The 72,089-nt window shown below is 42.2% G+C and overlaps 4 protein-coding genes across 5 annotated transcripts in view; 1 reads left to right on the top strand and 3 right to left on the bottom strand.

The window, feature by feature from the left end:
• stxbp6l (syntaxin binding protein 6 (amisyn), like) overlaps positions 1 to 5,645 on the bottom strand; it is a 10,485-nt gene extending 4,840 nt beyond the window's left edge. Inside the window, exons 1-5 of one of the 2 annotated variants that reach the window (XM_034075407.2) lie at positions 5,477 to 5,645; positions 4,048 to 4,215; positions 1,996 to 2,126; positions 1,596 to 1,899; positions 320 to 421 (exon numbers count right to left, since the gene is read on the bottom strand). In XM_034075407.2, coding sequence (XP_033931298.1) covers positions 320 to 421; positions 1,596 to 1,899; positions 1,996 to 2,126; positions 4,048 to 4,201 — 691 coding nt within the window. In that variant the 5' untranslated portion in view covers positions 4,202 to 4,215; positions 5,477 to 5,645. The remainder of the gene's footprint in view (positions 1 to 319; positions 422 to 1,595; positions 1,900 to 1,995; positions 2,127 to 4,047; positions 4,216 to 5,476) is intronic. The other variant, XM_034075408.2, reaches the window with a different exon arrangement.
• A 13,647-nt stretch (positions 5,646 to 19,292) lies between these two features.
• ddhd1b (DDHD domain containing 1b) lies at positions 19,293 to 41,192 on the bottom strand. The gene is made up of 14 exons (XM_034076339.1): positions 40,203 to 41,192; positions 36,043 to 36,219; positions 35,151 to 35,279; positions 34,477 to 34,624; positions 34,282 to 34,391; positions 33,326 to 33,432; positions 31,739 to 31,995; positions 31,071 to 31,143; positions 29,141 to 29,290; positions 28,853 to 28,917; positions 28,537 to 28,715; positions 26,748 to 27,005; positions 23,607 to 23,821; positions 19,293 to 22,536 (listed from the first exon to the last, which is right to left on the bottom strand). The coding sequence occupies exons 1-13, from the start codon at positions 40,933 to 40,935 to the stop codon at positions 23,637 to 23,639; spliced, it is 2,571 nt and encodes an 856-aa protein (XP_033932230.1). The 5' UTR covers positions 40,936 to 41,192; the 3' UTR covers positions 19,293 to 22,536; positions 23,607 to 23,636.
• A 476-nt stretch (positions 41,193 to 41,668) lies between these two features.
• cgrrf1 (cell growth regulator with ring finger domain 1) lies at positions 41,669 to 48,226 on the top strand. The gene is made up of 6 exons (XM_034075961.2): positions 41,669 to 41,839; positions 43,341 to 43,477; positions 45,371 to 45,548; positions 46,228 to 46,375; positions 47,372 to 47,479; positions 47,798 to 48,226. The coding sequence occupies exons 1-6, from the start codon at positions 41,736 to 41,738 to the stop codon at positions 48,116 to 48,118; spliced, it is 996 nt and encodes a 331-aa protein (XP_033931852.1). The 5' UTR covers positions 41,669 to 41,735; the 3' UTR covers positions 48,119 to 48,226.
• A 643-nt stretch (positions 48,227 to 48,869) lies between these two features.
• On the bottom strand, positions 48,870 to 57,423 carry psmc6 (proteasome 26S subunit, ATPase 6). The gene is made up of 14 exons (XM_034075960.2): positions 57,309 to 57,423; positions 56,709 to 56,788; positions 56,028 to 56,067; positions 55,730 to 55,782; positions 54,586 to 54,653; positions 53,539 to 53,653; positions 53,135 to 53,222; positions 52,974 to 53,035; positions 52,774 to 52,897; positions 50,739 to 50,800; positions 50,503 to 50,623; positions 50,340 to 50,420; positions 49,376 to 49,447; positions 48,870 to 49,289 (listed from the first exon to the last, which is right to left on the bottom strand). The coding sequence occupies exons 1-14, from the start codon at positions 57,391 to 57,393 to the stop codon at positions 49,171 to 49,173; spliced, it is 1,170 nt and encodes a 389-aa protein (XP_033931851.1). The 5' UTR covers positions 57,394 to 57,423; the 3' UTR covers positions 48,870 to 49,170.
• Between the last annotated feature and the right edge of the window lie 14,666 nt (positions 57,424 to 72,089).

The following is a 72,089-nucleotide window of genomic DNA, read 5'->3' as shown; positions in this document are numbered from 1 at the left end:
TCGCTTTTTAAAGCAATATTGACATGCAAATACAGCCATTACTTGAGGGTAAATAAAAAAAGAAAGGGATCACTTGATTTATCTTAGATTGAGTTAAATTGCGTATGTCGCACAAATAATACAAGACAGCGCGATCTGATTGGTTGCGTACAACCACTACATCTGGCTAAGCTGACACAGGGAACATATTACAATCTCCAACCCCCAGTTTATAACACAGGTTTTCTGATATATATAAACAACTATGAGATAAACATTTAACTTCTGCTGTATAATCAGTTCATGCGTGAATTAAGTGCTCATTTAATTACATCCTTACCCCGAGCAGGTGATCGGCTTTTGTTGGCAACCATCCTGTTCTTCAGTCGATTCATGAAGACTTTGCAGCGGAAGATCACCAGATTCATGGTGCAAGCTTCTGCTAGATCAAGGTGAACATATTACAACTGGTCACATATGAACTTCATCGTAAGTATCGCAAACCTTTACACTGACAAACTCAAATGTCCTTTTTGTATTGATTAGTTGGGTAAATAACCAACAGATACATTAAAAACAACTGTTAGTTTAGAACTTGTTTTGTATTTGTCCATTTATACACTGAGAAAACTGAAATGTTGACTTTAATTTAATGTTGTATGTCAACACATTTCACATGACTGTATTAGGTTAGTTGAAAGCAACAATATCAAGTTGAACCAACCTAATACAGTTATGTGAAACTGTTGACATAATACATTTAATTAAAATTAACGTTTCAGTTTGTTCAGTGCATAAACTACATGTAATGCAAACCTCTACACTGAAAGAAAATGAACCGTTGACTTTAATTGAATGTATTATGTCACCAGATTTCACACATCTATATTAGGTTGGTTCAACTTGATATTATTGCTTTCAATGAACCTAACAGTACGTCCACACAGCAGCTTTGAAAAAATCTTGGAGCTGGGCGTGTCTGACAGCTTGGGGATTTTTTGGGAGCAACGCGACCAACAACCAATCACATGAATCTCCTGCCCCCGACATACAAAGCAAAAAACCTGGGGATTTTATGCGAGCAATATATATATATATATATATATATATATATAAACTCCCCAAACAGGCGAAACCCTACCAGTTCCACCCACTGTCTCTGCCACCTCCCTCCATGCCTGGTTCCTCCAGTTTGTATCCCGTTAATAGTTCTGGTCGTAAAGAACCGGGTGATTTGCTACCGTAATTTCTCGTTTGGAATTTGAGGAAATGATCTGCGGTCTGGTTCTCCCAGAATACACGTGGTTTGATTGGCTAGCGCTTGTACTGTCATATTTGCATAAACAGGATTTGATTGGCTGACGCTTCTAGCTCAGCTTCAAAAGTTGAACATTGCTCAACTTTTGAATCCTGAAAATCCTGGAAATCTTCGCTTCGCTCCCCCACAATGCAGTTCGGTGAAAAGCGAGGCAAAGTGACGTCATCCCCATTCAAAGTCAATGGGCAGAGAAGCGTTGGAAGCATTGGAAGATTTGTTTAAAGCTGCTGTGTGGACGTACCGTGATACAGGTTTTCAGAGGTTTTATCAGTGTACATTTATATATGTTTCAGTCTACCTGCTGTGAGTTTGGGTTGGCAGTTGATGAACTCTGTCTGTCTGGGAGGAGCGTAGCTCTTCCTCCTGGACTGCAGGGTTCTGGGTGCAGAGACCGGTGAGGGGACGCTGGGCCCGGCTCCCACCTCGAGGGGGGCGCTCTGACTCCTCTGGCGGACCACTTTTCCCAGACTTCCTACTTTTCCTTCCCAGTAGGTCTTGCAGGCATGGTACAGGATCTGGACGAAGAGACACTTCTCTGCCGAGGAGCTAGCCACCCATTGGTCCACAGCCCCGTCAAACACCAGGTCAAACTCCGGGCAGTCCTAGGGGAGCAGGAGACAGGCCGGAGAACGCATTTAGGAGACATTAACCATATATATCCTACTGCTGTTAATAGCAGAATGTTGGATAGGGCTGACCTTGTTGGGGTTGATGCCGTTGACCTGGCGGAGCTTCTCCACCGTCCACTGGGTCCTCTTTGTGAAGGTGGAGGAGCCACCAAACTGCTTCACCTTTGTAATGAGGAGCTGCTGTGGCCTTGTGTTGGTCACTAGGTAAACAGATCATATGCAAAATATGCTTTAATATCACTATTAAAATAGTTCAATAATGGTTTTAAATACACAACCAGTTTGAATTATAGCTGCACAGAAGACACTGAAAATATCCTTACATAACGTCTTAACCTTGACTCATTTATAATTCTTGGGTTGGGAATACATGCTGAATCCAAGCAGCAGAACATACACGAACATAAGAAATGCAGCAACCCTAGAATACTGAAAGCCTCACATAAACCTGCAGAAATGCAAAATGTCAACACATTGGAATCTTTTAGGACCTTCAACTCGTTCAGGGTTCTTACCACTGATATACAAATCACAAAATGCAGGCAGTAGTTGGTGCTGGCAGGGAACTACGGAACAATCGTATTATTACAAAATATTCAGTAATTTCTCTACTTCTCCTAAAGGTTTAGATTTCTACCGTTTGATAATCGTTCTTGAGATCAATTACTCAACTAACTCTTGTTTGACCTATTCCCATCGTTGATATTGTTACTTACATTTGTCGTGTTATTTGTATTATAATTATTACCCTTGTGTGCACTCTTATCTGTCCTATCCTGTGTGTTACTCTTGTTGCTTAAAACCTCTTCATCTTCCACTTCCACTGACAGCTGGACCCCTGCTCTCTTCCAGCTCCTTACCGTCCTAACCAATGGCTCTGCTGTGACCTGCGACGCACCGCTCAACAATTAATAATAATAATAATAATAATAACTGGGATTTCTATAGCGCCTTTCAAGGGACCCAAGGTCGCTTTACAGGAATAGGGCAAGCACACACAAAACAAAGGTCAGACAGACAAAACAACAGATAGATTTAAGGGCCGAAAGCCTTGATGAACAGATGGGACTTGAGGGCCCTTTGAAGGCGTCCAGTGTGGGGATGTTGCGAATCTCCGCAGGGAGAGCGTTCCAGAGGGTGGGGGCTGCCACACTGAAGGCTCTGTCCCCGAAGGTTCTCAGTTTGGTGCGGGGGGTGGTAAGCAGACCAGAGTCTGAAGACCGCAGGTTCCGGGGTGGGGCATGTGGGTGAAGGATGTCCGATAGGTACTGGGGGGCAAGGGCATGGAGGGACTTGTAGGTCAGGAGGAGGACTTTGTAAGTTATGCGGGACTTGACCGGCAACCAGTGGAGGTGGATGAGGGTGGGAGTGATGTGCTGCCAGGGCTTTGTGTGTGTGAGGACCCGAGCTGCACAATTTTGGACATACTGGAGCCTGTCCAGGACAATTCATCTGCTCGGAGCCAAAAGCAACAGTGTTTAACTTTCACAAAAACAGGCTAAGTTTGCAAAAGTAAGGCTATAAGAAACAACTGCAGTGTACATGTGGATGCAGGTTGAATCCACACACGTGCTAAAGTTGCTAAGGTGGTAACACGAATGAAGGATGCTTTGTGGTCTGTTTTTATCACCTACTGCTCACAAATATCCGTGAGCTTTGAACATGAGAGCGGCTCAAAGGGGTCAACAGTGGGGTCCCTTGGTGGCATGTTGTATGACTTCCTGTCCCTTGATCCTTTGTCTTTATCCAAAAGTAGTCGTATACAAGTTATCAATATGAGTTTTGTTGTGATCTAGAAGGCCTTGGGCAGCAATAGGACCTCCAAAACAACAACAGACTGGTGATAGTATTAAGTATTGCAAAAAAAGAAGCAGGTAGTATTACAAATATGAAATTGTAAAATAGTATGAAATGTAGCCTCTTGGATGACTCCGTAATGTCCAATAATGTGCACTGTCCCTAACAAATAAGCACACACAAATATAAGTAGATAAATAAATAAGAATTGTTATTGCACCTCAGTGTTACAGTCTTGGTGACTGTAAAGTGATCAATAATGCATAGACTGTGAATGTTAAGATCATTTCCATGAAATGAAGAATGTCTTGAGTCAGATTGAACCTGAAACACAGATGAACGTGTTGTAGTCTCCTCCGGCTCCAGTGGGCAGGAAGGACATCCTCTTCCTCTTCCTCCTCGACACCTCCACCGCAACCAACATCCGCTCATCCCGAGGGGTGAAGAGCTCTTTGTTGATGGCAGACTGAATGCTCATTGTAGTCCTGAGACCTGCACAGGGATGGGTGTGACTGTGCTCAATACAGTACGGAGTGTGTACGAGCAAAACACAGAAGAAGGTAATGAATCGTTCTTTAAGGACAGGACATTATGTCAAGCTAATATTGACTATAATACAACAGCATATAGCGCAACAAATGTGTGTGGATTATTTTTACAAAGGTTTACTTTGATTCTTCAAAAGCTATTTTTCTATTAGTATCTTTACGTGGCCCAACACAACATGAAATGGAAGACAATACGTTTTAACAAGGAGTGAGATTATATGAATAATATATTTGTCAATAAATATGTAATGGGTGTGTTTTTGGTTCTTCAATGTATTATCTGAAATGTTGAAGGGATACTAATGACACTGTTTGTGTCTTTGTTCTATTATGATTATTATTAATATTGTGATTTTTTTGGGTGAAATGGTTCTGTCATCTAATCAACCAAAACTCATGTCTCTTGCATGTGCGTACAAATAAGAATAATAAAATAGTGAAAAAAAGTATGTTTCAGTGTGTTAGACAACATACAATAGATTCAATAAATGTATTTCGTCCAGTGCTGAAATGATTTTTTTATTGTTTTTTTTGTAAAGGGACGGAAAAATAACGAGTTTATTCTCAACAATTATTTCGCTACAGCCTGACTCTGTTTCTGCAACAGTAAGCTGAGTGACTTTGTGATTTTGATCAGAGAAAACAGGAAAATAAATCAACAAATCAAATCATCTGGGGCAGTGTGCAGTGACCTCCAACTGAGGAGAGATAAAGATCCAAATAGTGGATTTTAAAGTTTAAAATAAGTCTAACAAATAATGAGTTGAGTGTTGATGTCATTGTATTCCTGTTTAAGTAGTTTGCTGCATCCGTCCACACATGATGGATCCTCAGAGCCAGAGGAGCTCTCTGTATAAATGGTTACTCATATCACAAAAACATCTGTGGCAATCTACTCACTGAAACAACTGAAACATTGACTTGAATTAAATGTATTATGTCAACATATTTCACATAACTGTATAAGGTTAGTTGAAAGCAATAATATTAACTTGAACCTAATATGTTTTATTTAAATGTAATATTATTGCTTTTAAGTTAACTAACCTAATACAGTTATGTAAAATTCAAGTCAACATTTCAGGGTATTGTATTGATTAGTTGGGTAAATAACCAACCGATAAATCCAAAACAATTCTTAGTTTACCACTTCTACTGTATACTATGTATTCTTGGTTCTACAGGTGGAGAGAGGTTTGTCCTACCTGTTGCTGTCCGGTTCTTCTGACTCCTGTAGGATCTCTGGAACAGACTGTCCTGAGATAAGAGTTAGTAGCCTGTTCAATGAGTGAAATATTTCCCAGGATTCTGTCACGAACGTATCACGGCACACCAAGCGACGTGCCTTGCTGTAAAGGCGCAAATCATCCTCAGTCCATCTTATTTCAAGAGGTTGACGTGCACGTGGTTAAAGGCTGGAAGACAGAGAACAAAAGGCGGCTGTCTCTAAAACTGAGGGGGGGGGGGGGGGGGAGTCCAATTCGTGATCCAAATTGTTCATTGTTTCAGACTTTATCTTTAAATGATCACATAAATAAATCACAATTGCCCCTGCTCGAGATATGACCTGCAATAACCTCTTTCCTCTCAGAAAGACAGAGGGAGAAGTCACATGTCAGTATCAGGCTCAGCTATGACATTTAATTAAATAAGGTCAATTGCGTATTATTATTAATTATTTGTTTTATTAATTGCATTTTATTATTTAATGTCTGATTAAAGGTGGGTTACCTAATCTATTTCAGAAATACTTTTTGTTATATTCCATGGAATGCTCTTAACATCCCGATAGCAATGAATATATTAAATGCTTTGACAATAAATACGTAAAAAAGATTCATCTGTGGAAGCTGTGGTACTGTAAAAAGCACGACCAATCATCTGAGCCGGCCCGGCTAAAGTAACTGGATGGCCTACCTGCCTGTCAGCCTTCCATCTGTGCACTAATTTATCTCGTGCCCTCATTGGTCATGTGCGCGTTTGTGTGTGTTGGAGGAGGGGCTCTGTGAGGAAGTCTGAAGGAAGAGGCAGATTTTTTCCGGTTGTGTACTTTCAAATTCTAGCGCACTCGAGCTGGTTTTTCCAAAATGTCATACTCCACCTTTAAGTTAATAATTACCACTTGGTTTCAGTCCTTCAAAAACTTGCTTAATTAATGTTCACACTAACCCCCTAATCCCACCAGGAGCGTCTGCGCTGTGTTGCGGCTGCGGCGTTTTTAGCGATCGCGGCCACTCTAGTCAATGGGTGCTATTCCACCAGACCCGCTGCGCCGTGCTGCGCCGCGGCTCGAAGCGTCCCAGAAGCTCCTCGCCGCAAGGAATTTCTAAAATATAGGATGAATCCTATTTTTTTTGACGCGCAGCGCAGGCAGGAAGTGGAACGTTCATTCAACAACTGCGAGGCTGCACACACGACGCTCCGCTTCCGCAACGTTTTGAATCGCGCCTGGTGGGTTATGAAGCAGGAGTGTTACGGTGTGTGAAGCAGGTAGGACCCAAATGCAGATTAAAGTAAAAATAATTCCTTTATTCCAAGGCTATATATACACAGACAGAACAGAACACTCACCGAGGACAAGCCAAATCACAAGACGAACCGACACTGAACACTGGGAGACAGGAGAAAAACTAGGGCCACCAGGGTGGGTGGAGGGGGTCCGGAGGACGGGTCTTGGGCTGACAGCCCAGGGGCACGGCAGAGGACCAGGAAGGGGTCTCGGGCGGACGGCCCGGGGCAAGGCAGAAGCCGAGAAGGGGGACTCGGGCGGACGGCCCGGGGGCAAGGCAGAAGCCGAGAAAGGGGACTCGGGCGGACGGCCCGGGGGCAAGGCATAGTCCAAGGTGGGGGACTCGGGCGGACGGCCCGGGGGCAAGGCAGAGTCCAAGGTGGGGCGAAGGCCAATCAGCTCCGGAGGACGAACAGGAACCGGAGCCGGTGGGACAGGCTTTGGCAGGATCCCCCACGGAAGAGGACCAGGAGTTGGCAGGACCTCCGACGAGACCGGTGCTGGCGGGACCTCCAACTGAACAGGACATAGGGTTGGCAGGACCCCCGGCAGGAGAGTAGTCGGCGGGAGCTCCAACGGCACAGGACCTAGGGCTGGCAGGACCCCGGCAGAAGAGTCGTCGGCGAGACCCCCAACGGGACAGGACACAGGGTAGGCAGGACCCCCGGCAGAAGACTTGACAGTGGGACTGGACATAGGGTTGGCAGGACCCCCGGCAGGAGAGTAGTCGGCGGGACCTCCAACGGCACAGGACCTAGGGCTGGCAGGACCCCTGGCAGAAGAGTCGTCGGCGAGAACCCCAACGGGACAGGACACAGGGTTGGCAGGACCCCCGGCAGGAGAGTAGTCGACAGGACCCCCAACGGGACAGGACATGGAGCTGGCAGGAACCCCAGCGGAACCTCCAACAGCACAGGACATAGGGTTGGCCGGACCCCCGGCAGGAGAGTAGACAGCGGGACCTCCAACGAGACAGGACAAAGGGTTGGCAGGACCCCCGACAGGAGAGCAGTCGGCGGGGCCTCCAACGGCACAGGACAAAGGATTGGCAGGACCCCCGGCAGGAGAGTAGTCGGCGGGACCTCCAACGGGACAGGACAAAGGCCCGGCAGGACCCCCAGCAGGAGAGTAGTCGGCGGGGCCTCCAACGGCACAGGACTGGCAGGACCCCCGGCAGGAGAGCAGACGGCGGGGCCTCCAACGGCATAGGACATAGGATTGGCCGGAACCCCGGCAGGAGAGTAGTCGGCGGGACCTCCAACGGGACAGGACAAAGGGCCGGCAGGACCCCCAGCAGGAGAGTAGTCGGCGGGGCCTCCAACGGCACAGGACACAGGATTGGCAGGACCCCCGGCAGGAGAGCAGACGGCGGGGCCTCCAACGGCATAGGACATAGGATTGGCAGGACCCCCGGCAGGAGAGTTGACGGCGGGACCTCCAACGAGACAGGACAAAGGGTTGGTAGGACCCCCGGCAGGAGAGTAGTCGGCGGGGCCTCCAACGAGACAGGACACAGGATTGGCAGGACCCCCGGCAGGAGAGTAGACGGCGGGACCTCCAACGAGACAGGACAAAGGGTTGGCAGGACCCCCGGCAGGAGAGTAGTTGGCGGGACCCCCAACGGGACAGGACAAGGAGCTGGCAGGGTCCCCAGCGGAACCTCCAACGGGACAGGAGTAGGGACTTGAGTGGGAACTCGAGAGGAAACTCGAGAGGTGATTTGAGAGGGGACTCGAGAGAGAGAGAACTCGAGAGGTGATTTGAGAGGGGACTCGAGAGAGAACTCGAGAGGTGACTGGAGAGGAGACTCGAGAGGGAACTTGAGAGGGGACTCGAGAGGAGACTCGAGAAGGAACTTGAGAAGAGACTCGAGAGGGAACTCGAGAGGGGACTTGAGAAGTGTCTTGAACAGGGACTCGAGAGGGGACTCGAGAGGTAACTCGAGAGGAGATTTGAGAGATGAATTGAAAGGGAACTCGAGAGGGGATTTGAGAGGGAACTTGAGAGAAGACTTGAGAGTGGACTCAAGAGGGAACTCGAGAGGGAACTGGAGGGGTGACTCGAGAGGAGACTCGAGAGGAGACTCGAGAGGAAACTTGAGAGATGACTCGGGAGGGGACTTGAGAGGTGACTCGAGAGGTAGCTCGAGAGGGAACTCGAGAGGGAACTCGAGAGGAGACTTGAGAGATGACTCGGGAGGGCACTCGAGAGGAGACTCGAGAGGGAACTTGAGAGGGAACTGGAGAGAAGACTTGAGAGTGGACTCGAGAGGGAACTTGAGAGGGAACTGGAGGGGTGACTTGAAAGGAGACTCGAGAGGGGACTCGAGAGGATACTCGAGAGGGAACTGGAGAGGAAACTTGAGAGATGACTCGAGAGGGGACTTGAGAGGTGACTCGAGAGGTAGCTCGAGAGGGAACTCGAGAGGAGACTTGAGAGGGAACTCGAGAGGAGACTCGAGAGGGAACTGGAGGGATGACTTGAGAGAGTTGGTTCGCCAACAGAACACGGGGGGCTGGAGTCGGCCGGTATGCTGACTGGACTCGGGGAGCTGGCGTCGGCTGGAGAGCCAGCAGGAGACGAGGTGCTGGAGTCGGCCGGTATGCTGACAGGACTCGGGGAGCTGGCGTTGGCTGGAGAGCCAGCAGGAGACGAGGTGCTGGAGTCGGCCGGTATGCTGACAGGACTCGGGGAGCTGGCGTCGGCTGGAGAGCCAGCAGGAGACGAGGTGCTGGAGTCGGCCGGTACGCCGACAGGACACGGGGAGCTGGCGTCGGCCGGAGACGAGGGGCTGGAGTCGAAACCATGGCTGTTGGGGCCAGGACTGAGGCTGGAACCATGGCTGCAGGGGCCAGAACTTGGGCTGGAACCATGGCTGCTGGGGCCAGAACTGGGGCTGGAACCATGGCTGCTGGGGCCTGTACTGGAGCCGGAACCATGGCTGCTGGGGCCGGCACTGGAGCCGGAACCATGGCTGTTGGGGCTCTGGCTGCTAGCCTGGCCTTGCGACGACTCCTCTTAGCAGCCGCCTGAATACTCCGTGGACCTCCATAAGCCAGACGAGTTCCGGAATACGACTCCTGGACAGGAGCAGGAACTGGGGCAGAAGCACGGGTTGACTTCAGGCGGAACCCACCAAGGCGTATGGTGCCAGATTGGGAATTGGGAGACATGGAGCTAGCATGCCTAGGGCTAGCAGGCCGGGAATCACATGCTTGAAGGAAGTCCAAAATCCAGTCAGGTAAGAACTCAACAAAACATGGTTTCTCTGCTGCCAACCGGAGCGCCTCTACCAGAGCGGCCCTCTTCTGCCGAACACTGGACGCTCCCTTCCACCAATCGAAGCAGCAAGCCAGATAGAAGGTTAAATGCTGCAATTCAACCTCCCATGGATCATCTGCTGGGTCCATTTGTGGTCGGTTCGTAATGTTACGGTGTGTGAAGCAGGTAGGACCCAAATGCAGATTAAAGTAAAAATAATTCCTTTATTCCAAGGCTATATATACACAGACAGAACAGAACACTCACCGAGGACAAGCAAAATCACAAGACGAACCGACACTGAACACTGGGAGACAGGAGAATTTAAACACAGGGTAACTAGACACAGGTGGGAACAATCAGGGGCGGGGCTGACACGGATGAGCACAGGAGACACACAAGGAGTGACAGGTGAAAACAATCAGGAAATTAGACACACCAGGGAAACTAACGAGAGACATGAAAACACAGGGAAAAGAGACCAGACAATATACCAGGAGGAAAATACCCATAACCAGACATACAAAACTACAAACGTGACAAAACATGAGAATCCTGACAAGGTGGAGGTCGCAGCGCGGCACAGCCGCATCCGCAGCGCAGACGCTTCCGGTGGGATCAGGGGGTAAGAGCAAGGCAAAAATAAGACATCAGGAAGATTGAAGGTGTTTCATATACCTCATTCACACCAACGCAACTCCGGTTCAAGCTCCGTGCTAGAGCTTTTTAGGTTCAGAACCGGTTCATCGGTTTGGCTCTGACTCTTTTCACACCGCCCAGAGTCCGACTGGTGCTGCGTCATTGCGTCATCGTTTGCGTCATGACGTAACCGTTTGCGTGCCTGCTTCATAAAGCCAAACCGTGCGGATGAAATCAGTTGCTTTCATTTCTTATGGCTCTATCTGCAGCTTTTCCGGAGTCATTTCTGTGGTTTAGACTATATTCTTATAAAAAAAGTGTATAAAAAAATAGTGTGTAAATAAAAAATAAAACTTTCCTTTAATGTGATATGTTTTGCCTCCAACATTCTAGGGATGTGTTTTGGACGTTGTTGGGTAACACATTAAAGATGTTCTTTATAAAACGTTCCCTCAATGTTACATGATAACAAATGAAGAACATTCTCCAAGAAACATTCTGAAAATGTTTTCAGGATGTTATTCTTTTTTTGTAAAATGTTCCTGTGATGGCAAATATTAAGACGGTCATGGTCAACGTCAGATTTATTTCTAGAGCGCTTTAAAAAACAAACTTGTTGCATTTGTTTGAAAAGGATGTTTTAAAAAAAATTAGGGCTGTCAAGTTAACGCGTTAATAACGCGTTAACGCACAAAAAAATTAACGCCACTAATTATTTTAACGCGATTAACGCATGTGTATTTTTTTTCCTCGGCCGCCCCGTAGTTTCAGAGCGCATCGAGTTTAAAATACCATCTACAAGCTGATGCTGACAGCCCGCTGATGCTGACAGCCCGCTGATGCTGACAGCCCGCTCCTGCCGCCCGCTTGTGGCAGGCCACACTTCCACGCTCACCGGCAGGCACCGACTGGCTATTGGGAGGACCGGGAGGGTGTGTGTATGTGTGGCCCGAGCGAGCGAGAGAGAGACCTTACGTGCATTGTTGTTGTTAGCATCTGGTGTTAGCTAGCTGCGCTAACGGATATAAGGAGCTGTTTAAATGAAAACAGAGGAGCGACATTTCACCACAACTGCGCCGAGCACTTGACTTTATGAAGGAAGCCAGACAGCGGGACATTGTATGAAAAGTCAGCACACTCAGCACGGATAGTGCGCGTAACATGATTGCAGCGTCCAGGCAGCTCCCGTTCGAGCATATGCCTTGAGTTGCACATAGCTCCAACGCACGCACGCACGCACGCACACACACACACACACACACACACACACACACACACACACACACACACACTTTGTATTGTATTATTGTATGAGAGAGGTTCCAGGTTGAATTGAGGCAAATATTTGTAATGTTCAGAGGTTGTTGCGTTTAATATTCATGAGAATAGTTGTCATTGTTCAAATGATAATAAACATTTGCATAAAGCATATTTGTCCACTCATATGTTGATAAGAGTATTAAAAACTTGAAAAATATTCCTCTAAGGTACATTTAGAACAGATAAAAAATGTGCGATTAATTTGCGATTAATTTGCGATTAATCGCGATAAATATTTTTTAATCGACTGACAGCCCTAAAAAAATCTGATGTCACAATATTTTCCTTTAGAAAAAAAAAAACAAGCACGTAATTCATAATAAGCTGTAAGCAGATATTGCATGTTTGCGGCAACACACTCTCACTCCCTAAGCGTCCAATAGCGACGTTTGGTCAGTGGCCGTGGCGTCCAATTGTGACGCTCCTAGGCTCCTTCAGCGTCATAAAGGGACGCAAATAGCTTTCAACTGATTGCAATGTATTCCCATCTGCGTCGGGATTTGACGCTCATGGAAGCACGGCATTCGTCTATGTTGGCTGCCCTTAAAGGCAATGTGAGCGTCCATTCCCATTGGATAACGGAGAATTGTACACCCGGAAGTAAGTATTCCTCTTACAGTCGATTGATTTCACAGTGATATCTGCACTACTTATCGACTAAAAAAACCAGATTATCCTTGTTAATTACACAACATTGATTGGTTTAAATTGTGTGCAATGCTTTTGTATTTTTCCCCTTCGATTCGGAGAAACAAATATATGTTCTGAGTAAAGGATGGCAGAAGACACTACACTACCCAGAATCCCCAGCTATCGTTTGGACTACACCATGTGCTCTGTTTGACAAACCCCGTTTTTTTCACCATTCATTCCGATGGCTGGCGTCTATGTCACATGATCTTCACATTTCTCCCTGCAGAAAAAGAAAACATGGCCGAACTTCATTTTATTCTCGGTGGAAAATGCCTATTTTAAAGTTAGTTTGGCCATTAAAATGCGTTTTGATGTCATTGATGCGAGAAATATGAGTTGTTATTTCAGATTATGTGTGCAGTGGATTACATGATCTTTAGTTTGCTAGTTATTACGAAGATTACAGGAAATCGCGACGTTTTCATTGTTTACCAAGGTGTTTGCTAGGGACGCTGCTATCGATATTATTTCTGTTATGTTGTGTACTGTTTAATGGTGTTATCTTTATGCTACCCCTTCCCCGTCAATGTATAGTGTTGGTCCACAGCCTAAACATATTAGTTTAACAAAATCCGCATCTAAGATAGCCTACGTTATTTTCCCCTGTGCAATTCCAGTCTCACATCTCACAGCACATCGTCATTAACAAATACCGGAAACAGACCGAAAACATTTAAAAAAAAAAATAATATAAATACTTTATTCCGAGTGTGCTTGCTTTCTCTTGAAAGCAGGGCCGGACTGGGACAATAAGTCAGGCCGGGAATTATACACCCAGCCAGGCCACTACCAGTTTTTTGTGCCATTTTGCTGGATCTATTTGTCAATTATTACAGCGTTGCTGCCCATAGTGATAGCCCTCTAAATCTACCCAAAAATAAACATATGGAAATGGGTTACTATTTTTAAAAATGTGCAAATCTATTTAGGAACCTATGTGACCATATTTTAAGTGGGGGTGTACCTCAAATCCTATAGGGGGGTCCGGGGGCATGCTCACCCGGTAAGATTTGTTTTTAAATGTTGGACTTAAATGCATCAATCTGGTGCATTTTGAGGGGGAAATAAAGAGACTACACCCATATGAAACATAACTGTATACATTTAAATAATCATAAAATCATAAAAACATGGCCATAACCAATAACATACCATATCCAATATGAAAAAACATTGAAACTTGTTTATTTATTTATTTTGGTTCATTTATAGTTGTGTGTGTTTGTGCTCCTGAACCAGCCTCACCTGTCTCCCTCCTCTCCCTCTGCTCCTCTTTGAGGCAGCAGCAAAGACTGGTTTTAGCTCTCAACAAGTTTTAATAGTTTATCTTACCGTTTTTCAATTTTTTAAATTATTATTCATGCATATTTTATTAATCACTCCCCCCTCAAATGGAAATATGTGTTTACATAAATGGTGACCAAACCGTTTGAGACCCACTGAGATAACTTAGACTAAGTTAACTATCTAAGCACTCAGAGAGTAATTTACCTCACCTGAGCTGTAGTTATCAGTCTCTCAGTCTGACAGGAGAGGACTCTCCTCCACCTTGTTGTTGAAAAAGCTCCTTATATCCGTTAGCGCAGCTAGCTAGCACCAGATGCTAACAACAACAATACACGTAACCGGCGTGCGCGCTTTATCTCACTGGCTCGCGCCACACATACACACACCCTCCCAAGCTTGAATGACACACAGAGACCAATCGAGGGCATTAGTATGATCTGTATGAAAGTGGCCATGTCGGCAGGCCACATCATGTAGACAGCCAGTCACCCTCTGTGAGGCAGAGTCAGACCCACATTTGCGCAGCGTTGCGTTCACAATAAATACATAAAAAAAAAATCCTTAGGCCAGCAGGCCACTTAGCAGGCCAGGCCATCGGGAAACCTCCCGGTCCTCCCGATGGCCAGTCCGGGCCTGTTTGAAAGTCATCACATAACGGCATTGTAATACACGGTTCGGCTGCATTACATATTACATATCTGCCGTAGTTCTGTATTTATAAAGCCCTGATGAGAAGACTTCTAGACAAACATGAGGAACTGAAAACGTGATGTGGATCATAAATATATCAGCCATTAAACAACATCTTACATTTCTTTTCACACAATACGTCTCCTTGCAGTATCAACACTAATTCGGCTCACTTTTATATTTGATCCAATTGGTAGATAGGCTGTATTTACACCATAAAGGTGCACAGCTGATATAAAGGGACACCTGGTGGTTAAAGCATGTTATGAATTTAATTATTTTTATTATTAGATATTAATACGATCCCTATAAAGTATATTCATTACTCGTTATTCTCTACTAATAGTTAATTAAAGACTGTATATAATGACTATTTTGCACATCCCTTTCAAGATTTCAAGATTTTCTAAGGTTTATTGACATATAGGCCTACACAACTGTGGTGTAGTTCTGCACTGAATGAAAAACTTGGGTCGCAGGTTCCTCAACAGTGCATTACAAGACATCTATCAATATTTGTGCATACCTCCAGCAATGTTAACTATGTTGAAGCGCTTATTTTAACTGATATTATACATAATGTATTATACTCTTATAAGATGTATGTAGATATTCATCTCCGGCCTTGTCAGGTATTGAACAATCAATAAATAAGAACACAGAATTGTTGAATATAAAACACAGAATTTGTGTGATTATACTAAATGATTTTCAAATAAACACAACTGCATATTTAACTGTTACACATGCTGATGTAACGCAAATGTTCCAACTTGGGATCAATAAAGTATATCTTATCTTAAGCTGATCGATGGCTACTGCCATATTTGCAAAATGTGCCTCTGAACCTTGACAAGTACATGTTTCAGGCTTATCAATTAATGTAATGTAATGTAATCACAGGGGTCACAAACATAAGACCAGCTGTTAAATAAAGCTCTTCTGACCTTAGCTGGCATGTGGGTATATATATTAATACTGCCCATAATGGGTACAAGCAATTTTCACCCATTTATTAATTATATGTCTTAAATGTGAGTGTTTCCTGTCCCCTAAACCTCCAGGGATGTACACAGTTTAATACTGGCAACTTCTTATTATGGGAAATACGAAAACGAATTTTAAAACTACAACTCCCAGTAGAGACGTGCCATAGGAAACATGTTGCGAAACAGAATAGCCAGCATGTGTAGTTCTGGGGACGCGGTGGACCCGTTCAAATCCAGTTTTGGACAGTCTGCCGTGGTTCCATCCCATTTCAAGTGCTGTTCGAGAATCGGCTTATCCCTCGGAGCACACTCTCCAATCACAGAGCTTGAGGACTATCACGGGGTTTGTCAAACAGAGCACATGGTGTAGTCCAAACGATAGCTGGGGATTCTGGGTAGTGTAGTGTCTTTCTGCCATCCTTTACTCCTGGGAATGGACGCTCACATTACCTTTAAGGGCAGCCGACATAAACGAATGCCGTGCTTCCATGAGCGTCAAATCCCGATGCAGATGGGAATACATTGCAATCAGTTGAAAGCTATTTGCGTCCCTTTATGACGCTGAAGGAGCCTAGGAGCGTCGCAATTGGACGCCACGGACACTGACCAAACGTCGCTATTGGACGCTTAGGGAGTGAGAGTGTGTTGTATAAACAGTGTCCGCTGTTTATGCATATTGGATACAAATCGTTATTGCACCCTTTAGATTTGAGACCGACAGACATATAGAGGAACTGACCGACTGTCACTGCCCGTCCCTGAAACCCCTGTTAGTGTTTGTTTCTACTGTGTGTCTCTCTCTCTACCTGCTGGTCTGCTCGACACGGCTGGGAGCAATCTCCAATCAACCACACCTGTAACCTGCTCATCAGCCACACTCTGAAAGCCTGCAGCCTGCACTCATTCCCTGCCGGATTGTTGTCTTGAACGGTTTGTTGCGTGCCGCTCTAGCTTTTTACCAGCATATTCTTTGACAGCTTTGCCTGCTGTTGCCTCACACTCATGTCTCTCCCAGGAGGAATCCAAGGCCTTCCACACTCCCAAGACCAGCCAGGCCTCTCCACCCTGGTACAACTGTTTCCCACTGCTGCCATAACCAACATCTACATAATTGTTACCACAGAACATTTGCATAATGTTTTAAACATAAAGCATGTTACCCTTATCTAAAATAATAACATTCTGACAACATAAACAAATCTAACTTGCAGCTGAAAACATTTTAAGAACAGTAAGGCATAATGTTCTAACAATGTTATCACCAAACATTTTAAGAATGTTTTTAGAGAACGTCATCCTACCTTTCAGAAGAACGTTCTGGGAACCAACAGAAAACTTCCCACTGAAAACATTCCTAGAACAATGAATGTAACATTCTCCGAATGTTTTTAGAACCAAACATTTATAGCTGGGTAGTTGAAAGCAATACTATTACGTTTAAATAAGGAATATTAGTTCCAACCAATTATTGTTGCTTTCAACTGACCTAATTGGCTACAGCGAGGACTACAAAAGGACAATGATGTTCAAAACATTGCATGCTTGAATAAATCATTTAAACCAGTTATTTTTGCCAGACTTATTACTGAATATCGTTCTCAATGTGATGCCAAGTCCATCTGAGACCTGTGTACACCTTCAGACAGCCCCCAAGTGAAGCACACGTAGTTTACTCACAGTTTGAAAGCAGCGTGGAGAAGTCTTCAGCTGTGGTAAACTGTGTTCCGCCCAGGTTAAATTGTGATACGACTTCTGTTCTATGGCTACCTACCAGCGATCATGTTTAATATGAAAGACTACACGCATGTATCCCTTATCAAAACGGTATTCTGCACTTTACAGCACTTATCCAGATAAGATGTGACTGTTTACTTGGTTAACTTTCGTTATGCATCGATACAGCGACACAAACCGAATGACGAGGAAACTCACATACGTTGACAACTACAAACACATATTCATAACTTTTACTCTGCTGTGAACATGTTTTCGTTTCTTTCTTAACGTTTATGCTTTTATCTTTGTGGTCTTTTTTCTTATATTTTGGTATCTATTTCTGTGTAACTTGGTAATATTAATATTAATTCCTTGTTATTGTTGTCTTTCCATCTGTCGGTGATGATCATACTACATAACGAAACACATGGCCTGATTTGCATATTTTATATTTATATTATCATTAAATATATATCTACATGTGTGTAGTCTTTAATATTAAACATGATCGCTGGTAGATAGCCACAGACAGGGCCGGCCCTAGACTTTCGGGGGCCCTAAGCGAGCTTTGGCTTGGGGGCCCCCTTACTCTAGCGCGTTCTCACTACACACAACACGGAACTTTTTTCAGAAATACTGTCACATAACATCCATATATTTCAGTGCTAGGTTGATGCTTAGCTAAGCTAACTATGAAACACTTTAACTGACAGGACTCAGGATTAACTGTGTAGCCTACTTTAAGGTAGCTTCTAGCTTCATGTCGAACAGTAAGTCAACATTTCCCAGAGAGCTTTCTTTGAAATCACCAGGTAACGCTAAAAAAAATAACATTTAGATTGTATGACATTAATATATCTGGCTAGCTATAGCTACTTGCTAACGGTTTAGCTTACCCCCGCGATTCAAAGTAACGTCAACGTAGCTGTAATTTATGCTTTGCTTACATGTTCGCATAACTTGGAAGTTTACTGAAATGTACATACCTTGTTTACCTGGCTCAGGTGGTGGCTCTGGGGTTGTTGTTGAAAATTGTCGAATTTTTTAAGAAAAAAAGTTCTTGCTTTTTTGCAAGTCAAAGTACATTTTCTAGATGTCAGCTATATCGGCTGTATCCTGTATCCTGGTTTAAACACATATATTGTATATGTTGATGTGATGGCAGCGTATTAAACCATGTGAATCATTAAGCTAAATATGACTCTGAATTGTAATGCTAGGCTATTTATTCTAAAATGGTGGCTATGGGGTAAAGTGAACCATGGGCCTTGGGGTAAGTTGAGCCAGTGTGGTTCAATGGAGAAATTAATGAAAGTAGGCCAAGTTGATAATAAGAGCTCATTGTAGGCTACATTTAAAGTTGAATTTACCCTGTGTTTGATTGGTAAGTTGTATGAAATTGTATCACCATTTGTATGATTACTTTTCCTTTTAACATGTTAAAAAAAAATCAATCAATTCAATCGAAATTTATATAAAAAATATTTGAAAAACTAAACTTGTATTTGGTTTGTTATTTATTGTTTAAAGTTACCTTTAAGATTTGTCGTAGGTATGCCCAGGTTTGAACAGGTATGCCCAGGTTTGAACAGTGGTTCAATTTACCCCCTGACCTGGATCAACTTAAGTTGAGCCACAAGACCAGTTTTTTTTTTTAAAGTAATATTTTCACTGCCCTTGATCAAATATTAATTATTATCATTGCCATTGATAGGAGACATCCTTAATTTTAGGTGTGTGCTTTCATTTTACTATGTGTCATTTCTCCTTGCTTAGAGGACAGCATAACAAAAAAATGGCTCAACTTACCCCACTCTCCCCTACAGCTATGTAGATTATGTATACTACATTTAATTAAGTAAATGTATTCGTTTTTTCAGTGTACTGATAATAACTGAATGAACAGAGAGCACGGGGGAGGTGTACTTCTCCTTTATTTAAAGAAAAATCAAAGGTCTATCAAGGTAAGCACCATATCATCTGAGAAGGAACAGTACAGCGAGGGGAGACGCAGTGACCATGGCAACAGAATGACAGTAACCCTAAATGCAAAGTAGGACATCTCATTACCTTTCAGTCAATAAAGGGATTTGACCTTCCTCTGAAGATGTTCCAATACTTCCCTGATTGCACGGTTCAGCTGTTACAATTGGATACTGGAAAATGGCACTCCAAAAATTGTTTAACATGAAATGTGAACAGTCCATTGTCCAATCAGTCACTGATTGGTGAATAAACTTGACCGTGAGATGATATGTTCTACATCACTGAATGTGATTTCACAAAAAATGTCTGCCCAACCATTTATCTAGAGAATGTTTATTTATTTTCAACTTGGTGAAGTGGAATTACCTCCAGCCATACGCTTGAACGCATCGCAACACCACATCGGTGCTCAGGAGGACACACTCCTGTCACTTCAAAACAAGGAATCTCTAGCATGTGCTCGGGTTGCTTACATATGGCACAGGTGATGGTGGATTGAGTTGCTCCACCTGGATACCCACTAAATCCTATGACATTTACAATAGACATTGAAACAAGGAGAAATAAAGTCCTGTGTAGCATTTGGGTGACATTGGAGCAGATGGAAAAAAACACCATTAGCCACCAACCAAACTCCAGCAGAGACTCAACATCCAGACTGTTAGATAATAACTCATAGTCATAATTCAACCTAATCCCAATCCTTTAAGCAACATGCATTTATTTGGATTCAGGGAGAATCTTTATGCTTGCTCACTGGTGCAATTTTTTTAACCAGTTTTGACAATAATGCGTTGAGTTTTACAAAGTTTTACTTGATGCACATCGGTACATAAGTTAAATCTGCGTTTTTGACGAAGGAGACTAGGTGATGCTGATGTGAATGTAGTACACAGAGATGTTAAAGGGATCAATAGCTCTGTAGTCTGTAGTAGACTGGTTGAGATGCATTTGGATGGACATAACCTGCTGTAACGCTTTAATATAAGTTCAATAAACCTTTGTTCAAGTGTTACCTGCCTCTCACGAGTGGGTGCCAACTACCCAGTAGGCAATACATTCCCCACGACTGAAGTGCTAATGCGACTTGTTGCATGTGATCATAGTTCAAAGGAAAGATAGTTGAGTTAAATAACAAATCAAGCTTTTGAGATGCAGTTCTGTTTGTGTCGGTGACCATTAGAACAGACTTTGGATGAGTTGACTGTGGGTGCCGTTGGAGGCCAGAGGGCATTGTTGGGAATGTAAACAATACACATACAAACATAACATAATGAACATCCAAAAGAAAAACAGCACTGTAAACATGAAATAATAACAAAGCAATACACAAAAGGGTACAAATATACAATTGTCGGCTTCATTCATGGCAGGTGTGAGTGTTCCATTTGTAGCATTTCATAAATCAGCAGGACCTTAATGTCGGTTGGCATGCTGGTCATGACTAAGAGAGAGAATCTATGTACATGGCACATATCCAAACCATGCTTCGTTTGTAAGTGTGTATTAACTTCCTTAAAAAACATTCAAATGCTTAAAGATAAATACATAAACGAGAAGAAATCCATCCTGGGTCACACAGTATTCATATTAACAAGCAATATTTGACTATTTATTTGAACTGTTTGACAAATGAGTGATCCTTTGGTACGATACCTCTTAACAAAATACAGGAAATCAGTGTTTTAGTCTCTGGTATGTGTTTATGGCATAATCTGGTAAAGAAGTATTCTGCTGGCAACTCAAGAATATTAGGCTTTTTTTATCAGTTAATCTTCAGTGTGTGTCCTTAATTCCTGACAAGCAACAGTTCTGTGTAAACATGATGATACGAGAGTGGAGTAAAGTTGATAAGGATAGGTTTTGATATGTTCGCTGTGCATACATGCCGTGAAGGGATCCTTCCTGAAGCAGCAATGCTACACTTATCGTATAACCATCATGTACATTTACATTTCTTCCATGTAGTGTTGCTCTGCTCATAGAACCACCACCTAGTGTCATGTAGTATGTTTAGATGCACTCAAGAAACTGGCGTACACAAAGAAACTATTTGGGGAACATCCCTATTGAAACTGATACTCACATACAGTCGTGACTGATGCGAGGTGTGACACTCTGTTTGGGCTGATTGTGCAGTGTTGGCTATCTAGTTATGCCAACACTGAAATGTTGACTTTAATTTAATGTGTCATGTCGACAGATTTCACTAACTGTATTGCGTTCGTTGAAACCTAATGAAAATATTAGGTTCAACTTAATATTATTGATTTCAACTAACCTAATATAGTTATATGAAAATTGTTGACATAACCATTTTGAATTAAAGACAACGCTTCAGTAAGTCATTTGAACGACACTCAATAACAAAAAATAGAACCCTTGGTGTTCATTTCCATTACCATCAGACTTTAGATTGAATACAAGGATTCATTGTAACTACTAATGTTTTCTCCTTTCACATTGACACCTTTTTGTCTGGAATCGAGCATGTAAGAAATCTAAATTGTAAAAAAAACAAATACAACCTGGTTACATGAGTGCATATAAATGGAACCATCCTGAAGGTAGCAACTGGTTAGCTTAGCATTGCACGTTGAAAAACAGAGCCTATGTGTTTTCTATGTAATGTGTGTAGCGACAGTGATTGTGTGTTGAGCACTGCCCAAATGCAAAGGAACTACAATCAACACTGTGCCTGAATGCATCCTGCTTAGACACAGAGAAGCTCTGAAGCTATGCTAACGTGCAGCTCTCACACTGGCTCTGCGAAGGAGTCTGTTTTGAAGTCTCTGCCCTCTAGTGGTCAAAATCATTAAATGCTGACCTTTTTTGATTGTCTGCAAAGTATTCAGGTTTTAGAAAGCCTTGTCCATGTAGTGCATTGTGTGTGTTTTGTTCTCATCTGAAGCATGAGATTATAAAAACACTTTTCACAGGAGCACAGGGCTGACCTGGATCAAGCACTGGGGCTGCTATGGCTCCAGGTTCAGCATCACATTCACAGTGAAGGAGCGACAGAGCTTTGTGATTGGACGAGTACATATGATTGGTCACTGGCACTGCAGGGTGCTCTGCCCAGGAAACAGCTGTTGTGGAGCAGGAAACAGGAGAGTAGCTCAGTCCGTAGCGAAGGTCACATTGAGGTTCTGTCAGTTTCGATGGCATTGCTAGCCTATATGGAAGTCAAGTAATGCCACAAAAAAAAGTGAATTAAATTGCTGTCGGATGACGTATGGCACATTTAAATAAAAATAAAATGTTATAAAGTTTTCATCTTACTACAGCCAATATTAAATTAAATCTAGAGCTGTAAAATAAAAAGTGGCAAAGCTGTAGTGTTGAACCGCAAGCAGGGCTTTAGACTAATACCTCATTCACACCAACGCAACTCCGGTTCAAGATCCGTGCTAGAGCTTTTCAGGTTCAGAACCGGTTCTTCGATTTAGCTCCGGCTCTTTTCACACCGCCCAGAGTCCGACTGGTGCTGCGTAATTGCGTCATGACGTAACCGTTTGCTTCATAAAGCCAAACCGCGCGGAAACCCCTCACAGCTGACACAGACAACAACAACAACAATGGCCGATTGTGCTCCAGCTTCCTCTGTACCTCTTCGGAAGACCAGATTCCCAGTAGGTAGCTGGTCTCTTCAGTGGACCACTGCTGCTTGTTAAGTTTCTCCATCGTTGTGTACAAACTGGATAAAACGCGGGCTTTTTGTTGTTGTTCAGAAGTTGATCCCGCCCCCGCCCCTGCCCCTGCCCCTGCCCCCGCCTCGACGTGAGTGTGACGTATGCGGTGCTTTTGCTCTAGCCGGACAATTTTTTGGTGCTTGAAATGAACCGGATTCCGGAGCTAAGAGGCTGCTCCGCTGCGGTGTGAACAGGAAAACCCGGTGCTTTTCAAGCTCCAGCTCCGAACCGGCCCTGAGACACCGTTGGTGTGAATGAGGTATAAGTCTTGTTTTACAAACCCCTTTCCAGTCAAATCAACTACTTGATAATTGATTATTGTTCGATGACATTACATGTAAACATAATAAGTCCTCCAAATTCTCACATTTCCAAATCCTAGAATAAATTAAATAATTTGTTATTTATACGGTAATATTTCACAAAAATCAAGCTGAGAAATCTGAATTTTGAAAACGTAAGATGTAGAGACGTAATTTTTTTGTTTAATGTTCCATAAACTGGGCTTTCAGTCTATATTCAAAAGGGGCGAATAGAAAGGGAGGGACCCCACCCATTATGGCTCCATGTGTCAGTTTGCATGCTACGAGGTCTCTGGGCTGTCCTCTGCAGGCTCCATAGGCTCCTGTGGTCTGTACATGAAGGTGAGGAGGAACAGTGCCACGTCATAAGAGCACCAATAGGCTGTGTGTGAGGTCACTGCCGACCAATAGCGGCTCTCCACCAAGCCCTCCCTCAGCTCGAAGTCGATGCGTCTCTCCAGTTCCACTAAAACAGAGGAGAAGACAGATTAGTATCCAGCTGCTCAAAGAAATGTTCCTTAGTGGTTATCTGGAACCTGGGGGACTTCAGCAGTATTGGCTCATTGTCTCATTGTCTCCATAGTAAGTCTGTATTTTTCTCAACTCTTAATAATACTGACATTTATAATTTACAGTATGACGGATATGTTCAGGGTTAGACAAATAACAGATGATATTCAGTAAAGTTGCCTCTACAGGAGCATAAACTTTGATAATATTGACACTTAATTTGAATAGTGAATATTGATTGTGTTGCTGTGAAGAGAGTCAGTTATATGGAGTTCCTGGCAGCACACCATACTGATAACTTGAACTCTACCACCAACTGGTCAGCCATTGATAAAAAGGCCCAACAACTCCTCAGGAGACTTTGAAGGGCAAGTCTCCCCACGCCAGTCCTCGCCAACTCCCACAGGGGCACCATTGAAGGAATGCTGACCTATAGCTACGCTACATGGGTTGGTTACTGAAAGCACCAGCTAAGCAGGAGAGTAAAGACACCTCACAAGTAGGGTTGGGTACCGAGAACCGGTTCCAACATTTCGATTCCAAAGGCATCATTTAGAAATGTGAATTTCGGTTCCGCTTTTCGATGCCTGAGGAAATGTTTCTCGATGCTCTCCGTAGCCTACTGCATGACTGCGGCGGGGCGGGAAATGTAGCGTTGTACCCATAGATATATATGATATAATAAACCATGATATAAACACGTGTTTATATCATAGGTTTATATATATCTATGGTTGTACTACACTTCTTACTTCCTACACATCCATGTTCCTACAGTGTAACCTGAGACCAGGGCCGGCCCGTCGCACTGGCGTTATAGATGTTCGCCTAGGGCGCCAGATCTGTGGAGGCGCTGCGCTGACAGCTCTGGGAGAAAAAATAAATGTTTTGACCGTTGGTGCTCATCCTAATTTTCGGCCTTGATGTAACAACATTCATAATTAAGTAAATGTAACACCCTTTTCATCCCGGTTACACTTTTCATTTCCCCTGTACGATGGGCGCTGCAAGTGATGAAAATGGGGGATGTTGGCTTATCTGGCAACCGCAGCTCACAGCCAAAGTGCGAGGGAGCGAGGGAGGGTGCACCGGTATGCGCTGTTGTTATTAGCATCTGGTGCTAGCTGCGCTAACGGAAGAAGAAGATGTTTCTACAATGATGTGGAGGAGAGTCCTCTCCAGTCAGACTGAGAGGCTGATAACTACAGCTCAGTGAGGTAAAGGACTGTGAGTGTTTAGATGGTTCACTTTAGTCTAAGTTATCTCAGTGGGTCTCAAACGTTTTGATCACAATTTACGTAAACACATATTTCCAAGGCTCTCCTTTATAATTATTGGGATAAAACAGGTTTGAAATCATTCCAATGTATACTATAGGACAGTAAACCAGACATATCGTTTTAAACTGGAGAGATACAAAAATATGCATAAATAAAACAGTAAAATAAGATATGAATGAACAACACAAATAAAATACGTTACATGTATTTGTTATTGGCTATGGTAGGTTACTGGTTATGCTCACATACTTATTTAATTATTCAAATGTAAACCGATCTTTTTCATATGGGTGTTTGGAGTTGTACCCCCTAGATCTAGTCTCTAGTAATTCTGCTTAAAGAGCACCAGATTGAAGCATTTTACTTTAAAATGTTCAAACATTTCTTCCCGGTATGCCTGAGGAGGCAGATGCTTGTTTTTCTCAACAAGAACTTAATAATTGTTTTACCCTGCCCCTCAAAGAATGGGAATTGAGAACCGTTAAGAACCGGAATCGAAAAGTAGAATCGGAATCGTGGAAATTCAAACGATACCCAACTCTACTCACAAGATCAATGGTGCCCCCCTCTTGTTCCTGCTGGAGCACGATGTTCACAGAGCCTCCATCATCATCACGGACCCCCACCACCGTTACCACAGTCTGCTCCCTCCTGCAGTCTTGGCAGCAGATGTGGCAAACCCATCAGAGCGCTAATTAGCTCTCAACCACAGGCAGTCAGGGTCACCAACACACTGTGCACCCCCACTGACATCCGACCCCCTACTGAACCCCTCATTAGTGCTATGTTCCCCTTTGACATACACCACTTGTCAACATGTACTGAAAGATGCACTGCAGTGTTCTGGTCACTGTGTGTGGTGTGTATATGGGTTCAGTTGTAGCGATTGAAGCTTCTGATAAAAACTTGTTTTGTTTTTTATGCTGCTGCAACGCAAAACATTCCCAATTTAGGATCAATAAAGTACATCTTATCTTATCACTTATCTTAATCTTCTTTTTGCACTTTTGTCAGCAAGGAGGATATCGTTTTATTTCTTATGTATGCAAATACAAAACAATGAATGGCAACGAGCTTGAGAAATGACTACAGGAAACAGAATACATTGTATGGTTCATTTACTTGGACGGTCATACACAGCTGCAGGCAACAGCTGGAAGAAGTACTGCATTATTTACTTACGAAAAGTCAACTTCCTGTATTCAAAATCATACTTAAGTAAAAGTACAAAAGTATTAAGTAAGTAAGTACCAAAAGTCAAAGTACTTGTTATGCAAAATTGATCTTTTGAGCACCAAATATTTTAACTAATTGTAGTAAATGTGTTCATCACGGCGATGTTGCACTCGGTAAACATGGAGTATTTTAATAACTTTATCTATAACTATGTAGCTAAAAGTATAATAACTTATTATAATGTATTGATTTAAATGTTATATCAAGAACCTACATCTTTAAAGTAACAAGTATCTAAAGATGTACAACATTTTGTGGAGTGCAACATTTGCCTACAAAATGTAGTGGAGTAAAAGTACAAGTACCTCAATGTTTTGCTTTAGTACTTGAGTAAATGTACTTCGTTGCAGGTAGGTTTGTACTCACACGAGGTGCTGTCCATGACCGCTGAGATGGACTGGGACATGACGGGCTCCACCTCTGTCCTCTCCTCCTCGATTTCTTTGTCCTTCTCCTCGGTTTCTGCTACACTTACTCCTTCCTCTCCTGATGCCACTGTTTCAACCTCAGAGGCTCCGCCCTCAGGATCTAATGGCTCCTCCTCCACTCCGCCCACCTGGCCACTGGAACGGGAAAAGCGGGAAAACAGGATTCCTCCGATTCCCTTTCCAATACTGGCAGCACCTGAGGGGCATATAATTCACTAATTGAGTTATAAATAAAGTGGTGCAGTGAAGACATATTTCTGTAGTTTGATCCGGGAACGTATTATTGTGGTCAAAATAAATCTGTGGTAAAAAAACGTTTTTGATACTTACACGTTTTGTTCAGCACTTTATGTTTTTTTAACAAAATATGCATCCACTAGTAGTAACATGCTATTGTTAGGCTATAAAGGAGCTAAATCATTGTCACATGGCTACTCATCACCACAGCTAAGCTAACAGTGGCTAATGCTTGATGACCTTGAGTAGTCTCATTTAGCCATTTGTAAGCAACTGCCATTTTCATAACACAAAAAAGCTTTGGAAGTGACTTATTGGTGGGGGGATTATTCCTATAGAAACCCAGTCAGTATTTGACCTAATACTCCGGTGGGTATCAGACTGTCAAAAAATAGCAGATTTGTAAGGCTTGTACTGGACTTACATATGGAAGCAAACAAGAGACAGAAGTATTTGAATTTTATTAGACACCAAACGTATAGCATTGAAAATAATTACTTTGAAAATCATGTATCTGAATTTTTTTTATGTGAAATAAAAATGTAAAACTTCACGTTAAAAAAATTCTAATGTTCAAATTCAGATCCCAAAAATTCAAGTGAAAAGAATTTGAATGCACAATTTTGGTGTATAAAATTCGAAGTCAAACATTTTGGTGTTTAAAATTGCCATGCAGCATCATCCGGGCTACTCAGACAGGATAAGCAACCGAGCCCGAATGCAATCAAACCGACTTCTGGCCTATCAGAGCACGGCTCTGTCAGTCATGTGATCACAACAACCCGGGAGAAAAATGACGGAGAACAGTGGGGCTTGGGTAAGTAGTCAGTTTGTGCTATTTATTTGCCTTCAGTCCCGTTTCCTCTGATGCATAAAGGAAATTAACAGAGACCAGTTAATTGCTTCTATTGATCTGTTGAGCCCCTGCCTACTGTCAGCTGCTTGCCTTGCTACAATATCAGCAGTGCAAGCAGCTCCTGTTCCTCTCAGCACAGATCAGGCAGACAGTGAGTGCTTCCCAGGCATCCAGGGCCTTCCACAAGGATATAGAATTGCAAAGGGAATCAGAGAAAAGCTTGAGAAAGACATTTTCAGTAAAAGCCCAAATTTGGTGGACTTTCGGCACGATGTAATGTGGCTTTTTCATCATTTACATTGATCTTAATTAGTGCTTATTTCATATTATTTGTTGGCTAGTTTCCACCGTGGAGACGGGCTACAACAACGCTGCAACAAACCTGTTTATCTCTGCTTGAGACTCTGATATGTTTGCGAGTGTAGCGCAAGAGAAAAGGGACGTTTGATTTATTTTATCCCGTTATGCAGATAGTTTAAGACCTTAAAGTAACGCAAGTAATTCCATAGTTTTGTGCTTAATAACTGTCATGTAGTTACTGCTGTTATCAACAGTAACACATGTAATCTGATTACTGTAACGTGGTATCAGTAATCAGTTCCTGTAGCGCCTTACCCCCAACGCTGGTGCTTACCCATGATGCTGGCCTTGCCGAGGCTGGTGATGGACTCTCCGTAGTGCCGTCGGACCTGCGGGGGGGAGGTGCAGGGGCTGGGGATGCTCTCTGAGTCGGACACTGAGGCCGTCTCCTTGGGGGGGTTCAGCAGCGTGGGCCGGACCTGATCGTACCGGGTCGGGCTGGTGGTGTTGTACCTGTGTTGTGACCACATCAAGAGAAGGAGACGAGCACTGAAGACAGTAGGCTACATTTTAGTAGATTTTTTTTTTTTTTAAAGTACAGGGGGATTAATTAATAACCAGCATCTGTTATAAATAACAACTTGTCTTACCAGTGGATTTGAACAGGTGCAATGTTACTGTAGTGCTTTAAGATGAGAGGCTCCAATCTATATGCCTGAAACAAACAAACAAACAAACAAACAAACAAACAAACAAACACATACAAATGTTAGAGCAGGGTTTCCACATTGTATCTGAATATAACTGCCTGTTTGTTATTTAGTTTACATGGATTACATGGTAATCTTATAGCAACACCAGCCATTGTTGGCCAGTACTCATCAATACATGTCTGCTGCTGATCATAAAAGTCAGAATAGCGACACAATTGTGCTCACCACAGGGTCTGTGGGATGGAATATGTTGAAGAGGCGTTTGCAGATGGATGTGGGGAGAATGTGGTCCTGCACACAGCTGTTTCCAGGCCGGATCCCCCGCAGAGCCAAGAAGACCGCCAGAGGAGAGCCCATGCAGAAGAAGTTTTCTACCTGCAACACAGAGAACACAGAACAGCAGCATTCAACAAGAGATCAAGAGACTCCTGTAATGGCGCATTTCCACTGCAGCGGGGTAGCCCCGTTTAAGCGTCCCTAAGCGTCCTCGCTCAGGCCTCGGGCTGCCTCGCTGGCCGTCCGAAGCCATGGCGCATTTCCATTACAGTTTAGGACCTGGGGTAGCAACGCAGTGTAGGCGGGGCTGTCACTACCCGATCCGTCCCCCTGCCCGATCGGTACTGCGCATGTGCGAGATGGTCCGGAAGTCCGGACGGCAACACAAGATGGACACTTTGACACAGTGGCTTTTAGCAAAGCTCAAAAAGAAAAACCGAGAGAGATGAGTTATTGTTATTACAACGTGACTTCACTATTATTTAACAACTCTTTTTATTGGGTTCTTTTATTTGGGGTCAAGTACATTGTCAGAATAAGTGAGAAATGGATTTAACTTCTGTTAGACAGCTATCATACTGAATACATATTTACTGTGAATGTGTGCAAACATGTATGGCATATGGCTGTCTAACAGAAGTTACATTCATTTCTCACTCTTCTTGACAAACACAACTCACAAAACACACACAACAATGGAGGATGTGGAAGCGATCGTTTACTTGTTTCTGGTGAAAGGCTCTCAGCTCATTGACCAGTTACATAGCACTGTGGCTGTACTGGGCCACTACGCTCACTTACAAACCGTATTTTAATAACTAGTACGTCATTAGTTTGAATTTGAGGGGTTGCACGCTAAAACACTTCAATTAAATGTATTATGTCAACACATTAGATGAGTTGAAAGCAATAATATGAAATTGAACTTCATATTTTTTTATTTAAATTGTATTATTGCTTTCAACTAACCTAATACAATTAAAGGTGGGTATGTTATTTATTTCAGAAACACTTTTTGTTATATTCCATGGAATGCTTAACATCCCGATAGCAATGAATATATTAAATGCTTTGACATTTGTGGAAGCGGTAGTACTGTAAAAAACCAATCATCTGAGCCGGCCCGGCTAAAGTAACTGGATGGCCTGCCTGCCTGTCAGCCTTCCATCTGTGCACAAACTTATCTCGTGCCCTCATTGGTCATGTGCGCGTTCGTGTGTGTTGGAGGAGGGGCTCTGTAACGGCCCGTCCACACAGCGGCGTGCGCTGACGCTTGCCGGCGGGCGTGTCTGAAACTCGACCAACAACCAATCACATGAATCTCCCGCCCCTGACACACAAGCAGCGGTTTGATTGGCTAGAGCTTGTACTGGCATATGATTCGATTGGCTGACGCCTCACCGAGGCGTCAAAAGTTGAACATTGCTCAACTTTTGCAGCGAGCCACGCCAGCTACGCTCCACGTCGCTTCCCACGATGCATTTCGGCTAAAAGGGACGTCACCCCATTCAAAGTGAATGGTGAAGCGTCAACGCACGCCGCAAAATTACATACCCCACCTTTAAGTCAAATATGTTAACTTAATACATTTAATTATAGTCAACATTTCAGTGTTTTCAGTGCAGAATGAATCAGAGGGTGTATGGAGTCAGATAAGCGCCAATAATGCATATAGAAGGATTCAAAACATTTATTTTGTTATCCCTCCATAAAACTGTTTTTCATTTCACACAAAGCAGTTGAATAATAGCAGCAATTGTTTATAGTGGAAATAAAAATGCATAACAAAGTAAGATACCTGAATGTGTTTTTGATGCACGCAGAAATCCATACGAAAATTTAACGGGAGTCCACGAATCAATGTACTTAAAGTATTTACCTTGAATTTCAACTCTGGCACAGCAGAAGAGGAAGTCCGCAGACCCTGGAACTGATCCTCCAAGTCTCTCAACCTGGGATAATAGACGCAGAGATTAGTGTGCAGGGATGGATGAATGTGAAGAGGCTAATCTTCCTAAATCGTTATGCTCGGGCATCTTCTTTGCCGTGTCTTTATTGATCCACATAATGTCTCAAAGCTAATGAACACACTGAAGTAGGAAAATCAACTTCCCAACACTAGAGATGGGATTATCAAAGGATTGATCTACATGTTTACCTATTATATATATAAATATATGGAATACACATTCTAAAGTTTGCTGTACCTTCTTACTGAAGTAAACATTTATCATTCAGTGTCTTCCTATTTAGGGTGTGGCAGTGATGATGTATTTTTGTACACTGAAGAAACTGAAATGTTGACTTTAATTAAGTGTATTATGTCAAGAGATTTCCCATAACTGTATTAGTTTAGTTTAAGGCAATAATATTAAGTTGAACATAATATTTGTATTTAAACTTAATATTATTGCTTAGAACTAACCTTATACACTTATGTGAAATCTGTTGACATGATACATTTAATTCAAGTCAACGATTGAGCTTTGTCGGTGTACATGTGGAATCAACTTCCTGGTTGTTGGAGATGACTGAGCGGTGCAGTACCTGAGGCGTGTGAGTCTCAACTGCTCCTGAAGGTGGCGCTCCTCACCATTAGGCCAGCGGGCCTTGGCCTCCTCCGGGTCTGGCACTTCTTGATGATGAAAGCGCACGGGGTCCCAGCCTGTCATGATGTCGAAGGTGATGACGCAGCCCAGCGAGTGAGACACGATCGACACCTTCCCGTTTTTCTCAAAGTCCGGATTTCGCGAGCAGAAGAGCGAGTACAGACGATTCAGCTCCAGAGTCAAACCTCTGGTGATCTACACACACACACAGACACACAACAACACACAACAACACACACGTTTGAGAGGCATTCAAAGACATAGAGCGGTGCAGTGAGGACATATTGTTGCAGGCTTCCCAAAGTTAAGGCTCAAGGCTGACACAAATCTATGGGATTTTCTATTGGATTTTTGAAAACTGCAGAATCTAAGACCTTTAGAAAACACATGTTTAATCTCCACATATTAACACCCCTTTATCCTGTTTGGAGAGAAAATGCAGTTGCCTGAAGTACAAAGCTAACGTATTGCTTCACTACCACTAAGCTAAAGGCGGCTAATGTTCGGCGTGATGACGTTTATTATTCCATTTGGTCACTTGTTGGCAACCTCCATTTTTATGACACAAAGAAGCTTGACATCCATGAGTTGGGTAATTATTAGGGATGCACGATATTGGTTTTTTGAAACCGATACCGATAACTTCCTGCTTCTCAAGACCGATACCAATCCACCCACACCGCAGTATTTTTCTTTTACCCAAAAAATATATTGTATATTATCGGGGCTATTAATACTGTTATCGGGTTTATCGGGATGACGTCATAATTCCTAATATCGGACCGATAATTATCGTGCACCACTAGTAATTATTGATGTATTTTATGTCGTAGAATAAAACGGGAAAATCTCACGGGGGGCCTATTCTGCTTTTGGGGGGTTTCCCTCTCCCGTAGTGTGTTATATATTTTGTTCTGCATGTAAATGGTCTGTAAAGGCTCAAATCCCTTTGTTGGTTTCAAGGGGGTCCAAGCCCCCCCTGAAACCCCTCCATTGGACTCCTTTGTTTTCTGCTTGACCACATTGTAAGATAGGCTAAGGGGCGGGACATCTCTTAGCTGTTGACCAATACCAACAGAGCTAGCCAGCTAACCAATCGGAGCAGACTGGGCTCTGGTTTCAGACAGAGGGTGAAAAGAGGTGCTGCAGCACAGGCAGAATGAGAGCATGGAGACACGGATGCACAAAATACTAATATGAACCTGAACATGAGAATAATGGAGCCCCTTGAAGCTTGTTTCAACAACAGGTTTCGGACTCATTGCTGCATTCCTTGCGATGTGTCAACAACATATGAATATCTCTGATTGAGGCCTAAGGGTCTTGGCGATTCATGTATGCTTTCACAGTCAGGAAGTAGACCACCACTTAGAGCTGGATTAAATCAGTTTAACCAGGATGTAGTTAATGCGGGCTCAGTGGACTTAGTAACAAAGTGCAGCACCACAGCTGAGGGGGACAGCATGAGGCTACACTTCAGTCAGTGTTCACTACAGGGACAGGAGAGCTGTCGTGTCCGTCTCACCTCGTCTCTGTACAGCGGGCTGGTGTAGTACATGATGTCCATGGCGCTGCTGTTCAGCATGTCTCTGAGGCCCCGCACTTTGTCTGGGGTGATGGAGTCCACCCTGTCTGCAGGGAGGACACAAGTACATCAAACCCAACTGGAGGACAATCACAAAGACCATATGTGTAACATTGTTTCATATTCTATTGAAAACAATGTGATTCTTAGTGTTTAAAAACATACATTTGAATGTTTTAACAATTCAGAAATATATGTTTTTCTGTCCAACCTTTTAGTCTAAATCATGAAAACGACTGACTATGACATCTGGAATTGACATTTTGAACAGTCAGAATGTTGGCTTTTTCAACATTTTTATTTTAGAAAAGATATAATTGGATATTTATGATCCCTAGAGGATACATACTTGTATGCTTTTTGGGGATGTTCTAACCCAGTTAGGGATATCCAAAGGCAACAAAACAACCTAAATATATAATGATCCAACCATGTGTTTGATCATGCCCCTAACAGGATAAACCCCTTTGATATTTAATAATCCAAATGACCTGTTTCAAGTTCCAATTAGGTCAATACGACTTTGTATCCCACTGTTGGGGGGATTTCTCGTGCGTTCCCTTTCACACTGCTTCATTAAATATTTATAAATTCCCTTGAGTTCACTTTAGTCCGATTGTTTCCTCTCAGCCTTCATGGCTTCTCTCTGTTTATGCCCAGCCGTCAGCAATAACCATTCTTTGTGTGTTTCCTGAACATTTTTATTTGATATGCCATATTGACATTTGTACTACGCCATGTCTATTGGCATTGTAATAATTGAATAGTGAATAAGTCTCAGTTCTGAATTCAATAGTGAAACTAGGCTTGTTCCTGTCCATTTAAACATGTCAGGCAGAAGAACCTCTGAACCAGACTGCTTTGTGTTGGACGTGGTGAGTCGAGGTGCAGGGTACCTCCATCCAGAGCCAGCTTTGACCTCCACTCCACAGGAAGGAACTCCACATGCTCTGTGGTGCGATCTGAGAAGTGCTTCTCCTCCATCTTCCTGGCAGCGTCTCGCATCCTGCCCGCCAACACAAAAAGTCACTTCAATGCATTCTGAATCCCTTTCCAATGATCTGTGCTTCCAATGGGAATGTGTCTCTCACATGCTGGTGTTCCTGATGATGCGACCCTGGTCCATTTTCTGGCCAATGCCATGCACCACAAAGACGATGTGGGTGGTTTCGGGTGGGGTGTCCTCAGGTGCCGCCTCTTCCACGTATCCCCGATGGAGACGTGTCCCGCTGCTGGAGGCTGAAGACATAAGAGGGCACATTATTAACTGAAGTGATGTTTCTCCACAGCAATGATGTCTAGCACCTCTTTAGGGACCATAACCCAGTCCGCAGCCCATACTCGGCCCCTGCAGGGGTCCGAAGCCAGGTCCCCAGGGTCTGAGCTACGGCCTATATCTAAATCAGTTCTGTCACCTACAAATTGTAGTCACGCTTTAATTAATGTGTTCATTGGTTTTTAAGGATCAGTTCTCCTAAGTTACGAACATTGTCTCTCTTGATGATGTTAATGTGCGATAAAATAATTGTTGCCGTTAATTCATGCTAATGCTAATGCTAATGCGTAAACTTGCCTAATTTTTTGTGTATGGATTTTGAATTACATTTATATAAAACGAAACAGTATTTGTGTGTGGATTGAAAATTACTTTTGTAGATAGACATTTATTTATAAATCCAGAATTGCATTTGTAAATCCTTCTGTGTGCAATTATTTATGTTGACACTAATCTGACCCCATACAGACACACCGCTCACACACTTACCTTTGGAGAAGCCCAGTTTCTGTGTGACACTGCGAGCGATCTTGGAGGTGGTGGCGTCGCTGTACAGATACACCTCCTCCACGCTGTGCCAGTCCACGTGACTCCGGCTCAGTTTCCGGCTGTGGATGGCTGGGTGACAGTCGCAGTAATTAACAGCAGGTGACACACTTTATCCAGCATAATTAATGTACCGTTCCCCATGTGGGTGTGTCGAGTGTGTCGAGTGTGTGTGGGGTGTGTGTGACAATCAGGCTGGAGGGATAACGGATTACATGTAACGAGGATTCATCATCAGGATACAACAATAAGTATTCCATGACATTAACATAACAAAAGTAATCAGATTACTATTATATATATATTTTTTAAATAGAGATTAGTAGCAGGAAACTAGTACTCCAACATTTTTCAAATCAAATATCTTTCTTTTCTATATAAAATACTCAGATTACTGATTACATTTATGGACAAGTAACTAGTTATTGTAACGGATTACATTTTGAAAGTAACCCTCCCAACCCACCAATTTACAAACAGACCTCACACACCCTCGTCTTCTCTTCTCTTATTGGTAGAGCTGGAATAACATCACCTGACTTATTTTGTGTCCTAGTTCTGAATCCGACCATGTTCCCAACACCTGCAGCTTCTGTGCACATGTATCTCCACACACACACACACACACACACACACACACACACACACACACACACACACACACACACACACACACACACACACACACACACACACACACACACACACACACACACACACACACACACACACACACACACACACACACACACACACACACACACACACACACACACACACACACACACACACACACACACACACACACACACATATATTTCTACGTCTTCCTCACCATCCTTGCTGTCCACTGTGGTGTCCACCACCTCCATCTCGTAGGTGTCCCTCATCTGTTGCCCTCGGAAACGGGCCAGGTACTCGATCTCGATGGGGTCACTCTCGTCCTCCTCCAGGGGAAGCCACGTCCCGTCGATGAACCACTGCCCCCTCATCACAGGGATACGGTCTTGCTCTGAGGGACACCACATCACGTTGACTTCACTGGTTGTTTTAGCCTATAGGCTTGCTCTAATTCCACATCTTTATCAAAGTACAGAAAACAGATACTTTATGGGATTAAAGAGATGTTAAATGAATGAGACACAGATACGACACGGGGTATAGTTAGTTAGTGAAAGGGAAAATCAGTGAATTATTATCTTTGGCAATGAAAACATTTAAAAGACAAGAAATCAAGGAGAACGGTATGGAAAAACTGAAACGTTGACTTTAATTAAATGTCCTATGTCAACAGATTTCACATAACTGTATTAGGTTAGTTGAAACAATAATATTAGGTAGTTAAGTTATTAAATACAATATTTGGTTCAACTTAATATTATTGCTTTCAACTTACCTAATACAGTTATGTGAAATCTGTGGACCTAATACATTTAATTAAACTCAACGGTTCAGTTTTTTAAGTGCCCTGGGAGGATGTAATATGTTTAGACTGTTCCAGGGCGGCGCCAGGGATGTTGGGCCCCATGAAAATATATCACATTGGGCCCCACCACCAGGCACAGGCCACTTTGTTTATAAATTACCTCGAGGGCCGTACCAAATGGTCTAGCGGTCCGTATACGGCCTGGGGGCCAGAGGTTCCCCACCCCAGCTTTAATATAATAACATTAGTATTAATATCATAACCAAAATGTCGGTGATTAACATTTTTGTTTACCTAATACAGACTGATCACTCAAGGCTTCAAACTGTCCATCATCCTAAATAGACTAAAAGCAGTATTTTGTTTTATGTAGATCATTGGCTATGTGGGAAAATACTGTGTTTGAAATGTATAATTAAAATTAGATGTTAGCCTTTTGTTTTGATATATATATTTTTTTTGTATTCCAGTCTCCCTTCAAATATGTTAAGCGGCATGTCAATCAACACAATGCTGCTCACCACACCTTTTCTTGTGAAAAACTGGGTGACATATCGCCCTTTAGTCCCTCTCTCTTGTCTTTCTCTCCTTTCTCTTCTTTTCTTAGAGCCTGAAACATGGTCGTTGAAACATGGTACAACACACGTATGTAGGCTAAGTACTAGCATCCCTCCTCACATGCTTTCACTCTCTGCAAGTGCCGGTGCCGCACCGCGTTTGGAGGCAGGACCAAACCATTACATGTAAATAGAAGGGGGTGTACATAGGCTTTGGGTAATTTACTTTTGGAAGAAAATAAGTTAAATGAATCATAAGTTTAGTGAGTACTTTATCAATATAACGTTCTATTAATGTTAATTATTGAGGATTGATGAAAGGTTACTTACATTTTTTTTGGGGCCCCCGTCAGTCACGGGCCCTTCGAATCGTCCTAACTTACGGCGCCCCTGGTCATGACCACTGTTCAATGGTATCAGCAGTTTGACTGTTTAAATCAGGGGTGGGGAACCTTTTTCCTCCATTTCAATTTTTACAACATCCTTCGAGGGCCGTACAAATTATTGAACTCAACGTCTGCTTAAAAAACTAAAATCACAGCCCATTCATTTCGCCTTTCTTTCATGCTGTGCAAAGAACAAGCAACCTCTTAATCCAGATATTTGACCATGCATGCACCGTGGCATGACCACCAAAACAGAAATATATGGACACAAGATGTGTGCAAATGTATTTAGTTTCATATCCATGCGGACATGATTTAAGTGGGGGGGGGGGGAGGGGGGTCTAACCTCACCTAGTTTGGGGGCATGCACCACCAGGAAGATTTGTTTTGAATGTTGAAGTTAAAAGCATCAATCTGGTGCACTTTGAGAGTACAATTAATAGATCTATGGATACATCTCTCAACACCCACATGAAACAGAACTGTAAGCAGATTTTCTTCTTTATGGATATTTTACAACTTTTAAACTGTATTCTTGTTTAATAATAACTTTTTTTTTACTGTCATATAGTATTTTATACCTGTTTACTTTATTCTCTTGTTTTTTGATAACTATAATGATCATATAAAGATGTGCCTTTACAACACTGGTAGTAGAAAAAGCTTCTTGTATTCGTTAGCATAGCTAACCAGATGCTAATAACAACAAAGTTATTGATTGTATGACAGATGAGGCATGACAGATGAGCAGATCGCCACTGGGCTCTCAACTAAAGACACAGCCACGCAAAAACTGCGGCATGTGTACAGCTCCTTATGGTTACTGCAATTTGTGAAGTCCCGGCCCGGAGCAGCGTTCTGGTGCTCTCCGTTAGAACTACACTCCTGTCAGACGAGACACATACCACGTGATGACACGTTAGGCTCGTGTTGTGTTCAAGGACCCTGCCCTTGGCCAGGAAAAACAGGCACTCGCTTGTTTAATTATTCTGCGGTCTAGAATTCTTTTCTTTTTTGCGTGTGTTTATAAATTACCTCGAGGGCCGTACCAAATGGTCTCGCGGGCCGTATACGGCCCGGAGGCCGGAGGTTCCCCACCCCTATAGTAGCAGCAGAAATACAAATGATGATATTGAAACTATTTTTGCAAGAAAGTTTGCCAGAAAACACAAAATGTTCTTATTTCTGATAAATAGTGAACAAGAGTTGCAATCATATTTGTATTTTAAGTTTAGGACTGACATTTTTGTAAATTCAGCAAAAAAAGTAATCGCAATACCTAATCAATGTAGTCTTTAAGTCATTATGAAGCAGAAGCGTTTCAAAAATTAAATGGCTGCAGATTGTCTAATGTAAGAATGTTCTGTGTTTGTTATCATGGTAAAGGAAATGGCCTATTAGCACATTTAACTGATACTAACAAGTAACTGGTGAACTGACTCATTGTCTTATTTTAACAATTATGAATAGACGTTTTAGTCATGGCAGAAATAGTGGATGAAATCGTTTTATAGGTTGTATTTAACAGTTACAGTATGTACCAGTTGTACTAAAAGCACATTACCCTGCCTGCAGTAAATAAAGTAATTAAAATGAGTTCCACCTTCATTCACCCAGCTTTATAAACACATGCATTCATTATAATCAAAACATACATGGGCCAATCTGCACATAGGCTACTTTTACTTTTTGTTCTTTACAGTATATTAAGAATGGCAATACTTTTATACTTTACTTGAATAACAATTACAAAACGTGATTTTCCTAGTAAAAGAGTATTCCCTCTGGTACTTCTACAAGTACAAGACCTGAGTATTCCTCTGACAGCAGCCTACAGTACAGACAGTACAGTACAGACAGTACAGTACATACTGTGCAGTACAGACAGTACAGTACAGACTGTGCAGTAGACAGTACAGACAGTACAGGCAGTACAGACAGTACAGTACAGTACAGACAGTACTGACAGTACAGTACAGACAGTACAGTACAGACTGTGCAGTAGACAGTACAGACAGTACAGGCAGTACAGACAGTACAGTACAGACAGTACAGTACAGTACTGACAGTACAGTACAGACAGTACAGTACAGACAGTACTGACAGTACAGTACAGACAGTACAGTACATACTGTGCAGTAGACAGTACAGACAGTACAGTACAGACAGTACTGTACAGACTGTGCAGTACAGACAGTACAGACAGTACAGACAGTACAGACAGTACACAGTACAGTACGGACAGTACAGACAGTACAGTACATACTGTGCAGTAGACAGGACAGTACAGTACTGACAGTACAGTACAGACAGTACAGTACAGACTGTGCAGTACAGACAGTACAGACAGTACACAGTACAGTACAGACAGTACAGTACAGACAGTACAGTACATACTGTGCAGTACAGACTGTGCAGTACAGACAGCACAGACAGTACAGTACCGACAGTACAGACAGTACAGTACGGACAGTACAGACAGTACAGACAGTACAGTACATACTGTGCCGTACAGACTGTGCAGTACAGACAGCACAGACAGTACAGTACATACAGTACAGACAGTACAGTACCCTACAGACTGGTAGCAGTAATTCAATGGTGTTGGTGTATTTGAACAACTTACGGTTCCAGTAAACGGGGTAACATTCCTTCTCCTTGATATCCACTTCATAGAGCCCCCCTCTGACACACACTGCCTCCACGCCGATGAGGATGTCGTCCGGGTCCCTCATCTCGTCTGACCCGGAGAGCCGCTGCCCTCCGCCGCCCAGCACCGGCGGCTCCGCCCGGACCCCGTCCACCGCCCCGCTCTCTGCCTGGGTTTCCTCCTTCCCCTCGGCCTCGGGTGGTTCCGCGGGGCGTTTGACCTTGTCTGGGTTCTGTTCACTGAACCTCCGATAGACAATCTCAATTTTTAAAGAGTCGTGTCCGACGAATGGTTTCCACGTCCGCTTGTCCTCTTTGTAGAACCAGCGGATCTCCTCCGGTCCCAGCTCCGTCACTACCTCGCCGCGGTGCCGGGAGCTGTTGGACCGTATGCGCTTTTTGGTTGTCACATTCCCGTCACTTTCTGTGTAGTTTGGGTCCAGATACGATGAGCCCGAGTATTCTTCCCCAGCCAGGCCCAGCATCAGGCCATCCGGGGACAGCAGCGGCAGGTGTCGGTCCAGACCGGGCTGCTCCGGATCCCCTTCCCCGGCAGCAACACCTTCTCCCATCGGAGTGTCGTCGTAGCTGGTCACAAACACATCATTTGCCATATCCCATTCACTACTGCTGACGGAGTTATTCTCCGAGCTCTGTTGACGGATAGTCGGGGTATCCTTCATATTGCTCATACTTTGGCTAGAATACATGGAAATAGCGTCATACAAATGTCCCTACCGTCAGACTATTACACCAGATTAACGATTCCCTTCTCCCCATCTGGTAACATCTGTATGATGAACCGTTCTGATCCCGACCACATCTTTACCATTATCGCTTCAGGTTTAACATATGTACCCAGACGATTTGAACATATATCACCTTCTTTCCTGACTGTCTACACTGCTCGTTCGTATTTGGGTGAAAACTGCTGGAATAATAACGGTACTACTAGCTAGGATGGAAATCTCAGTCGCTCCATGATGTCAAATTAATGACGACACACCAAGCTTCCTTTTCAAACCTTCAAAATAAACTCCACTACTAATTTCAGAAAAATTAAATAAATTTACATTTAAAAGAAAAATAATGTATTCCAAGTAGCTCAAATGTGTACTTTAGAACAGTACTCTAATAAATGTACGTAGTTATTTCAACCACTTTTACTATTGTTTACTGTGTAATTTAAAGGCGAAATCAACCATATTTCAAATTAAAGGTCCTGCATGAGTCGGCAGAACAAATATATTTTATTTTAAATATGATTTGAGAAAAAGCTCAACATATGTCTAATATAAACATGTGATTATAACGCAAATATCAACTTAATTAGTGGTTATGGTAAAAAAACGTAACGTTAAATATTTGACATTCACCTGATACGCGTTGTTTACTTCATATGCCTTGTAGGCCACCGTAGTTCTATTTGAGGAGTTCCTGACTGTCATGGCCGTCATGGGAACTGTTTACCAGAGGAGCATTTAATAACTTGGTTTATAAATTATAGGAAATGGCAGCGGTGTTCCTGATCACCTTGTATGAATACTCCCCGTTGTTTTACATTAGTGTGGTGTCTTTGTGTTTTGTTGTCACCGCCGCCATCGTGCTAGGCTGGTAAGTGATATGTAGCTAGTAGCTTAGCTAGCTTAGCCACTGCCCTGACTACAGCTGTTTGATAGCATCACATTATTTCCTCGCGTTAACATCATACGTCTCCCTCGGATTTGGTCGATTTTACCAACGTTTAATGACCTGGCAAGTCGCCTATATTATTACCTCAAAAGTAGCCATATTTTAACATATTGTGGCTAATACATGTGTGTTCTTGACAGTTAAAAGCATCAATTAAGATAAAAACAAATGAAAACTGTAAATTTACAGCAAAGAATAAATGTCTTTAAACCCCTTATTGTCAGATTGAGGTCACCTGAGTTTTGACTAAAAGGTGGTTTATGAATATGCTTCACAACATGGCAGTCTGCACATTCTATTTACATATGCATTGTGGTGGAGGAAGTACACTGATATTTTACCAAAGTAAAAGTAGTAATACCACTGTGTAGAAATACACATTAAAAGCAAAGCACCTGCATTCATTTTGAAATTAGGATAAAGTACAAGTACCAAAACTAAAAGTGCTCATTATGCAGTACATTCTGAATTTTATATATATATATATATATATATAATATCAATGTATTATAACTAGTGATGTAATTATGTGTACATCTTTTACATTTTGCAGCTGGTAAATGTGGTGCTAACTAGGTGGATAGCTAAAAATAATTTATACTGCCATGTATTTTAATCTTTAAATACACATCATTATTCATTCATTGGTTTTTAATTTGTATTAATAATCTGAATCTGCAAAGTAACCAGTGACAAATGCTGTCAGATAAATGTAGAGCAGTAAAAAGTTCAATATTTAACTCCAAATTGTAGTGGAGTAGAAGTATGAATTAGCATAACATTGAAATACTTAAAGTACAAGTACTTAACAATTGTACTTAAAGGTGGGGTAGGTAAGTTTGAGAAACCGGCTCGAGATACACTTTTTGTTATATTCCATGGAATGCTCGTAACATCCCGATAGCAATGAATATCTGAAGTGCTTTGACAAAAAATCCATAAAACATGTCACCTGTGGAAGCCTTCCATCTGTGCACAAACGTATCTCGTGCCCTCATTGGTCATGTGTGTGTTGGAGGAGGGGCTCTGTGAGGAAGTGGCAGATTGTTTCCGGTTGTGTATTTTCAAATTCTAGCGCACTCAAGCTTGTTTCTCCAAAATGACCTACCCCACCTTTAAGTACAGTAAACTAAATTAGTACCTTACCAAGTACCTTAAGTCAAAGTAATAGATGAGAGGTCAGACGGACAAGGAAATCGGATCATCTACATCAAATTCCACCATTAACCAATAGTACATATATGTCTTCTCATCAGCCAATCAAAGCATATTGGTACATTCTGTTGGTGCAATAGATAATTATTTCCACTGATTCTTTCTTGTGTGTCTCAGCTTTGTTTTCTTTGTTAAAAGATTTAGAGCCATGCAGAACATGCTCACATTGTGCTCCTTCTAACTTTGGTACGTTGTCTCCCCCCCACAGGTTTGGCTTTGACGTCCCAGTGATCCTCCGCAGCTCCGATGAGACGGAGTCCGTCCTCCCCACCCCCGAGAAGCAAATGGTTCAGATGACCAATCCCTTCGCCCTGGAGATGTGCCCCGGGTCGGCTTCCGTCACTGGTGAGAACATCACTCATCATCACTAACTCACTACACAGAAACCGGGGCGGGTCGAGATTGCCCAACCTTGAGTGTCCTTCTCAACCCTTAGAAGCTTCCTTTATCCAATATACCTGAGCCAGTGACACCAGCAGACTTCCTAAAGAAGGCTGGCTCTGTCATCGGCTTCAAACCGGACACTTTTGGTGGAGAGGTGGACTCTGATTATGCTGTTATCCACGATGGAGCAATTACCATAAACATGACAGCAGGAACCCTGAGCAATGCCTCACCTCTGGCTAACTTTAGTTTAGTTAATGTCTTTTTAAATGGACTCCTTTTGTCCACATATACAATACCCTAATTCAGCCACGTTTACACATTGTTCTCACACTACCTCACTGCATTCAAACTACACTTCAACCTTCCTTTTTAATAAAGCCTATAGTTAAAGCTTGTTTAAGATGACCCTATGTGTTTCCTCCTGAGTCTTAAATGTTATGGTATTTGTATGTTATTGTGTTTTGTTGTATTGTATCTCAATATATTTTTATCTTTTTTATTTGTTTTTCGCATTATATCTTGTCTTGTATCATTTTCTTGTAATTTCCTTTATCTTCTAACACTGCCGTCTATGTTTGTTAATCTGTAATGCCCATTGAGACAAATGTGGTTTGTGAGAATGTATGGAGTCAAATTCACATTTTCACACAGAAGAATTGACGAATGTTATCGTGGATTTATATTTAAATTTCTCTATCTACAAAAATATTTTTCAATGCACACACAAATACTTATTGTTTTATATAAATGTAATACAAAACACCAGGGAGTGTCAGGGGAGCCTTCTCACTCATGCACAGAAACACGTTTTGTGTCACATTTAACCCGTTTAGCCCTGAGCCTGTTTTCCAGGTCTCAGGCTCGAAAAGGACATTCCCAGAACAAATGACCATATCTTCCCTTCTAAAAGGGTTACATTAATAATATTTTCTCTCAAAGTAATGATAAACCTGTGAGTTGGATGTAGAAAAGTCAGAATCAATATAGATGTTTTTATTTTAAAGTAAATTCAGATTGAACATAGTAAATAAATGTAAATTAGAGTGTCCGTCCAAAAAGAAAACACATTACGTATAGTGAAAACCACCCTTTAATGATGGGATAGTAGACTAAAAGCTTTAGGAATCCACACTATAACATATAATAAGTACCCTGTATCAAGATTGATGCAAAACAAGTGACATTTGAGCTTTTTAGAGAGATTTAGAAAAAAAAACACTTCTGGGGTCATTTGGGTGCATTTTCCATATCTCTGGCCCCCCTCGTCGATTTTGATGATTGACACCTCTTTTGAACCGTTAGAGCCAATAGCATCGAGGGAAAGTTCCTCAAATCCATCTAAACATTACCCATTGGTGAATGAGTGATGCGTACCCAGAATGCCCAAAACCGGAAGCTGGCATACACTCTGGTAGCTCTCATAGCAACTATATATTAAAACTCTGTTATTGACATAACAATTAGGATCAGTAATCATTTCAGACACATTGGATTAACCTTCAACGGCGTTTTTATCGTTGTAATCCCATTGAACACGACCTTTGATCAGAACAACAGCATGTGCAATTATTTATTGTGAGACTAATCTGACCCCATACCTTGGGCTATTTAAATACCCTTTAATTTGATTTAATAATTGCAATATGAAACTTAAGTAGATATTGCATATGAAATCCTTTCTTGTCACAGAATACAGATATGTTCCTGTTCCTGTGCTGTTTAGATAAGAAAATCACCCAAAACAGCTCAATGTATGCAGCTATGAATTTGCAGGGTTTTGAATTGTTCTACCTTTGAGTGGAATCCTTCTGTTCTGAGGAACAGCCCATAACAACAGTTGCTCTCTTGCAGATGGGGTGTCTCTGAGGCCCTGCTGTCTGGAGCCCTGTGTCCTCAGCTGTTTCTGGGGCTGTGAGGTCCAAGCCCTGCAGGGGGCGCTGCAGGCCCACCAGCACGGCCCCAGGCTCAGCACCCTCCAACACTTCCAGCAGGCCCTGCACCCCCACTACCACCACTGCCAGAGCTTCCAGTATCCTTCACAGCGCTTACACACACCCCCAAGTTAATGTTATTATTCTGATGTTCTGATTCAAATCAACGGTGTCGCGTAAAGTATCTTCCAGTTAGCAGGAAAGTACGGGGTCAGATTAGTGTCAAAATAAATAATTGCACACAGAAGATTTTACAAATGTTATTCTGGATTTATATGTAAATGTCTTTATCTACAAACATAGTTTTCAATGTACACACAAATACTATTCTATGATATATATATATACAGTATATATAAGCGTAACAACAAAATCCACATATATATAAATAAGTTCAAAATATTTCGGATCCACACACAAATGTTTCTTGTTTTAAATAAATGTAATATAAATCCACGTCCAAGTGTTTAATGTTTTTATCAAAAACATATTTAAATTATTGTTATGCTTATATTGAGAAACCTTTATTGTGCATGAATCTCTCTACGTTTGTGCGTGGATGTTTGCGCCACCAGGGAGCAGCACACTTTTAATAGATATATTTGTTTGTACATTGAGAAATATTTTTGAAGATAGAGACATTTATATATAAATCCAGAAGTACATTTGTGAATCGTTCTGTGTGCTATTGTTGATTTTGACACTAATCTGACCCCATATTCCCCCGCGTGATTGGCTCGTTGTTCCTGATGTTAGCCTCTTTGACCCGCCCTCCAGTATCGGCAGTGGAGACAGAGCGGAGCACCACACACACATTCCTGCTGACCACAGGATCACGGATTTTGGGCCGTTGCCAAGGCAACACTACCCTCTCGTGGCTGTGCTGACGCTGGCAGAGTCTGAAGCCAGAGACTCGTACAACATCGTAAGTACTCACGATCAGACGTTTCCCGTCAGTGTTACTTACACGTTAATACCTGTCTTAACCCCTCCCCCAAAGACACATGGTGTTAATTCAATGCACACCGTACATAAGTGCAACACATGAGTAGATGTACTTGGTTTCTTTCCACCACTGATTGACACTCAATAGAATATCATCCTGGAAAAGCACCTTAAAAGTCCTGAAAACATTTTCTTCCCCTTCCGCTTCTTTTGAGTACAGACATCACAAGATTTCTGTGTTTGTGTTTTCCTCTCAGAATCCCATCTGATCCAATGTAGGAAGGAACCCATCAGTGATATGTCTGATGAACTTATCTTATTTTGGAGTTCCTGGGAACATCTGGTCAAACCATGACACATTAAGGGGCTGCAGGCCGGATTCAAACCTGTGTGCACCTGCGCCATACACTTGCATCCAAAGCCCTTTTGGGACTGGATTTACATCTTCATAATCTGTTTGCCAGCTCATAGAGTCCTGTTGTGTAGCTGGAAACGATGAGTACTCCAAAGTGTTATATTAGACATTTAAATATATAGAAAGCACATAGAGCCTGCCGGATGCTAACTCACTATGTTGGGCAATTTGCGTAAGTTGCATTAATTACAATTATAGCTTTAGTTGACTATATAAAAAAAATGACTTGGATAAGTTTGGGGGTTATTGAGGATGGTGAAGGCATTTTTGTTTTAACAAGAAAGTGTCCATATTTGTAATTCCGATGGGTTGACTTTGATAAATTATTGTCCGACCTTGAAGTTTTAGGGGACTCTGGATCACTTGGACTGGACAGAATGCTTATTTATTTGAAAAAGAATTGCCCATAGTAGAGGTCATATTTTCCTCTCGTGTTCCCTATATCCAGTGGTCGCACCACTTCTCATGGTAATCCAAATCCGCCCACCAAGAGTACAAATATGGCCACTTTGTGGTTAAAACGACCATTGTCGATTCATGATGGTGTCCTTGTTCTTCCAGGTGGCCTCTGTGACAGTTCTCCATGTTCCTGACGACAGATACAGCCTCTCTGCTCGGCTTCTCTTCCAGTACCTGCTCACCGCACAGGGCAACATGTACGAGTTAAAGGTAAGTCACATCTATGGGGTCAGATTAGTGTCAAAATAAATAATTGCACACAGAAGGATTGATTGATGTAATTCTGGATGTATGTATAAATGTCTCGACCTACAAACATATTTCTCAATGCACACACAAATACTCCTCGTTAATATAAATATTATGTTTCTTACTCCTTATTTGTACTCAGTTATTTTCTATGTAGGCCTATTCACTTTGGGCTGCATCTCCCATGAATGGCGCAATACAAATCAAAGTATTACTATAGTATTATTATTCATGTGATTGATGTTACCGTGAGAAAACAGTGAGCTCTGTTTCCTGCAGCCTCTGTTCATGTCAGCTGACGGCGTGTTGTCAGAGCCTCCTGACTCAGAGCACAGCACCCAACCCAGGGAGGCCTACGACGGGGCCAGCAGGGGGGAGCAGAGTCAGGAGGAGGACTGGTCTGCGGGGGGGGGCAGAGGCTGTGTGGTGTGTCAGAACGCGGCGGTGAACAAGGTGCTGCTGCCCTGCAGACACGCCTGTGTGTGTGACAGCTGTGTGTCGCGCTTCCAGCACTGCCCCATCTGCAGGGCCTTCGTGCTGGAGGCCTTCACTCTGACAGGGGGGGGGGGGAAGACACTGACTCACTTATATAAGCTCTGACCATGTACCATTTGTAAATGTATGCTTTATTCAGACAATGAACCTCAGGATGGGATCGACCGATTGGAAGTGTAAAGGTCAACGAGAGACACGCCCCCCCCCCCCCCCCCCCCCAGAGTAACCCAAAGCAGACGCCTCCACGTCTTCTTTATTCTCAGAAACACATTATTTATTGCCTGCTGTCGATATCTGTATTACCACTCAAATTAAATCTCTGCTGATCACTTTAAGATTGTAGAGCTGGAAAAGCAGTTGCTAAGGATGTATATAACGGAGTGATATTTTCATGTACAAATAATTTATGTTGACTGTTTGTTTTAGAATAAGATGGACTGACCTCTTGTCCAGAACCAGTGCAGTATTTATTGACCAAAGCTTATTACTTCCTGAGCTTCAATCTGACTATAAATACATGTCAGGAACAATTCCAATGACTGGTGATTTATTGGAGCTGATCCCCCACGGGGCGTCTCGGCCCAGACGGGGCTGACTCGTCATTGAAAGTGTGACAGCCGGTTATTGGAATATTGCATCAAACCCCGGCCAGACAATCATCTTAGTGAATGCATGACCTTTACTTAAGATAAGGCACAGCTGTGAACACTTGCTTGATATCTATATTAGTTCCTGTTTGCGGTGTCCCTTAGATATTACTGATACTGAAGGAGACTACTATAAGGCAGCACACTTTGACACGCGTTTAATCAGTACGTTCACGTGAAGGTAGTGAGAGAAATGAGAAGTCATCAACTGAAAAACACAGAACTTTCAATATATTTGTATATTTTCAGAACATAAAAGGTATTTATTTGTAAGTGTTAAGAGTTTTGTGGGATGCCAGAATGATCAGCCTTTTGGATCCAGAGATGAAACAAAAGGCGGGTCAGACTAATAACTGGATACAGGGGTTACCGTGTCACTTCCTAGGTGAGGGCCGTGTACTTTTTCTAAACGTTTTGCATCCCACAAACATTTACAAACATTTTCTCCAGGCGTTAAAGCATGGAACACAGCAAAATGCAATGCACAATATGAGAAAGGACGGACACAGTTTATAAAGGCTTGTAGTCTAGCTTGGACTCCAGCTTCTTCGAATCGGCCACCTTCCTCACGGCTTTCATGAAGTCTTCCTGAGTGACGTACTCGCGGTCGGCGCGGATGGCAAACAAACCTGCAAACAACACAAAAAGGGGGATTTTGTAAACAATCTGGACTGAAGGGATTTTTTTAAATGATACTGAACAGAAAATGTCTAACCTGCTTCTGTGCACACGTTCCTCAGGTCGGCTCCGTTGAAACCGTCTGACAGCTTCACGATGGCTTCGTAATCTGAAAACAGGCAGAGGCATTCAGTCGATACACCGCTTGCTTCTCTCCCTCGTGTTCAGGAACATTTGATACTCTCGTCCTTCTCGCTGCTCGTAATGTCCATTATCTAGAGACTGGGCTTATTGCGCTGGTACAGTCCAGTGTAGGAACCTCATTGTTTGAAGCTTACCAGTAGACAAATGTTGCAGTACTGTTTTACTAATACCCAGTATTTTATAATATGACACGTCGTATATTTGTGTGATAAATAAATACTGTTCTGAAATACTGTGAACAGAGTAGTTATGCATAACAAGTACTTTTAATCTTGATACTGTTCGCTTATAATACTTGCGTACCGCTGCAATTTAAGACCATAGTATTTCTACTTAGTACTTCTTCCACCTCTGGATGTTACACAATTTGGCTGATGGTCATTGTGTTTGAATACAAATGAAGCCTCCATCAGCACCCTGCCAACAATGTCACCGGGTCTTAGGAAAACATGGAAGAGACTAAAAGCCCAACCGAGGCAGCATGTGGGACTAGGTAGTGGTAACATTCTGTTGGTGCCGTCCCGGCTCAATATCAAACTGGTTTGATCATGTTTACATTGGCCCGCACGTAGTGAAGAGAATGAAGACAAATGAAATGCTGTAATTGATTGGGATGGAGTGCAGTGCTATGATAAGGCTGTAACCAAGTAACCAGCATCAGAACTAAAAGTGGAGCTTAGAAACATCTGGGAGATCCTGATGATCAAGTAAAACTGAGAACAGGAAGTCAGAGTCAGCTTGTGGTCAGAAACGGGAGAAATACTCAGAACTTATTTGTTATGTATGCACCATGACACCTAGTCACGTACGTGTGAGCCTACATGGTAAGAAACCCGTTTCTGATTCTCGTGACTGACCTATTTCTCCGTGCTTGGTGATGGGGCTGGCGTGGATCTTGAGGATGTCCAGGCGAGCCTGCTCATTGGGCAGCTCGATGTCTGAGGAGCAGAGGAGGACGTTAGTGTTGCTGCGTGTTCACAGAGATCTGACACGCGGGGGGGGGGGGGGGGGGGGACTTACGGATTTTACGGTCCAGTCTGCCGGGCCGCAGCAGGGCGGGGTCCAGAGTGTCCGGTCTGTTGGTGGCCATGATCATCTTCACTCTGTGCAGCGTGTCGAAGCCATCCATCTGGTTCAGCAGCTGGCAGGACACACAAGTCACGTGTCTCAGTGCTTTGAGTCCTCGACCCACTGCTAATATTTGTAATAGTATATGAATATAGTCCCATTAGAACACATTTTAGTGAGCGGTTTACCTCCATCAGTGTCCTCTGGATCTCTCTGTCCGCAGAAGTTCCCTCAGAGAAACGACGGCCGCCTGCAGGACACACAGACGGAGACCATACAGTGAGGATTCAGAGCACATGGAGAGTGAACATGTTTCTTCATAAGCTCCATTTCCCTTTGAAGCGTTAGCGGAAGCTTACGTCAGTGAAAAAGACTAAGCTTTAGCTGCTTCACAACAAATTCTCCCAATTGGGAGATTTGAAATGCTTTGATTGGAGCTCCAAGCCGGGCAGATGAGAATATACAAAGCCTTTTAAAAAATAAATAAACATAACCAAAACACTACACCCTGTGGATGCTTCACAGTGAGCTGGCACTTTGATCCAAAGTGACTTACATGCACTTTAAACTGCAGACATGCCTGCGGGAGCTATCTGAGGTTTAGTATCTCGCCCGAGGACACTTTATGGCGTGGCTGTGGCTCAGGAGGCAGGTCACGTCCTCAAATCAGAAGGTCGGTGGTTCGGTGTAAAACGGTCATGTCCTTAGGCAAGATACTTGACCTCAATTGCTTGTGTGTAAGTGTGTGAATGTTAGTCTCCTTGTATGGCAGCCTCTGCCTCTATGAATATGGTTGAATGATAATACCTTGGATTTATATAGCGCCTTTCATGAAACACTAAACGATGACTCGTACCTGTAAATGCAGTCCATTTATCACATCAGTCAACAAACCACTGACCCTCTCATAGCTAGGTAGGTAGCTAGTAGGGGTGTAACGGTTCACAAACATTTCGGTTCGGTACGTACCTCGGTTTTTTGGTCACGGTTCGGTTCGGTACGTTTTCAGTACAGCAGAATTTTTTTTCACAAAACAAAACATATATATTTTTTTTTAATTATTATTAAACTGTGAATAATGTATTCACTCAAATAAATACAAAATATAATAAAATAAACATTAAGGTGCAGCATTTCGATGAACTGAAATAATCTGTATTTGAACTTGACTGTACTAGTACTCACAAAACATAAACTATTAGTTTTGGGTTTTTAATTATTATTAAACTATGAATATTCACTCAAATAAATACAAAATATAATCAAATGAACATTAAGGTGCAGCATTTCGATGAACTGAAATAATCTGTATCTGAACTGTACTGTACTAGTACCTAAGCAGCCAGTTTGACATTAGGACTTGCTTGTCATTGTATTTTCATGTTTAAAGAAAGATGAACTTGTCCACATGGCTGCTGAAAGGGCAGATCTGCTGGCACTAGCAATGTCTCCTGCCGTGGAGAACACCCTCTCGCTAGGGACAGAGGTAGCAGATACAGCCAGGTAGCGCTTTGCTACCATGGCATATAAGGATATTTGGCGTTTGTAATAGCTTTGGCTCGGTCTGAAGTTTTTGCGAGTGGTGGAGACTTACATGCTAGTGGGAGTTGGGTTTGCACTTCAGTCTTTTGGTACCGGTGATATTCACGTTCGGGTGATGCCTTTTCGAATGAGTGTGCAAGTTTGATGTATTGCCAGCCGCGTAACCAATGTTAGTTGAACAATGCCGACAAACAGCGTTGGTTCGGTCCACCTGTCTTTGTCCGTCATCCTTGTACGTAACTGCGAAACCAAAATGTTCCCAAACCGGAGACTTCAATGATGCTGGAGGATTTTCGAGCTCAACTTTATCTGCGTTCGTCATTTCGACAGTTCCTCAAATTACTGACTACATTTGAACGCATCCCTGTGACCAGCTCTCATAGCATGCCTCTCATCCAATGAAATGACTTGCTCGCTCTATGACGCGTTGAGCTCAATGTGAGGAAATTACTCTGAATGCTGCGACGCAGCACCTGAGATTACTTCCAAGAAGTTGTTCACGTTCTCAATTTTTTACGTTTAACGTTATATCCGTTCGGTACACACGTGTACCGAACCGAAGGGCCCGTACCGAATAATTTCGGTACGGGTACGTGTACCGTTACACCCCTAGTAGCTAGGTACTGTAGGTGGGTTTAACCCCCTGGACAACAACCAAATGAGACGGCCAGTGTCACTCACCGATGGCGTCGATCTCGTCCATGAAGATGATGCAGGGCTGGTGGTCCCGGGCGTAGTTGAACATCTCTCTGATCAGCCTGGCACTCTCACCAATGTACTTGTCCACGATGGAGCTGGACACCACCTGCAGCACAGACACACAGAATCAGCTGACTGACTGCAGAGTGGCAGTAAAGGCCGATGTTGGCGCTGACACTCACCTTGAGGAAGTTACAGTCCAGCTGACTGGCCACTGCTCGGGCGAGAAGAGTCTTCCCTGTGCCTGTGACAGAAGGATTAAAGAGTGATATTTCTTGTCCTGGGGTGTGCAGTGTTTGCATGGATGCCATTGATTGGCAGCCGAATAAAGAAGGGTACTGACCTGGAGGCCCGTAGAGCAGGCAGCCTTTAGGGGGGATGATGCCCACTCTCAGGAAGAGCTCAGGGTTGGTCAGGGGAAGCTCGATCACCTGCCACCAAACAACAGCAGCATTATTTTAGAGCCATGGAGAACAAATCAAATGAAGATGCTGATTTGTTCTCCATGCCTTTCCCATTTAACACCACATTCCTCCAATAAGGAAAGGCTGGTCTATTGGGTTAGATAAGTCTCAACAGAAATAATTGCACACGAATTTATAAATGTAATTCTGGATTTATATATAAATGTCTCCATCTATAAAAACATCCCAAATGACGTGTGAATCCTTCTGTGTGCCATTGTTTATCCGGAGACTAATCCAACCCAATAGTTGTCTCGTAGGATTGATTTCTGATCAGCTGTACCTCTCTCAGCTCTCGGATCTGTTCGGACAGGCCTCCGATCTCAGAGTAGGACACGCTCCCGGGGTCCTCGTGTGACATGTTGTACACCAGAGGGTCCACCTCCCTGGGCAGGTACCTTTGGAAGAACAGGAAACACGTGTGTACCATTTCATTGTCATCATACCCCTGTGCAACTTCAACTTTTGGAGCCGTTATAGGAACCACTCCGTGGTTTAGAACATACTGCATTCTTAGCATTATACCTTTTTGGTGTGGCTAATGTTATCGCTATTTCTGAATAGCACACACACATTTGCAATTACACAATAGATCAGTTTAACAAAGATCGGATTAATTTGGACCCTTACATTTTTCTATAGTGTTTTGGGTGGAATACTTTTTATAAAATGGACAAATGGGACTTATACACACTTAAAATATATTTAATATATTTTAAGTGTGTTGTTGTTGTAATTACTTTTTACTCTGTAAAGTGTCTTTGAGTTTCTTGAAAAGCGCTCTATAAATATGTATTATTAGAAAACGCCATAGATGTAATTAATGTATTGAGGGCATTACATTCTAATTAAAATTATTATAAGATACAAACAATTCTTTAGTACAATTGCACCGCTAATCTGTAGTGATATACAATGATTTGGTGGGAATAATGAATATGTCCTATATTTGAATGCTACATGGAGAAGAACACATCGTTATAGGGCTGCTCAATTAATCGTATTTTAATCGCAATTACGATATTCTTTTTTTTATTTATTTCTTTTTGAATTGGTTTTTCAGTTGAATTATACTTACGGTTCAGGGTAATCAACTGTTAAAAACCTACTGTTCACATTTTATTTGTTCAATAAATGGATGTTTTCAAAGTAAATGGATAATTTACTAACTTTATTTATTAGTTTTTAATAATCGTGATATCAATTATTGACCTAAATAATCAAGATTATGATTTTTGCCGTAATCGAGCAGCCCTACATCGTCTATCCATGTCCGTGCTCAGCATTAACATGTTAGTTAGATACGTGTTACTCTGTGCTTCCAGCTTACCTCATGATAGTGAGCGTGGTCATGTCCAACGCCACTCTGGTTCCTGGTTTCAGCTGAGACTTGTCCAACTGGATAGAAATATTTAAAGATTACTGTTTTCTGTTTCTGAAGAAAAGGTTTTTAAAAATGTGCTGGTACACTTGGAATTGTTTGCTCTATCCAAAAATAAAATCAAGCGTGTATTGTAAAAAATAAATATGTGGGCAAAACATTATGTATTTAGATATGGACTGATGTGCCAAATATTTGATTTGTTGGATTAGCCAATAACAGATATTATAATAATAATAATAATAATTACTGGTACAATAGGCGCTTTCACACCGCAGTACTTTTCCCACAAAGGTTCATCAGAACTTAGTTCATGAGAACTCTTTGGTTCTCATGAACTAAGTACAGATCGCGTTCACACCGGAATAAGTCCCTGAGGGTGGATTAGGCAAATGAAGCCGCTGACGTCACTTCTTCTTCTTCTGCTTTGGGCTTACTGGCAGGCCGGTAAGCCCAACTCCCCGGAGTTGGGGACTTCCGAGTAAATCGCCAGAACGCCGACACCTCCTCATCTCCACCGCTCCCATGTTTTCTTCTGTGTTGCCATAAGTTAGTCTCTGCGTTTCTGCGCTGGGCTAATGCTAATAAGAGGATAATAAAATGGCGGCTTCACAAAACTTTTTGGGAGTTTTACGGGCCGTGGTTTGCAATCCGCCCAGCCAATCAGACATAGGAACCTTTTTCTCCCACGAAAGTCCCTGCTCTCTAGCAGGGACGGAAAAGGGGGTGAAAAGGTTCTCATTAACTCATTTTAGTTCTGGCTCTTTTTGGTGTGAACGCAACATTTCGGAACCGTATCGCAACTACAGTGGGAAAAGTATTGTGGTGTGAACGCGCCTATTGATTCCAAAGAGGTCACATTAATTAAAAAAATCCAACCATACCATCATATTCCTCTACATACACCTTTAAAAATAGGTCAAATTAATAACTTTCACTGTAGCTGGATATTTCAGGTCACTTTTATGTTCTGCATAGCACATATATGCAGGTATTTTTGCAATATATTACTTTTTTTTGTCAGTCTCCTGAAAATATGAGAAACAAAAACAAAACAAGATGCTTTACACATTTGTATCTGTTCAGCACATACCTGTCTGCGACATCCAACCACATATCTGGGGCCGTTGGTGGCCTTGACAATGACTGGAAATAAACAAAAACAACAAGTTAGCATCACATGCCGGAGTTGATCACAGTTTGACATGTTTCAGTCACAAGTTGTCATTAGAAATGGTTAATACGTCACTAAAATTCAAGAGGGTACATCTTAAGCCGGAATCAGTGTCATTTATTTGAGACTGAAATGATTTGTTATCCTAAAATGAACACTCTAAATCCCCCTAAATCCTCTAGCTATTAAATGATTCTGCCGCTACTTGTTAACTTACATTTCTCCTCTGTCAGCTGTTTGAGAACTTCTCCAACAATCTGCAAATAAAAAAGGGAAAAGATGGGGTTAGCACAGTCTGACTAAAAGTCTGACTCTGATCCCCTCTCTCCTGTTTGTCTATGAAAGTCCCTTCCACCGTCTTCACCAACTGAAACACCCTTCTCTCTTCACCAACAGACACACACACTTGCACGGACATTGTATAAATCAAGATGACTGTATTTCACTTTATTACTTCACTGTCATCTACCATTGTTTTAGTAAATGATGACATACATTATAACCCTGACTTGTTGTTGAGGGAAGCACTGTGTTGATAACTCCAGGTCTTGGCCTTGTCAAAAACGCTGCATCACTCTACTGGGATGTTCTCTTTTATTTTGGGAGTCCAGGAATTACATGATAATCTTCCAGTTTTATATCTATACCTGCTTTAACAAATCTAAAGTATGGTTCCTTGCTGGTGAACATATATTTCCTCAGTCTCAAATGTCCTTGGTTGTATCAAATGATAATGCAGTCCTTTGTAAAATGTTGTAATAATACAACTACAATAATAGAAAGTGACTCATTTAGTGGAATATATACAAGAATACTTCGATCTACTGTTGCAGCCACTTGTATTATCCAGTGGGATCAAAAACTCTTAAATGTAAACAAGTACAGGACGTATTCTTACCTGACCAACACTTTGCAGAGCCTTTAGGTCATTTTCTGATTTCTCATACTGTTTTGTTTGTTCTCTCAGCTGTTCTCTCACTGGAAAACAAACAAGGGGAATAGCCAGAAGTTATTGTCTGTAGTTTTCGTTATCAAAGACAAACATACATTGGATGATGACATTGTTTGTTACAGTTAAGAATGGCAGCTCACTGTCAAACAAACATGCTAACGTTAGCTAGTCAAGTTAGCTTAACGTAAAACTGTTGATAAAGTCGTCAGCTACAATGCGAATTCAATTTGTATCACGGTAGTAGACACACGGACTGACGTTAACTGAGCATTATCAGTTATTAACGTATTGTAATGTTCGGCATAGCACTAATGTTACAGTTGTTTGTCTAATACCAATAAGCTAAGTTAGCACAGCTAGCGTTGACTGGTTTAGCGTCACTTCCATTCATTTCTATGAGGGATGCTAACTGCATGACAAAGCAGTAGCTAGCTGGCCAGCTATCTGATGCTAACAAGCATCAACCTATACTATTGATTATATCTAATCAAAATAAACACGATATTGTTGCCACACTATAATCAACAACATTAAACAGCCTCTTACATTCTTTTAACCGCCCGTCAATTTCTTTGTGTTCCAGTAATTTTTTTCTGTAGTCTTGCAGCCCTTTCTCCCTGGTGTCCGCCATGATGCCCCACTGAATGCTGGGAAACTGTAGCGTCACAAAAAGTGTTTTGCTATTAGCGGCCGCCTACACTTTGCTATGCTGTATTTTTTAAAGTAAGAATTTATTTTTCAACTATTCCTGCTGATGTTAAAATATATTGCGCTTTAAAATGACTTTTCCTACCAATTAAGGGGCATTACATCTACATACAATAACAGTAATATCCAGTGCATTTATTCAAGTAGGTTTACTGTTTTTAAGAGACAAACCAAAAAATATCAAAGATTGAAATTGTTTAGGGATAGGCTACTTATACTTTAGTTGAGTATTTCCACATTGTGCTGCTTTTACTCCAATGCATTTATTTAGTTACTAGCTGATTTGCAGATTTAGAAGTTTAATACAAAATATAAATCTACTAGTGCATTTTTATATATTATTGTATATTATTGCAACCAATTTGTATATTACATAGTCAAAATAAACCCCACTTTTAACAAGTGTGATGAACATATTATTGCATCAATAATTGTGATAAAATGTATTTAAAAGTGCTTAAATTGACCACGTTCTGCATGACATAGTTGTAACTGAATATTGTTACACTGTAGTAGTAGTATTGCTTCATTACATAAGTAAATAATCTGACTTCTTCCACCTTCCCCTTGAAATGTATCCATTGTTGTGTTTTCTTGAACACCTTTTTGTTAATACTCAAATGACATGCTTGTAAATTGCATCATAAGGATTCACATAAGTCTTCAACTTTGTGTGTCAGGTGAAGATGGTCAAGTTCCTTAGAAATATTTCAGTTTTCATCACCGTTTTTGGTGTCTATATACGCCGGGATCCGTAGTCATGCCGCTTTCACACCGCAGGATTTGCGGTACTTTAGTGCCGGTGTTATGCCGTAGATTGAAGCCTTGCCGTAGATTGAAGCCCTGTTCGCGGGGACGCGCAAACGTGACGTCATCGCCTGTATTGAGCGTTCGTCTAGTTTAATAAGCTTTTCTCTCTCTTTTGAATGATATATTTCCCATCAGATTAAACAGCAAACGGCTGAATAAATAATGTGCATACTATTGAGAGGAGGCTCGTTTTAAGGACACTTTTCAGATAGTCACAATCTTCGTATTGGAACAAACTTCAGTTTTTGAGTGCAGTCCCACTCTGTTATATTCCTCCTTCCTACAGAACAGACAATGACAGGATAATATGTCATTTGTCATTATAGTCCTATTTCTTAAAACCTTCTCTGTTGTGTAAGTGCCTGATAACCACGAATAGTAAGCAATTATATGACAGTAATGATATAACATATCAGACACTGTGTTATTTTCAAGCAAGCCTAAAAGATAATGTGTTCAAACTGGCTTCACTGGCTTTAATTGCTCCTTTGAATGTCATGTTCCTCTGTGGTTTCCTACTCAACACATGTTTGTATTGTAATGCCACTCATATTTAATTTTTTATTGTATTTTAAGGTGACATTGAATGCTTTGAAAGGTGCCCTAAAATAAAGTGTATTATTTATCTTATATCTGTGCCTATATCACACTATTAATGTTCCTTATTTTAGATCTGCACTTTTCTCTATAACATGTTCAGCAGAGCAGGTATTTCTCCTGCCAGATATGGCACCCCCCCCCCCCCCCCCCCCCCCCTACAACTTTGTCCAGGACAGTCACAACTTCACCAAAATCACACTGGTGCTTGCTGTTCCCCTCTAGGTTGTGCTCACCAAAGCATTTTACTCTGCGCCTAGCAGGTACAAAACTAAAGAGGGGCTTCCAAATCCGGCAGTGCAGTTGCTAGAGCTGGCGGATTTTGAAGCACCCCCTATAATTTTGGCCAGGATAGTCACAATGTCACCAAAATCACACTAACTAACTAAACAAATTCAGAGTCTAACGGGGCGTGGTTTGCAATTCGCCCAGCCAATAGAAATAGAATAGAAATTGGCACTCTTTTGTCACCAGGTTCGTACCACCTCTCTAGCAGGGACTAAAAAGTACCAAAAGAGTTCCAAAAGAGTTCCCGGCACTGAGTAGTCCCGGCGGTGTGAACGCGACATTATTGGTACTAACGGAACTAAAGAACTGAAGTACCAGGGAAAGTCCTGCGGTGTGAACACCCTCATTTTTCAAATGAGGGTGCATAACGACTCAACTGAGGGTGCAATGCACCCTTATGCACCCCTGTAGAACCGGGCCTGAGTTTGTGTTCGGGCGGCAGACACCCTATCCGTTTTTAAGAGTGCGCTTAAGACCTTCCTTTTTGAGAAAGCTTATAGTTAGGGCTGATTAGATTCAGCCCCTAGTTTTGCTGATATAGGCTTAGTTTGTCGGGGGGACATCTTACTTCTTCCTTCTCTCTGTCTGTACCTGTGTACTCTCATGTTCCGATTAACCCAGCTTCCCCACATGTCTCTCTTTTTGGTGTCTATATACGCCGAGATCCGGAGTCATGGATGATCCTGCGGTCCTGTGTCCTGGATCGCGAGCGCTGGATCTTGAGTCGTGGCTGTGGTCCTGGATCATCGGTCCTGGATGGATATCCTCGTGGATTCATCTTCCTATTATACACACATGCATTTCCAAACATTTGGACTACCTATGTTGCAAATGTATTATCTTTTCAATTTACACACGGCATCTATTGCACGTCTGTCCGTCCTGGGAGAGGGATCCCTCCTCTGTTGCTCTCCCTGAGGTTTCTCCCATGTTCCCCTTTAAACTGGGTTTTCTTCGGAAGTTTTTCCTTGTACGATGTGAGGGTCTTAGGACAGAGGGTGTCGTATTGTCATACTGATATTCTGTACACACTGTGAAGACCACTGAGACAAATGTAACATTTGTGATATTGGGCTATATAAATAAACATTGATTGTTTGATTGATTGTTTGATTGATTGATTGATTGATTGATTGATTGATTGATTGATTGATTGATTGATTGATTGATTGATTGATTGACCGTTGAATATATAGCAAGAAGTGTTGGAGAGAATGAGTGGCTAGTAAAAATGTTTTCTCCATAAAGTATATATATTTTTAAATACAGTCACATGTTCCTACATATCAGTGAATATGCTTGAAAGTATTTGGTTTGCTGCCATTCAAATCAGATAACAAAAAAGAGGTTACCATGGTTCACCTTTACACCTCGAATATCTTTCTCCGCCTCTGTTACAAATATGAGGGTTTCCCTAAAAATACGGGCCTGTGTTGCAGTGAATCTGTGAGAGACTTTCAGTTGTGTTAGGAGTGTTTGGGAATGTGCCCCATTTAACCAGTTGTTGACTACTTAGGCCCCATTTACACGGGAACGCACATGAAAACGAACCGAATTCTATATAAAAAAAGCCTTCCTTTCACACGCGTGTCCTTTCACACGAGACCGCTCGACACGCTGGAGATGCTGTAGTACATATGCCGGGCCTGTAATGGTGTATTTCCACTGCAGTGCGTAGCGCGGTTTAAGCGTACCGTGCCAAACCTGGCCCGCTTTTTTTTGCTTTTCCACTAGGGGTAGTTCCGGCTCAGGGCTACTTTTTCACCTGTTTTCTGGCCCTCTCAAATCGAGGTTCTTACCTGGCCAACAACCGGGCTGAATATGCTAAACTAGTGACGGCAAGGAGGCTACAACTACAACAAAATTAACATATTTTACCGTGATTTAATTGTAATACACGTTTAAAAATGATGCCGAAGTAACAACATACTGATACCGGTTAGTAAAAACCATGAATTAATGCTTTGACAAGTCTGCAGACAGACGGCAGACGAAAAACCTTTTAAAATGCGTGTTTTCTGAATGGAGATCAGCTAAGCTAACGTTGTATATGCTCCGACCGTCCACACTCACAACAACGGCCTACAGACATAAATAAACCAGCGACTGTATTCGCCATGAAACAGATAGTCTGTGGTTTGTACTTCTTTAACTTTTGTCTAGTTTCTGAACTGAGCTGTGAGCTCTGAGTGCTAACAGCTAACGGCTGATGTTGGTTTTGTGGTTGGTATTGAAGATGACGTCACGGCTCCGCCTACACTGCGTTACTATAGAGTGGTGAAGTCCCTCCCCTTCCGGGGGAGCTCCATGGGACCTTATTTTGGAAAAATTATGTATTGAAGTCAATGGAGAGAGAAAGATTATCTTTCGATCCCGTTTGAATTGTGCCACGAATTACACATATGATGTTTGTCAATTTAAAAGATAATTTTGCAAGTCTCTGGTCTCGCAGACTCTCACAACAACACACGTCACCAAGATGGCCGTCACTACTGTCTTGTCAAAAAAGTGATTGATTACCCTCACTATCAACACAATGAAACACGTCCAGAAGAATGTCATGCAAAGCTGCCTGCCTGCCTGCCTGCCTTCCTTTGATTCTATCTGAACTGCCTGATCTTTTTAATGTTTAATGTCAACCATTTGTGCAGGTAGCATGAAGTAGAACAGATCGCCGGTGCTAATGTAGCGTTAGCGTTAGCATTTCTCCCCCGGGCTTAAATGGTGTATTATAGAATGATCACACCGGTGTGACAGTACTCTTCAAAGGGTTCACGAAATACGACTACTACTCTTACTGTTTAACATTTTGGGTTACTTGATGTTACTTCATGTTAAGGCTAATAAAAATGACAAGGCTAAGATTATAATGCTAACTAACGTGCTTGCTACTAGCTAGGAAGCTAACTTGATCCAGCCACTCCTGGTCCTTTCATCAGACGGGAAGCGAAAGAACGAGCAAGACCCATTGCTGGTATGATAACAACCTGGTACTAAGTGTAACCAGGGTGTCAGGTGTGTGAAAACTGGACCAGTATTCCAGGTTCTTAAAGGATGGGTAATAAATTAAGTCGAACACCAGAGTGAATGAAGTGAATACTGAGATTTTATAAAGATACAATTATATATATTGGCACAGGAATAAACAACATTCTTCCAAATAATTCCAACTGTTTTAAAGCGCTTGACACTTGGGTGCACCCCAAATAAAAATAAAAATAAACCTCCAAAAGAAAATTGTCCTTTGTTCAGTTCCTGTAAGTTCTTCTCAAAATCCTACCACTGGTAGCGGAAAGATGAGGTGTTCAGGTTATCAATGGTAGCTCGCCATCCCCCTCGTCAGGGAGAAAATCCAGAGTCCACAATCCAGAATCCAGAAAATCCGTAATCTCTTTATCCAAGGGTATCATAAAAACCCAGCCAAGGAAAACAAAATAGCAATCAAAACTCCCGCTTTCCAAAGCAACTCCAACCTCCAACAACAGCCCCAGAGATTGGTCCACCGCCGTCCCGGTAAAACTATTAATTTGCGCTGTTTTGTGCATATAATGCTCACACGTGTCTCTGTTCTTCCAGCTTGACGCTGCTCCCTCACACACACACGTCTTCAACCTGCTCTCACTAACCTGAGTGAGGAGGCGGGACTTGGCGGATATTTGTCCAACAGCAATCAATGAGCTTAATTCTTAAAAGTTGACCATTGAACTAAAATATACTATAAAATAACTAGATAAATAATAAATAATTATTAACAAACAAAATACAAGAACCTTGTAACCTTGGTTTATCCAGTGGGTTACACCCTCCCCCCTTAAATATATGCACGCCCCTGTGCATGCTTAAAGGGCTGCTGGGTAACTGGTTCTGTAACCGTATTAGGAATGTCTGTAAACCAATATGTACTGTTACGATCATTAAGAGAGTTAACAATGGCAGTACTCAATCCTTGAAACAAGGAAGTAACAACAGAAACTAGTGGATCTCCAAGCTCAGGATAATGGAACCGACGTGACGGCTCACATTGTCTGAGTGATCTCCTGACAGGAGTATTTGCTTCTGTCTGTTCCTCTGTCTTTCCTTGACTTGATTCCATTTCCTCAGTTGCCTCGTCTGGGTTTGTTACATCTTCCACTGAAGGGAAATCCGCAGCTTCCAGTTCAGCAGGAATTACTTCTACAGGTTCTGAACTGGCTCCAGTTGAAGGAACATCAAGTAGGTCTTCAGGTAAGTTTTGAATTTCCATTTCAGGAATGATTTGTGGATCCAAGTTTTCTGTTTCATTGAGTGTTGGTGTCTTTGGGTGCTCATCTGTTCGTATGACAGATGTTTCATCACAGATGTTACCCTCTTCATCCTCCCTTTCTGGTGAGTCATACACATTCAAACAACTTTCTCTTTCAAAGTGATGACCCTCATTTTGTATCAATTCTTCTGGAACTGAACTCGCATCGACACAGAATGGGTGAGAGTTCGCAGGTCTATTCATGTGTTCGCCTGTGGCAAGTACTCGGTTGCGTTTTGGTACTTGATACACTTTGACAACCCTCCTGTCAAGGACATCTGGGATAGTGTACCAGCTGTCATCATTGTCGGTGTCTGAAGCAAATGGTTCCTCATCCTGTTGGATGGCACTTTGCTGTCTTGTTCTGGGTTTCTTGGAACTACTTTTGGTATTTTCTTCCTCTTTTTCAGTTTCAGGAAGAAATCCACAAGGTAGTAGAAGGTCTCGGTGTAATGTCCGGTTTGCTCCTTCCCCCCTTTCAGGTTTCACAGAGTAAACAGGTAAGTCTCCCATCCGTCTGTTAACTACATAAACTGTAGGCTCCCAACGATTTGCCAATTTATGTTTGTTCTGAAGCCGGAGATTACGAACCAGAACTCTATCTCCAACATCCAGTGTAGATTCTCTGACAGCTTTATCAAATCGCTTCTTGTTTTTCTCTGCAACCTTGTGAGAGTTGTCTTTCGCAACTTGATAGCTTTCTTCAAGGTTAGATTTAAGGTTACTCACATATTGAGAGTGTGAGCGGAACTCTTTGTCTTTTACTGGCAATCCAAAAGCTATGTCTATGGGTAGTCTTGGCTGTCTCCCAAACATTAGCTCATATGGGGAAAAACCAGTGACGTCATTTCTGGTACAGTTGTAAGCATGAGTGAGAGGTTTGACATGTTCTCTCCACTGTGCTTTCTCTTTGTCCTTCAGAGTACCCAACATGCTGAGTAGTGTTCGATTGTAGCATTCAACAGGGTTTCCCCTGGGATGGTAAGGACTTGTTCTCACCTTCTGTATGCCTGCTAATGCACATAGCTCTTTAATGGTATGAGACTCAAAGTCTCGACCCTGATCACTATGTAGGCGTTCAGGAAAACCGTAATGGACCAGGAAGTGTTCCCACAAGGTTTTGGCAACGGTGCTGGCTTTCTGGTCTCTGGTAGGAATAGCGACAGCATATTTGGTAAAGTGATCTGTAATGACAAGTATATCTTTTGTATTTTGACTGTCTGGTTCTAATGATAGAAAATCCATACAGACCAACTCCATTGGTCTGGTGGTCTGGATGTTCACTAATGGAGCAGCCTTTTCCGGCTGGGTCTTCCTTCGAAAACATCGCTCACATGTTTTCACTTTTCTCTCAACATCAGCAGCCATCTTCGGCCAGTAGAATCGTGATCGGGTAAGTTCCAGGGTACGTTCGATCCCTAAATGTCCCATGTTGTCATGGAGATTTTTGAGAACTGTAGTTCTTAGAACTGTAGTTCTTAGAACTTCGGGAAGTACAAGCTGAAATCGTGTTTCTCTCTCAGATTCACGTGTCCGATACAAAAGGCCTGATTTCATTTGAAACCTTTTCCACTCCCTGAGAATCAGACGCATTTCAGGGAATTCTGCTGTGTAATTTGCAGGTAAGATGTTGCTGCATTCCATCAAGCTTAGGACCTTACTGATGACAGGGTCTTCTCTTTGAAGTTTTGTAAGGTCAGACTCACTGTATTTTGGCACTGTAAAGACTCCCTCATTTGACTCATTCTCATCAAAGATAGCAATAATTTCTTCAGCATTAATGGCAAGTGATTCTACATAGCCAAAGGAGGTGGAGTGCTCCTGACTGAGTCCAACAGTGTGCCTTTGGCAAGTAGCTTTAACAATGTCTGGAGTCAAGGGCTCAAATTCCTTCTTAGATGCCAACAGCTGGGAGGTGAACCTGTCAATCCTTTGGCTTTCCTCTTCTGAAATGGCATCATTTTCCAGCACACCATGAGGTCGTCTAGACAGACCATCCGCATCCATATTCTGCTTACCAGCCCGATATTTGATATCAAAGGTGAATGTGGATAGTGCAGCTAGCCAACGGTAGCTTGCAGCATCAAGCTTGGCTGTGGTAAGTAGGTAAGTCAACGGATTGTTGTCTGTAACAACAGTAAAAGAGTTGCCGTACAGATAGTCGTGAAACTTTACTGTGACTGCCCACTTAAGGGCTAAGAACTCGAGCTTGTGCGCTGGATACCTCGCCTCACTGCGAGAGAGTCCTCTACTAGCATAAGCAATCGTACGCATTTCTCCATATTGCTCTTGATACAAGGCAGCTCCCAATCCTGTTGTGCTGGCATCGGTATGGAGCACATAAGGACGTTTTGGGTCTGCATAGCCAAGGACAGGAGATGATGTTAGTTTGTGTACTATGTCCTCAAAGGCCTGCTGACACTCTTCATTCCAGCGATCACCAAAAGATTATTTTGGGTTGAGGTATTTACCATCACCAAAGCTGACTTTGACCCCTTTTCGTTGAGGTGGGTAACCTGTAGTGAGGTCGGTTAAGGGTTTGACTATCTTTTAATAATCTTCAACGAACCTTCGGTAATAACCGGTAAATCCAAGGAAAGATTGGAGTTCTTTCAAGTTCTGCGGTCTCTGCCAGGTTTTTAAGGCTTCAGCCTTTTCAGGATCAGTTTTAACTCCATCGCTGGAAACAATATGCCCCAGATAACGGACGGAATTCTGGAAGAACTTACTTTTATCAGGGAAAAGCTTCAAACCATACTCCCTGAGACGGTTGAGTACATGAGTGAGCCTTCTCTCATGCTCTTCCAATGTGTCTGGAAAGACGATTATGTCATCCAGGAAAACCAGAACTTCCTTAAGGTTGATGTCACTCATGCACTTCTCCATTAGCCGTTGGAACGTGCTTGGAGCATTGGTGATCCATTGGGGCATCCGGTTAAACTCCCAGAAACCAAAGGGACACACAAAGGCAGTTTTTTGCTTGTCACTTTCGCTCATCTCGATCTGATAATATCCAGCCTTCAAGTCCATTACTGAGAACCACTTGGAACCTGTGAGAGCAGAAAATGACTCCTCAAGGTTTGGCAATGCGTATGCGTCTTTGATCGTCTGCAGGTTCAGTTTCCTATAGTCAATACATAAACGTATATCACCATTTTTCTTTCTTACCACAACTATTGGTGATGAAAATGGGAATTCAGATTCTCGGATTACACCTGCATCAATGAGAGTTTTGAGATGTTTTTTTACTGCCTCATAATCATGTGGATGAATTGGGCGGGCTCTCTGTTTGAATGTTGTCTCGTCCTTCAGTTTGATGTGGTGTTGAACTTTGTTTGTATGGCCAAAGTCAAGATCGTGCTGAGCGAAGACATCAGAGAATGTGCTCAGCTTCTGAGTGACTCTTTCTTTCCACTCCTCAGGAAGAGAAGGGCCAAAGGAAAATGCCTCTTTTGAGATGTTCTCTTGTGTCTGATGACTAGAGCTGTTAACACGAGTCTTCTGATCATCTTTCTCAACTGATTGCTGACCCTCCAGGACAGAATCTACAACTGTTAATTCTGAAATAACACAGTTAGTGGGTAGAATTATGTCATGTTCAGTGTCATTTCTCAAGAGAACAGGTAACTTCTTTGCTCCATGCTTTGGTAAAGAAATTAAAGCACATTCCACAAAAATGCCACCTGGCAAGGTTGATTTGGAGGGTTTCTCTACCAGTGCATACTTTTCTGTACTGATTGAATTGACACACATGTGACCTTCAAGAAGAACTTTTTGCTTTGCAGGAAGGACTACTTGCTTTCCTCCCTTGAGTTTCACAAAACCAAGTTCTCCACTTGTTGCTTGGTTTCTCCTAAGTCGCAGTGTGTGAAGAACCTGTTGGTAGCCATAGCAAGGTGAGGTAAGTGAATGATCTGTGCAATACCTTTCATATAGTGGGTCCAAAATGTTGGTGCCAATTAGCAATGGAACACCTTGGTTTGACCGCCTATCAAGGACAACTAAAGCCAAGGTTGACATTTCAGGCTCTGATTCAAGAAAGGCTTTAGGGAACTTCAAGTTGATTTCTACATAGCCCAAGTAAGGAACTTGTTGTCCATTAGCTCCCTCTACCTCAAGTATGTCACTTATTGGTTTGATGGGATGCTCAGATAAATGAGCTTGATAAAAGGACTTGGTTATGGTGGTGACCTGTGATCCTGTGTCTAGTAAACAACTACAGTCCACCCCACCCACATTAACTTCGCCTGTACATTTGCTTCCTACTAGACTGTTCTTTGTGACTCCGTGGTTGTGAATCACTATTTTGTCTGTAAATGGGGAACATGTTGTTTTCTTGGCTTCCATTTGCCCCTCAACAGAAACCTGTTCTAGTTTAAAGGAGTTGTGGCAGGATGGTTTTGGCTGTCCCAGGCACGCTGCTTCTCTCGAAGTATTGTTTTCTTGGTTTTCTTGCTTCTCTGAACTGCATGCCCTGAGTGTCGCCATCTGAACCTGAAGTTCTGCAATTTTCTTCTCTAAGTCTTTGGTTATGTCTAAGAATACGTCATCAGTTTCATTCGACACGCTTTCAACATCATCCATCCAGGGCAAGTTTACAGCTTGCATGTTCGAGATGGCTTTAGACTTGGTGAAGCCAAAATGTTGTTTCATTCTACTGGCTTTGTTAGCCTGTTTATCTTCCTCAGTACGCAGTATGAGAAGAATCTCTGCAAATGGTGGTGGATTACTCTTGCGCTGTTCAAGCTGAAGACTAGTGATCAGTGTGCTGTCCCAACACCCACGGCAGAACTGCTTGAGAAGCTGCTTGTCAGAATCGTTTGCAGTGATACCTCCTCTGCTGACCACGTGACTCAATGCTGTATGCAGGCGCTGCAAATAATCCGATGCTTTCTCTCCAGAATTCTGATTGTTGTTCAAGAATTTAGCGAAAAGCTCGTCTCCATCCTCTACAGTTGCATAGGCAGAATCAAGTAAATTCAAGTACTCTTTTGGTGAGGCATGTGGGCCTAAACATTTTACTATGTTAGCAGCTGGAGCTGAAAGGCTTTCCATGATTTTCCTCACCATCTGTGAGTTAGAGATTGATGGATCGTTCAAGTAAAATTGCACATTGCTGCGCCATGTGTCATAGTCGACCTCGAAGTTGGGATGTGGAATTCTCCCAGAGAATGGTTTCAGTCTGTAAGGAGAATGGACTTGTGATGCAGCTTCACTCTTGACAATGTGCTCAACAACAACACGCTGCACTTCAGGCGTGCTGAGTTGATCTGAAGGTAAGTGAAAAGAGCTGATTCTACCTACTCTCAGAGGGGAAAAACCTCTGCCCTTTGCTCCATTGAGGGGCTCAAAAGGGGCTTGATTTGCCTCAATGTGAATAGCGTCAGAGCTATGCTCCGAGAGGTTGATATCAGTTTTTGCAATGTGTGGCTCAGGACCTCCATGTTCATTGTTCTCAAGTGGAGTTTCGTGTGCAACAGATTCACTGATCCTGGCCAACTCATCACGTAGGATATCTTCAAACTGTCTGCCGCTCAGCTTAGCTAAGTTTTTCAAACCAGAGAGATAGGTATCTGTTGCAGTGGCACCTGCATCACTTGTGTAAACACTGGAAAGACTCTGAATGAAGTGAGAGACTTGAGAATCGGCAGAACATGGTCTTCTGTAAGGTAAGAAGTTTTCTTCTAGTGCTTTCACAGCAGCACCAGACATATATTCTACAATTACCTGGGTTACAGGATCTGTGGTTGGTACTTCAATTACTCTAGAGAAAGACCCATACTGCTTGAGAAAAATAAAAAACCTCCTCATCTACGTCAGTGTTGGTAAAGCCACTGACTAACACAGAATTTAAGATTTTCACATTTTCTTTCACAATAATATCCATGTTTGTGGTGCAAACACTGTAAATCCCCTTCTCACTGAAGGAATGCAATACAAATTATCACTGAAATCTCACATACAAATTATGTCACACTTCAGTCACTCAAGGTGTCCCTTTAACTATGTCTAAAACTCATCCTGGCTCGCCACTTTGTGTAACCAGGGTGTCAGGTGTGTGAAAACTGGACCAGTATTCCAGGTTCTTAAAGGATGGGTAATAAATGAAGTCGAACACCAGAGTGAATGAAGTGAATACTGAGATTTTATAAAGATACAATTATATATATTGGCACAGGAATAAACAACATTCTTCCCAATAATTCCAACTGTTTTAAAGCGCTTGACACTTGGGTGCACCCCAAATCAAAATAATAATAAACCCCCAAAAGAAAATTGTCCTTTGTTCAGTTCCTGTAAGTTCTTCTCAAAATCCTACCACTGGTAGCGGAAAGATGAGGTGTTCAGGTTATCAATGGTAGCTCGCCATCCCCCTCGTCAGGGAGAAAATCCAGAGTCCACAATCCAGAATCCAGAAAATCCGTAATCTCTTTATCCAAGGGTATCATAAAAACCCAGCCGAGGAAAACAAAATAGCAATCAAAACTCCCGCTTTCCAAAGCAGCTCCAACCTCCAACGACAGCCCCAGAGATTGGTCCACCGCCGTCCCGGTAAAACTATTAATTTGCGCTGTTTTGTGCATATAATGCTCACACGTGTATGGGCATAGATATGTCTCATAATTATTTGTGTGAACATAAAAATAATTTGTGTGTAAATATGTGATTTGTAAATGTAAAACAACATCCACAAATGCATTTAAAAGATTTGCAAACTCACAAATACATTTGCAAGTGTAAAACGGATCTGCAAATACGCTAAATATGTTCACAAATAAAAAAAAGATCTGTGAATATCTCTTTAACATTTACAACTTTCGATCAGGCATTTGTGAATCCATTTTGTATTTGTGGACCAAAAATGCGCTTGCGGATCTCAACTCTCTGTTCGCGGATCGTCTTTTTACACACACGGAATTTTGAGACATATTTTCCGCCGGTCTCGGCTAAAATCTACTCGTGTCACTCGGTTATTTTCGGAAACCACGTGATGGCCCGCTGATGACTACATTTCCGCATGATTTCAAAGTAAGAGCATGATGGTTTGTTTAATGCACTGTTTTTGTATTATAATGAACAGCGGAACGTTAGATGCATTCTTCATCACCATCATCATCATGTTATAGTGATACAGTTAGTTTGTGTTATTGGTTCAATATAGCATATATCGAGCACTTTCGTTGATGTTGAAGTGCAGGCTATACGCCACTTCCGGGTCCCGGGGGGGAGCAGCTGGCAGCGAAGCAGCCCAGATACAACTCTTTCCTCATTGTTTGTTGTGTATTCAGTCAAGCGGGTCAAAGTTACAAAGCACTTCACATCTTATCAATCGGCCTAATTTTACTTTACCAGTGCAGTAATAAAGTAATCTGTAGAAAAGCACCGTATTTAGGTCAGCCTTCATAGTAAGGCTACATTACATGTTATAATATTCATCGTGTCCTTTCTACTGTATATGCATATATTCCTGTCTATTGCTTTCATTTGTATTTAATGTTATTGTGTTTATACTTGTTTCCACACATTTCACAATTTGGGATGAATGAAGTATCTATATAACCCCTTGCCCTTATTCCTCCGAGCTTAGCACTTTCTACTTTTGTTGTTATTTTGTTTTACTTGCTCGTAAGCGCTTTGAGCACCAGGAAAAGCGCTTTATAAATGTAATGTATTATTATTATTATATATGATATCCATCTATCTATCTATCTATCTATCTATCTATCTATCTATCTATCTATCTATCTATCTATCTATCTATCTATCTATCTATCTATCTATCTATCTATCTATCTATCTATCTATCTGTCTATCTATCTGTACCTGCAGAGTACAGGACTTAAATATTGTACATATTATATCAATCCTATAATATTTGTTTCTAACATTTAAAGTGCTTAAAACAAATGTGGGATATTCATTTGATAAAAGTAATTGAGAAAGAAATAAACGATTGTCATATTTTATTATGTAGGATACAGAACTGGACTGTAGTCAAGCAAACTTACTTAATAACACATTCCACATACTTGTTCTTTGCGTCAGTGTTTCAATGTTATATTTTATAACCATATAAATTATTAAAACAATTAAAATACATGCCCTACCGTTGATTGTGCACACTTTTGCCTGAAATTAATCTGCCACTGCCAGGCCCACGCACAGTCAATATAAGTAATTATATTCTTTCATCTGATTTAACCAAATGCTGTTTTTCTCATGCAATAATGCATGACACAAAAACACTGCAGCCAGTAGATGGCGGTAGTACCCTCGGGGCTTAGAGCGCTGCGCCGTTTTGATACAGTGATAGACTTGGGCTTGGCAGACATACCTCGATACAAGAGACCAACTTTCAAGATGGACAACCCGAATCAACCCCCTGTGAGTTCCATCTTTTTTAAATATGTTTTATTTTATTTACGATCCAGCGAATGTGTTTTAAATTTCACATTTTAAAAAGGTGTGTAATGTTTAGCATATTTCCCAAAATACTTTTAAGCTAATGCTACCTGGCCACATGCCTGTTAGCCAACACTAGCTAGCTTAACAGATAACATATTCAATGAAATTCTGAAGTAAAATTCCTTTAATGTTTTTGATAACACTTTAACTATAAATTCCACTTTATGTAATTTTTT

Source organism: Pseudochaenichthys georgianus, chromosome 24 (assembly GCF_902827115.2).
Source record: "Pseudochaenichthys georgianus chromosome 24, fPseGeo1.2, whole genome shotgun sequence".
Lineage (NCBI taxonomy): Eukaryota > Metazoa > Chordata > Actinopteri > Perciformes > Channichthyidae > Pseudochaenichthys > Pseudochaenichthys georgianus.
The sequence above is the reverse complement of the archived record's forward strand: the minus strand, read 5'-3'. Positions and strand labels throughout refer to the sequence as shown.

Bases quoted from the DNA above. Each gene is read 5' to 3' on its own strand.
- ddhd1b (XM_034076339.1), bottom strand. From the start codon at position 40,935: ATGTATTCTAGCCAAAGTATGAGCAATATGAAGGATACCCCGACTATC. The intron at 34,392-34,476 runs GTGAGAGACACA...GTTGGCGGGCAG, and splicing joins ATCATCAGGAACACCAGCAT to GATGCGAGACGCTGCCAGGA. The intron at 27,006-28,536 runs GTAAGCACCAGC...TATGCCCCTCAG, and splicing joins CGGCAAGGCCAGCATCATGG to GTGCTGCCAGTATTGGAAAG.
- cgrrf1 (XM_034075961.2), top strand. From the start codon at position 41,736: ATGGCAGCGGTGTTCCTGATCACCTTGTATGAATACTCCCCGTTGTTT. The intron at 46,376-47,371 runs GTAAGTACTCAC...TTGTTCTTCCAG, and splicing joins CCAGAGACTCGTACAACATC to GTGGCCTCTGTGACAGTTCT. The intron at 47,480-47,797 runs GTAAGTCACATC...TGTTTCCTGCAG, and splicing joins GCAACATGTACGAGTTAAAG to CCTCTGTTCATGTCAGCTGA.
- psmc6 (XM_034075960.2), bottom strand. From the start codon at position 57,393: ATGGCGGACACCAGGGAGAAAGGGCTGCAAGACTACAGAAAAAAATTA. The intron at 56,068-56,708 runs GTAAGAATACGT...TTTTATTTGCAG, and splicing joins CTCTGCAAAGTGTTGGTCAG to ATTGTTGGAGAAGTTCTCAA. The intron at 52,898-52,973 runs GTGAGTGTCAGC...TCTGTGCTGCAG, and splicing joins TGGACTGTAACTTCCTCAAG to GTGGTGTCCAGCTCCATCGT.